Raw genomic sequence first — 72089 nt, 5'->3', positions numbered from 1 at the left:
TGAGACATTTTCTCTAGTCTCATGTAAGGATTCTTTTATAATCATAATGGTGCTTGTAGCACATTACGACTTAGAATTACATCAGATGGATGTAAAGACAGCGTTCCTAAACGGGGATTTGGAGGAAAACGTTTACATGGCACAACCGAAAGGTTTTGTTGTGGAAGAAAAAGAACGCATTGGATGTCACCTGAAGAAATCTATTTATGGATTAAAACAAGCTTCAAGACAGTGGTATTTGATGTTTGATAGTAGAATAAGAAAGTTTGGGTTTCAAGAAAATATAGAGGACAATTGCGTTTATGCAAAGTTCAAAAATGGGAAATACATTTTCCTAGTCTTGTATGTGGATGATATCTTGCTCGCTAACAGTGATGTTAATCTACTACTAGAAACAAATAAGTTCTTGTCCTCAAAGTTTGATATGAAGAATCTCGGCGAAGCTTCGTTCGTTCTAGGAATAGATATTCATCAAGATAGAGAAAAGGGGTTTTAAGATTATCACAAAAGGCATACTTAGAAAACGTTCTAAAGAAATCCAGTATGCAAAATTATAAGTCTTCACCTGCTCCCATAGTCAAGGGCGACAGATATTGTAACACCTCGGGTGTTAGCCTTGCATAACTTGACTTGCATAACATGAGCATGATCATCAAGCATTCATAAACAAGCATTTACAATTGAAACATTGGATTGAAACATCTGCAACGTTTGCTTGTTATCGCATGTTTCTTAAACATATGCAACTTTTCTCGTTATTTCATGTCTCTATGTGTCTATGCATATGATCATGAGTGGACACATGTACTTGGTGGATGTGAGTCACACAAACTTATAGCAACACCTAGGTTAGCAAATAGGACTTTGTTCATGGTCACATTTCATGAACCAACACTTAAGCTTCATGTGATCACACTAACTAGCCCTATGAGTGACTACTACATGAAATGATTGAATGACCTCGCAAATTGCTTAAACATGTTTAGAGTATCATTATGAACAATTTTGATATTCATGGTTAGGGGTAAATAGGTCATTAAGCCATGCTTTGATGTGTATCATCATTTAAATGTGACATGTTTGACCAAGTTTGAACTATGTGCTAGAGACTATGCATGTATGTGATCACTAAAACAAAGTTGTAGTATTTGTCATGGGGAACAACTTTTATCTTTGGGTCATGAACTAATAATGTGCATAGCTTATTCTTTTGGAGCTCACAAAAATCATCAAGTCAACAATTTTCAACACTTAGCCAATTCTGCTAAGTCTTGTACCCTAACCGTGCTGACAGCCGATCTTTGGGATGGCCTAACTCGAGATTGGTTGAGACTTTGGGCGTGAGTTCTAAACAAGAAATGAAGATGGTACATCGGTCTACAAGTTCCATTTAGATGGTTTACACAATAGAGCTACGGTTTAGCAATTAAATCGTTGTCAAAACATGCTGTCAGGCATCACATTGCGAGTCTGAACTAACTGAATCGGCCGATCGTTCAGTCGTCAGTGGCCGACCGCCATCAGGCGCTGGCCGCCACGTGGCGTGGGAATTGGCCGCGCATCGCCGGCGTTCTGCCCCACGCGGCAGAGACGAGCCAGAGCCGGCCATTATCACCCCCAGCGCCCTCCCGATCCATCCCGCGCCCCATTTTTCATTTCCTCGGCTCCTCCTTCGTCCTTGCGCGCAGCTGCCGAGCTTCCACAGCACCGAGAGCCTCCGCCGTCGCCATAGCCAACGCCAGCTCGCCCTCGTTGCTTCTCCACCACTGCAACGCCTCCACCAGAGCCCCCGCGACTCACCGCCTCCACCCGCGCTCGCTGACCGCTCTTGGTAAGCCACAGCAACGCGCACGAGCTTGTCGGAGCTCCGCCGCCAAGTTCGTCATCGTGGCTGGAAGGCCACCGTCCACCTCTTGCTGCAAATGCTTGTGCGCTAGGTTCGCCTAAGTCCGTAGAAGCTCGTCAGCGCTCGAGCTTGCTTCGCCGTGGCCTCCACCGGCGTAGCGCCGTCGTCCCGCACCTCCGCCCTGCCATGAGCGCCGCCGCCGTGCATAGCCCCGACGAGAGGTCCCACCGAGTAGCTCAACCGGTGCGCTAGGTCACATAGGTCACGCGGTGGAGATGTCACCGCCGGCGAACTCGCCGCCATTGAGCTCTGGCCGCGCCAGTAGAGTAGCGCCGCCAGCTCTATTTTCGTTTCATTGACATGTGGGGTCCCCTGACCAGTGGGTCCCGCTTGTCAGCGACTCCAACTTAAAAGCTAGTTCATTTAAATCCAGATCTGGTGCTGTTTTGTGATTTTTATATCTCTAGTTTGATAGTTTCAAAAATTGTGAAACAAATTTTGTAGTGTTCCTTAGGAAGTGAACTATTTAAGAAAAATATGATCTTGACACTTACAGTAGAAATTTTGGAAGATTTAAATGGAGATTTGAAATGTGTTTTTGAATGCATGCAAACTTGTTTATTTTATATCTAGAGTTCTTGTGCTCCAAAAATTATGAAATTTTTGTGGTAATCTATTCTTGTCATATATGAGCTCTGGTAAAAATTTGAGGATCAGTGCATGTATAGATTTGTAGTTATAGATTTTTCTTTTATAATTAGGAGATCCTTGTGTGAATTTTTATAAATTATTTAGGAATCCAATATTCATGAAATTTGTTGGGGATAATCCTAGTACCATAAGGATGCTAAGAAAAATAGGAAATCTATTGCTTGACACTTTTCACTAGGGTTTTCTATTTATGCTACTTTAAGCCTTTCTGTCTTGTCATTTTTGTATAGAGTGTTTTATTGAATGAAATGGCATGAAACTTTTACAGTAGTCCTTTGATAGCATTAGTAAGGCACTGTAAATTTTTAAGAATTTTTTATGCACATTTGATATATGTTTATTATTTAACCTAAATATCTAAATAAAATAATAAATGTATTTAAATAAATAGTTTGGGCTTCACCATTATATTGTCTTGAATGTATTTGGTATGCTTAAACTGTGGGTAGGCTTTTTGTTGTCAAATTTTGAGTGATTACATGAAGTAGAAGTATCGTTGCTTTAAAAATGCAAATTTAAAAGGATTCCGGACAGATTCTGTAGTTTGATAAGTTGCATAATAGGGATGATATTTGCTGTAAGAATGGTTAATAACAAAGTTGTAGATAATTTGATAAGCTTTCCAGAAAGTCCAGGGTCACTGCATTTGGATTAGTAGAACTCCAGTTATGAGTGAAACAAATAGCTGATGTTTTGTGATATAGTAGATACATTGTGGAAGTAGTAATTAAATAATCGAGAAGAGATATGCACCTACTCAATAAACATGATGCACTTGTTAACATATATGCATTCGTAATACTTATGCCATATTCATGCATCTAGGATCGGAGGAAGAAATAACGTTGCTGGACTTCGAAAAAGCAGAGGAAGGGAACCAGCAGGAGAATCCGCAAGCCGCAGCTCCCGAAGGCGAGGAGCAGAATCCTGAAGAGCTTCCGGAGTGTCCTGACCACCGCCCTACTTCCTTTCTGCGAGGCAAGCCCCGGAGCATTCTAAGTCTCCCAGTATTTTACAAATGTTTACTTAAGTATTTATGATTGATGCATTAGGTTATAAGAGTTGAATGGAACCACTTGATGCATATAAATTCCTTGTCCAGATATTACACCTTTAACCGGTATAGGTCCGGATCGAATATATGCTTAGCCATGCTTAGACCGGTAGAAGTCGGGTGATGTCCTGTCACCTGCGAGATATAGGTGGATACCGGAGCACGATTAGCTATATTTGCTATCGTGGAACAGAACCATGGGGTAAAAGAAAATCGAGACCGGGCGGGATGATGATAGAGAAGCAACAAGACATGGAGGTCTTGGGTGTGGATCTATCCCTGTCTGTGTCGATTAAGGATCGTACCATTGTTGGCGCTTCTGACAAGATTGAACACATGCCTCTCACTTAGCTGGCCGAATAACTCGTTCCGACCGCGAAGCCGAGTAATTCAACTCAGGCCAGGACCCGTTCTGTTGTGCGCTCCTTCCGGGGAACGATCAGACTGAGCCCAAGGGCAGGCTAGGCCTGAACGTCCTGGCATCTGGTGTTCCAGATTGTGCGGCGCGGTATGGACCCGCGAAATGTAGATCTGAGTTGTACCAAAGGTGACCTAAGGCTATCGTGGCTGGTAGACCTGGGTTTGTGTTAGAAATAAATTCCCAGCTGGTTGAAATCGATTCGAATCGCCGTCTCTCCCGGATAGTGAGAAACTTGGCTAGTCCCAACATCGTAGTAACTGTGTTATGAAACATGATAGTTCGGATGAATATGGAATTATAATACCTGCTATGGTTACTATTGTATGCTCTTAAATTGATATACCACATGTTTGGCACAGGATAGTTGCTAATCTAGAAATGGATAGTTATAATTAACTTGATAAAGGAATCGTAATTTTACAATGAGTCAATTGCCTTTATGCAAAATGTTGTCGAGTTACGTCCACTTATACAGCCTTGCATAATCCTTGAAGTCATTTTATTTCTGGTTCATGACGGGTAAGTCTAGCTGAGTACCTTCTCGTACTCAGGGTTTTATTTCCCATTGTTGCAGATGGCACTGTATATCATGATTATTGCAAGAGTTGCTTCTATCCCGCCGTGGATGAGGAGTAAGCCTTGGACAGGCTTCTTTATTAATCCCTATCCTTGCTTTTGTGGACCGTGATCCTACTTGGCACTGTATCAAACTATGTTAAAAACTTTATTTTCGAACTTAATTGCTTCCGCTTTATCTATCAAACTCGGTTTGTAATAACTTTTATTCGTACTCTGATGGAGAAATGTATCTGTGAACTTTATGTAATATGTTGCATGTATGTTGAATCATGTACGATCTTGGTTGTTGTAAATCGTTTATCGAGACCCGTCGTGGTACTCGACGGTCTACCGGGTTTATATGGGTTCAAGTATGACAGTGCGACCGCTTGCGGGCTGCCATCGTACTTATACTCTTATAAATTGGTCGGTTCTGCGACAGATATGGGGATTTTCAATGTCCTAGGAACCAATATGAGATCGATCAAATGAAAGCGGTTCCATATAGTTCAGCTGTCGAAAGTTTACAGTATGATCAAGTGTGTACTCGCCCTGACTTAGCATTTGTTACCGGGTTGATTAGCAGATATCAGAATAATTCAGGAATAGAACACTGGAAATTAGTAAAGAAAGTTTTGTGCTACCTGCAAGGTACGAAGGGTCTCATGCTAACGTACAGAAGATCTGATTCCCTGCACATAAAGGGGTATACAGATTTTGATTATACGGGAGATGAAAGAAAGTCCACATTAGGATACATATTTCACTCTCGCAGGAGGAGCTATATCGTGAAAAAGCTCAAAGCAAACCGTCACTATATTGTCCACAATGTATGTCGAGTTTGTAGTATGTTATGAGGCCACAGGGTAGGTGAATTGGCTGAAGAAATTCATGCACGGGTTAAAAGTGGTAGACGACATACATAAATCACTCAAGTTATATTACGATAATAATCCGGCAGTATGTTATGCTCACAATAATAAGTCAAGTAGTGCTGCCAAACACATTGACATAAAGTATTATGCTGTAAAAAACAAAGTCCGGAATCATATAATTAGTCTTGAACATATAAGAACAGAAAATATGCTCGCGGATCCGTTTACAAAAGGTTTACCACCCAGCGTGTTCAGAGAACACTTAGCCGGTATGGGTTTAAGGGAAAGCCTATGATTCCTAGACAATAAGGGCCTAATTGAGAATCTGTTTCAAAACAGAGATGCGCATTGTAGTTGTTTAATCTAATGACAATTGACCATGACGATGAGGCACGCTCTATGCACTGATCTGTGATGGAATGAGAACAGAATAAAGTAAGTAAGTTGAGTTTAAGTCATAAGATGAGATAAGGGAAAGAATGTTAGATGATTTCTTGGGTCCTTGGATCCGCGCCCTGATCGGGGGCGCCCAACCGTTCCATGGTTGGTGGGTCCTCCGTCGTAAAGAGTCATAAAAAGAAAGGTGGGGGCCGGGACACAAGGCACAAAGTTCACCTGAGCTGTCAGACACCCCACCTATATCCCCGAAACCCTAAACCGATCTAAGTGAGAGGACGTTGCCAGTAACGGAAAGCACCGCCACCGGCCAACACCGCCCTTCACCGCAGCGCCTCCACCGAGTCTTTCACCGAGCACCGCGGTGGCCAGCTCGTCTTCCTCAAAGGCAACCGATGATTTGCACATCCTCTACCCTCTCTCTCTCATTCTATCGGTTAATCCTATACTGGTAGATATTTTAGGACTCGTTGTTTATTTTAAATACAAATACTCATACTAATCTATGACTAGTGACGTTGTTTAAATCTATCAGCTTGATCTCGCCACTCACGGAGTCAGTCTAGTCAGATTGTCGGATCTCGCACTCACGGTGCCCGCCCATCCTCTTCACCTTTATACCCAGCACAGTGGTTGCTTCTGGCTAGTTGCCTGTTCGTCAGGGTCGGTCCCCAATCCCACCCATAGGCTGCAAAAGTGAGCTATTGTTTCTTTCCAAATCCAAGAAGAGATGCCAGTAAATTAATTAATTTGTTTAGGACTGAACATATGTTCCTGGCAAATTTACGGTTCTCGACTCAGTCAGTCCAATTAAATTTTCAGCAGCATGTTTGTGAACGTCTGGACTTCTGCTCCCAGCCGTCTCCATCACAACCCTCTCCGTCTCTCTTCGAATTTTCCATTCAACTCTGTCTGTGATACCAACAAACGAGCTTAGGGCGTCCGCTAGCTAGCTTCTGTGGGGGGAAAGGCAAAGACTATTTTATACATTTTTATTTTTCTATATAATGTTGGACCTACGTGTTCCTCTCTCAGACTCTTGAACTACGTGAAATAGATCAGCTATTTGTTCGTCGCTAGTGACTACTGTCTCTTCTACTTTTTCTCTATTCACGTCAGAATAGTTAGCCAAATAGCTAGCTCTTGGGGACGCCCTTCAGGTCGTTGATATAGTTTAAGCAACTACAGATTAATTAGCTGTTGTACTTTAAAATAAAGTGTATGAGATATATATAGTCTAACGTCACGCTTTAGTCAGAATTATCAATTTCATCTCTGTTCGTTTGAACTTATCAATCGGCTTATCAGCTAGAATCTACAATATTTTTCTCTCACAATAAAACAACTGCAGCCGGCTTATCAGCCGATAAGCCGGCTTTAATACCAGCCGAACAGACCCTAGGATTGAACAATGCTACAAACAGTCAAATTAGATCTTTTGAGACCAGCTTACTATCTGGATAAAATTAAGCAAATCATTTGGTTATTTGGCAGCTTGGCATGCATATAGACCAATGGCCTTGTTGAGTGTAACAGGTGGTGGTGGCGGCACATGTGCACGATTTGCTTTTGAGCACGTTTCTCGTGTTTGGATATGTATATAGCTAAGCACTCCACGTGGCTACACGTGATGTGTTTTTTGAGTATCATTAGTCGTGACCTCAGCTCCTTGCCGATAAAGTTTACGTATCTATAATCTATATAGTTTGTACCCACTAACTCTAAAGCTGAGCTCTTATACAGCCACGTCATCAGAAATAAAGGACTTTTCTCGCACCACACATTGGTCGATAGTAACCGCAGCGCCCACGACACATTGACCAAAAGTAACAGTAACACCTACAATTGCCGGGTATCTGAAGGGACCATACATGCGCGGCTTTCCTTTTTTATCTTGTGTGGTTTATCATATATACGCACTTACAGGTGGTCCACTACGGCCTCCACATCGTAGATGATATATAAGAAAGACAAGAAAAAAGATATCTATAATAATCTTTATATAGTTCATACCCACTAACTCCAAACCTGAGCTCTCATACAGCCACATCATCAGAAATAAAATACTTCACACCCACCACACATTGATCAAAAGTAACAGTAACGCCTATAATCGCCGGGTAGCCCGATTGGACCATGCATGCGCGGCTTGCCTTTTTATCTTCTGTGATTCATCATATATACACACTTGCAGGTGATCCACACATAGTAGATGATAAGAAAGACAAGGAAAGAGATATCTATAATCTATAATCTCTATATAGCCACTAACTCTAAAGCTGAGCTCTCATACAGCCACACCATCAGAAATAAAATACTTTTCTCCCACCACACATTGATCAAAAGTAACAGTAACACCTATAATTGTCGGCTATTCGAAGGGACCATGCATGCGCTACTTGCCTTTTTATCTTCCGTGATTCATCGTATATATACGCACTTGCAGGTAGTCCACACATCGTAGATGATAAGAAAGACGAGGAAAGAGGTGTGGGGCTGGTAGACTGAACAGTAAATTTTGAATTATTTCGGATAATTCAATAGTATTCTGTGAGATAGAATAAGCTAAAACAAGCGAAAATTAGTACAGCCGAACGCCCAATATAATCTCTATATAGCCACTAACTCTCTCTAAAACTGAGCTCTCGTACAACCACATCATCAGAAATAAAATACTTTTCTCCCACCACACATTGGTTGGCAGTAACTGCAACGCCCACCACTCATTGATCAGAAGTAACCCAGCCGGGGCAGAGATCTTGGACGAAGTGGTCGTGATCTGTCGGAGGACCGCCTCAGTGCAGTCGCCGAGCACCATCCGTTGGACTAGGACCTCTTTGCCTGTGACCTAGCCGGCGTCGAGACCTTGCTCAACTACCAACATTCGGTGACGGGTGCCTCCTCGGAGTAGTAGGTACCGTTGTTGGCATCGCGGCTACCTTGTGCTTCACTGTGGCATCAGCATGGCCGTTAGTATAATTTTCTTCTCCCCCGGCAAGTCGGATTTTCAGAGCAGCAGGGCCAGGGCCCGGATTTCACAGGCGTCCATCTGTACAGCCATGACCCTAGCTCAAATCCACCATGCATAACATGCTCTCCAACAAAATAAACTACATCATCAATAGTGAGCTTCATCGGCCATTCTTCAACCGAGAAGTTTCTATCAATTCCTGTGGTGACGCGCGGAGATTTCAACTAAATATAAATTGTTATACATGGCACATTAAAGTAGTCGGTAGCATAATGTTTCTTTATTCTTTTTTTTCTAAAAAAAACCTGAAAGTACATGGTACTCCTATCTTTTACGTCTTTAAGTGATAATAAGTATGTAAACTTAACTAGTAAGGTGAAAAGGACATTAAACCTCACGTGACAAAAACATAAAATAAGATAATTTATTGTTGCATATAGCACGTATTTAGCAATGCCTTCCCAAAATACTCTTACCGAGGTATGTTATGCATGGTTTTAATTTTCTTGTGGTTTCTTGACCAGTACAACAGGTTTCACCCCTTCAGCATTTCTTCTCGTATTGTTCCATATCAACCTATCATCGAGTACCGATAGAAAGCATCATACCATGGCTTTCGTTCATACGAACAACCTCCGACTTATTTTATTTATCTAAGGATTTAAGATTCACGAAAAATGATACCTGCACACGAATTTTATATAACTAATGTATGTCCTAGATAGAACAAATGGCCACTAGGGCACTGGATGGATTACATAATCCACTCAATCCATCCATCCAAAACTCAATTCATCCCGTGACAAGGTGTGATATATACATGGTCTCTACAAGTAGAGCGGCGTGGCTAGCGCCCAGACGTCTGGACGCTAGCCCCCGTCTGGAAGCCCGCGCCTGTTGCGTCCGTCATGCTTGCCACACATGCTGCTAAGTATGCCCCGTCTTTTCCAAAATAAAGCTCGCTGCCCCTCATGCAACTCTACGCTTGCACGTCCCTGCATGCAACTGCTGCGCACTGTGCCCCTGCATGCATTCTAGTGCGCCTATACATGCAGTTGTGCGCCTCTTGCCTGCTGATGCGCATGCACGTGGGAACTGCTATGCCCGTGGGGACCGCATCTGCATGCGCTCACTTTCTACGTCTGCTAATGTTGCAATATGAAAGCACTTTCTGCAATATATGTCCGAAACATGTGAAATATTTACAAACATACGTTTGCAACATATGTGTATAGCAACTACAACATCTAGATAAACATATTTGCAACATACGTCCGAAACAGACGAAACATTTTGAATATACACGCTTGCAACATATGTCTGAAACACATGCAACATCGCAACATCCAGATGAAACACTTGCACATAGGTCTGAAATAGATGAAACATTTGGAACATACATGTATAGCCACTGCAACATATGCAATATCCAGATAAAACACTTGTCACATACATTTGAAACAGCTGAAACATTTGAAACATACACTTGCAACATATGTGTATAGTCATTGCAGCATATGCAACACTGAAAGCTCTAGTTTGGTTTTGGTGATTTGATAAAACCGTAAGTGCTAACCTAGTTCATTAAAGTGATCATGAGATAGGTAGCACATTCCAAGTGGTGAAGTAAATGAAGATCATGACATGATGATGGTGATGCCATGGTGATGATCAAGTGCTTGGACTTGAAAAGAAGAAAGAGAAAAACAAAAGGCTTAAGGCAAAGGTATAAGTGGTAGGAGCCATTTCATTTCGGTGATCAAGACACTTAGCGAGTGTGATCACATTTAGGTTCGATAGCTGTACTATTAAGAGGGGTGAAACTCGTATCGAAATATGGTTATCAAAGTGCCACTAGATGCTCTAACTCATTGCATATGCATTTAGGATCTAGTGGAGTGCTAACACCCTTGAAAATGTTTGTGAAAATATGATAACACACATGCACAAAGGTGATACACATTGTGTTTAGCACTTGGGAGCAAGGGTTCGAAACTTCACCAACAGAGTGTACAGAAAAGATAGGGTTTCACAGAGTACATCAAACGTTGTTCTCGTGGGACCGGACGCGACCGGTGGCTAAACCTAGGCGTCGGTCAGTCAGCAGAGACTGACCGGACTCTGAGCAAGTCCGGTCATGTGTGATCGGACTCTGAAGAGCAGTGTCCAGTTAATTATAAAAGAAAGTGGTACTCTCGGCCTATGATCGGACACAGGTGACCGGACTCTAGCTGAACACTGTTCAACGTCCGGTCCTGCTGATGTTGCGGCGCATAGAGAAGAGGGTAAGTGATCGGACGCTGGGCGAGTTCGGTCGGGCGTGACCGGTCATGACTGGAACCTTACTGGAAGTGACTGGAAGCTAGAGTCCTATGTCCGGTCCTTCACTGTAGTGCGTCCAGTCACAACTTAAGTGTGCCGATGGCCGTTGAGATCGGGCGATCAGTATTTGAAGCAGGAGCCATGTGGCGTGCATCGCACGATCGAACGCTGGGCTCCTACGTCCGGTCAATACGACTGGCGTGTCCGGTCACCCCAATTTTTCAGGGAACAGAGAGCCAACGGCTCTATTCATGGGGGCTCTCTATTTAAGCCCCATGGCCGGCTCTAGCTCACTGACTTGGCTATTTGCATTGACATAGCAACCTTGTGAGCTTAGCCAAAGCCCTCCCACTCATCTCCGTCATTGATTCATCATCTTTTTGAGATTGGAAGTGAATCCAAGTGTATTGCTTGAGTGTTTGCATCTAGAGGCATGAAAGGATCAAGATGTCCAAAAGGGGGGTGAATTGGGCTAATTTCAAATTTCTTTGCAATAATTAAACCCTATGGTTAGCCCACTTCACCCCTTGTGCTTAGAAAGTGTTTCTAATATTCTACCGCACAAAAAGTCTTGCAACCTAAGTTCCAATCCTACTCTAGCATGGCAATTCTATGAATGTAAAGACAAGAATTGAATTGCTCAAAGTAAATGCTCAAAGTAAAGAGAGAAGGAGGAACACGGCGATGTTTTGCCGAGGTATCGGAGAGTCGCCACTCCCCACTAGTCCTCGTTGGAGCACCCACGCAAGGGTGTAGCTCCCCCTTGATCCGCGCAAGGATCAAGTGCTCTCTACGGGTTGATTCTTTGACACTCCGTCGCGGTGAATCACCCACAACCGCTCACAACTTGAGTTGGGTCATCCACAAGCTCCGTCGGATGATCACCAAGCTCCCAATCATCACCAAGCCGTCTAGGTGATGGCGATCACCAAGAGTAACAAGCACAAACTCTCACTTGACCACGATAAGCCTAATGAGAAGGGTGAATGCACACTTTGCTACTCTTGCTTTCACTAATGAATGCTCTCTTTCGGATTCTCAAATCTCAATCACCTCACTAGGACCTTGCTCTTCATGGCACTCTCAAGGGTGTATCTCAGCTATTGGAATAAGCAAAAGTGACCCCTTGAGTGAATAGAGGAAGTATTTATAACCCCTCATTCAAAATGAACCGTTATGTGCCTCTATGGGGTGACCGGACGCTCCAGTCAAGTTGACCGGACGCTCCGGTCAGTTCAACCCAAAACCCAGTGTTTAAGTTGTGACTAGACGCTGGACAGCGTCGGGTCAGCACTGACCGAACACGTCCGGTCACAATTTTCCCTCTCTGGAACCTTACTGGAGTCGACCAGACGCTTGCACCTAGCGTCCGGTCGCTCACCTCTCAGCGTCCGGTCACACCAAACGACTTCACCTTGATCAAATGAACTGACCGGACTCTACGCCAGCGTTCGGTCACACCGGAACCAGCGTTCGGTCAGTATTTGACCCACCATTCACTTCCATCTCGTAATCATATGTGAATGAAGTTTGCTCCAATTGATCTAAAGGCTTTTTAGGAGCTACCTAGCGCTAGATTAGACAAGTGTGCACCACACCTAACCCACTAGACTCACCTAGGTCAAGCTACCCATCCATACCCCCTTAATAGTATGGCCAAAGGAAAAATAAAGTCCTAAACTACTCTAAGTGTCTCTTCAACACCATGACACTTAGAACTAGTCCATCCTTAACCTTGTCGTCCATCCTTTGAAAACCAAAATGATTTCCATTGTAGGGGTATGACAACCATGATTACTCAATCAATTTCCATTACCGTGACCTAACTTAATTGCCTCTGTAAAACACACGTTAGTCACATTAATCATGTATTGTCATTAATCACCGAAACTCAACTAGGGGCCTAGATGCTTTCAATCTCCCCCTTTTTGGTGATTGATGATAATACCACCTCAAGTATGTGAAAGAGATGAGGTTTTTAACATGCTTGGTTCATATAAGCTTTTGATAATAAGAACAAAAGAGTTAGGCAAGCTTATATGACCCAAGCCAACATAATGCACTCAAAAGATATGAAATAAGCATGAGTACAAGTAATAAAGCTCATTTGCATCGGAGTAAAACGCGGAAGCAAAGCAAATGAGCATAACACAAGTGATATGACATATAAATAATTCAAAGTAGAGAGCACACATGTCAAATATCACGATCACATAGATATCACTATCACATAAATATAGTTTGACGCATGAAAATAAACACATGAACGCATAATAGTGTATCACACATAAAAAACCAAATATAATAGATAAACTCCCCCTAAATATGTCACTCCCCCTAAGTTTAACATACTCGATCCCTCTCCCCCTTTGACGTTAAACACCAAAACCTAAGGGTCGGTCGGTGAGGCTACAGCGGACGAGTCATGCGCTGAGGTGCGAGGAGCGAGCTGGAACTATGTGCCATCATCATCTGATCCTAAGCTCTAAGTAGTCTAACCCTCTGGAGCTAGAAGCGACACTAAAGCAGTCTGGGTCAGATCAGGAACTGGTGCGGCCTGAGACTCTGTAGGTATGACTGTATCAGGTGGCTCTAATGAAGCAACTGAAGAAGGGAGCATCTCTGTAGTTCCGGTAATAGGTACAACTGTAGAAGGACCTAGGACATGTAGATATGGCAAAGTAGGCTGCCCTATCAACTCACTAAAGGTAGCACCAAAGCTCCTAGAGACTATAGTTTCTGGCTCAAGCAGCGAGGAAGTCTAAGCCGGTGTGAAGCCTGTCTGAAAAGGTGTGAACTATGGGGCTAGCACTAGCGAGTCAAACCACTAGGACACCTGCTCTGTAGGTGAAGCAAATTGAGTAGCAGTCTGTCCCTAACTCTGAAGCCCACTAGGCTGTACAACTAGAGTCATAGAAATGGTGGCAGGCTGTCCGATCTAGGGTGAAGGTTGTGGCAGTGGAGCCCCAATAGCTGTCACAACATGCTGCATAAACCCGAGTAACTGCTGGTGCATGAGAAGCTACTGCTGATGCATGGCCTGCTGTTGTTGCTGTATAGCCTGCTGCTACTGCTGGATCGTCTGCTGTTGTCGCTGAAACTCATCCTGCTTAGTATAAAACTACGCAAATTTAGCAGCGGTCTCCTGGGCCTGGCGAGCCTGATCCTGCCTCATCCGCTCAAGGAGCAGGGTCTGTCTGTGGTGTAGGTGGAGCTGAACTGGATCTACCGGCCTCATGATCATATCGTCATAGAGGCATCTGAGGAATTTTCTGGTAGTCATCATCAGTACTGTCACTGGGGTCGCTCTCGACCATCCCCTCCTACTAAGCATCAAGCTCCTCCTCCTCTATAGCTAATATACCCCTAATGGTCTCATCCTGCTAGGCTATAATCTCCGTCACCTCTAAGCGATGGCACGACTAGCTAGGTGTCCTCACTGCACTGTGGCGGAGCATCTAGGTCATGTTGTATGCAGAAAACTCTGTAGTAGCACCATTATACTCTGCCAACATCTTAGGTGTCCTCACAGTAACTGCCCTGTGAATCAGAAAAATAATTCAATGGGCGTAGGGCAACTATCGGTGACCTCTGAACCCCTCTACAATAGTATCCTTCATCTCTAACAGTAGGAGATCCCAAATATCAAATACAGTCTGCTGCATCAGAGAGTTTAGTAGCCATAACTGAATGCGAGTCAACCCCTCGCAATATCCCATCCTCGGAAGCAGGGTCCTCCTCATGATAGCATCAAGCACTCTAGCTATAGGAGTGAGGTCACTGGGTGTTCTGCTCGACCCTTCGCTGAATGGCTCTGTGAAGCAATGGTGGACCAAATCTGTAGGAGGCACCATACCGCCATGAGGGCGTCTAGGAGGCGTTGTCTGTCCATAGCAAACCTCATGTAGCCAGACGGGCTGCTCCTGAAGCCTGAGAATCTCCCTGACCTTGAAACTCATCAGCCTGTAATCTCTACCTCTGAATGCAAAGTGTATAAATCTATGCTGTGGATCAATCCAAAGTGTAGCATAGAACTCACGGACCTAAGATGGAACATATAAGCCTGTCCGTCCGAGTAAGTCTGTCAGCCCTGGCAAGTAAGATATGTAAGGGCGAATATACTCTCCAGCTGCTACTATAATGAACTCAATGTTGCACACCCTCTAAGACCTAAATGTTGCCCCACTGTTAAGATATGCATTATAAAAATCTTCCTATACTGGTGTGTAGAAGCCCTCTGATGCACGCTCATCCCGCCTCGGCGGAAACCACTCCTCGAACTGAACAAACCTAAGCTGCTGCACTTGCTTGGTCGTGGTGGCCCTTAAATCTAGATGAGTCACTAGAGGCGGACCCTATGGTCTAGGAGATAGACAAGAACCCCTCCTTTATGTCTCTGGTCTCAGTGTCACTTGGGTATGAGTATGACTAGAGCGACGAAGCTGTGGCTGAGGTGCCTACTCTATCTCCTTGGACTGCTGTCCCTCCTGAGTCTGCTCTATTGGCTGTGCCTACTACTGTGGCTCCCCCTAAGACTGACTCTCATCTATAGCGACATGCCGTCCTCCAACCATGGTTGTCCTAGCTAGACCACCATGACGATGCTCAACCTCCTGGACAGCGGCCCTCTGAGCTGGTGAAAGCTGATCTGCAATGACAACACCACTCTAAGCATCTCCTCTCTCTACATGGTCTGTGGCGGCTGCAACTACTACTGCTCTCTCTGTGTCAGCATCTGGATACTTGCGCTTCTTTGTTGCAAGCTTCTTTGTCTCCTTGCCTTTTGCCTCAGAAGGCAGGCGAGGCAGGGGCCTCGGATCCTCATCACTAGGACCACCTCCGACGTTCTTGACACGAGCCATTTGATAGAGCTAAAAAGAACAACTGCACTGACAAGAATCAACTGCCAACTGTCACTTCCGAGGCTTGGCCTCGATCCGTACTCGCGAGCTTGGCCCCAAGTTGACTGACAACTGCCAAAGAGACCTCGGAAACACCGACTTACTACATGTTAGAATAGATTGGATATATGAATAATTTCAATATACATCTAAAGATACAAAACCCTAAGAAGCAAGCAATAGGTACGAAATTAGAAGCGAGGGCTTGCAACCTGACGAACCAGCGAATCGACGAGAAGAGGAATGAATCGGGGAACCACCGGATTGGCAATGTGAGGCTAGGGTTAGCAATGCACAGTGATCGGTCGGGGAGAGGTGATGTGGGCACTGGCGCGTGAAGCAATGCGGCAGGGGAGGCACTAGCACGAGCTAGGGCATGAGTACAGCGGTGACACTGGGATACGGCGTGGGAGAGCTACGGCGCAAGCATGGGTGAAGCTATGGCACGGGCGTGGACAGCATGGTTGTGGTGGTGCAGCATGGTGGCGCGTGGGCGACACTGGCACAGGAAGGCGGCGCTGGTGTAGGAAGGCGACGCTGGCATGGGAAGCAGGGCAGCGTGACGAGCGGTGGATTGCGATGGCGAAGTCAGCGTGGCGTGTTGGGATAGGACTAGGTCAAAGCACGGCGCGGTGACGTTAGATGGTGGCCCACACGTGGTAGAAGATGAAATGGAGAAAAGAATCTAGAAACCGCACGTTTCCTATTGACTGAACGCTCCGGTGGCAACGATCGAACGCTGCCACCCAGAGTCCGGTCAACTCTAGAGAGGTCTAAAACCCCTGGAGCCATGACCGAACGCGTTCGATCACAACTGACCGGACACAGCCAGAGTCCAGTCCAACTTGTCTCCATCGTCTTCGCTCGACCGGACATAGGAACACCATCTGACCGGACGCTGAACAGCAGAGTCTGGTCACTCCATCACAGCATCGGTTCACCTCCTGTGAACTGACCGAATGCTAGACTTTAGAGTCTGGTGCAGCGTCTCGTCACTCTTTTCTAGCAAATCTTCAAAGTTTCTTCGCGCTGCTTATTCCCAATCAAGTCCCAACTTCAATAAGACCCAAATAAACACCAATTAGGACTAATATGAGTGACCTCTCTCAAACCCTCAATTTTTTTCAAAATATTTTGCCTTAGGCTATAATTCTTTTTAAGAAAATAGGTAATAAAAGGGTGATTGAAGAGAAATGATAAAACAACATTCATGCATTTGCAATGTAATACTTGAAAGTAATTCTAGTTGCTTGTCAAGTTTGATCCAAGGTTAAGCTTCTTCACACACTTTTCGACGGTTATCTTAACCATGTTAGACAAGTCCTAAGTGCATTACCATAAAGTAAACATGTTGTATATTACAAATGCAATGCAAGGGACAACACAAACTCATTTTCTAGTGAAGTTGCTAAAATCAAGAACATTGAGCTCATTCCGCAATCGACAAAAAATCACCTCATCTAGCGGTTTAGTGAAGATATCCACCAATTGATCCTCGGTCCTTACACCTTCTAATGAAATATCATTCTTTGCAACATGATCTTTAAGAAAGTGATGGCGGATATCTATGTGCTTAGTGCGAGAGTGTTGAACCGGATTATTAGCAAGTTTTACCATACTATCATTGCCACACAATAGAGGTACATTTTCTAGAACTACACCATAGTCTAGCAAAATTTGCTTCATATAAAGTATTTGTGCACAACAAGCACCCGCAGCAATGTATTCTGCTTCGGCGGTGGACAAAGCCACACTATTTTATTTCTTGGAGGACCAAGACATAAGTGATCAACCAAGCAAATGGCATCCTCTAGATGTATTTTTTCTATCAACTTTGCAACCGGCATAATCCAAATTGGAATAGCCAACTAATTTAAATATAGCTCCTTTGGGATACCAAAGGCCAATGCTTGGTGTGTGCTTAAGAAACCTAAGGATTCTTTTAACGACAATCAAATGAGTTTCTTTAGGAATAGCTTGAAATCTAGCACACATACACACACTAAATATGATGTCGGGCCTAGATGCGGTTAAATATAACAAGCTACCAATTATAGAGCAGTAGAGAGTTTTATCAACCGTGTTACCTCCCTCATCTAGGTTGAGATGTCTATTTGTTGGCATTGGTGTCTTGATTGGCTTACATTTATCCATTTTGAATCTCTTGAGAAGATCATTTGTATATTTCTCTTAAGAGATGAAAATCCCTTCTCTCATTTGCTTGACTTGAAAACCAAGAAAGAATGTAAGCTCTCCAATCATTGACATCTCGAACTCCTTCGACATCAATTCACCAAACTCTTTGCAAGAATCTTTATTTCATGATCCAAAGATGATATCATCAATATACACTTGACAAATGAAGATATGTCCATCAAGCTTCTTGGTGAATAGTGTGGTGTCGACCTTCCCAATGGTGAAGCCCTTCTCAATGAGGAAGTCCCGAAGGCGCTCATACCAAGCTCTTGGGGCTTGCTTAAGCCCATATAACGCCTTAGACAACCTATAAACATGATTAGGATATCTAGGGTCTTTAAACCCGGGAGGTTGATCAACATAGACTAGTTCATTAATAAAGCTATTTAAAATGCACTTTTCATATCCATTTGATATAATTTCATTTCATGATGTGATGCATATACAAGTAGGATACAAATGGCTTCTAGTCTTGCAACCGGTGCAAATGTCTCTACAAAATCCAAATCTTCAACTTGAGAGAACCCCTTTGTAACTAGTCTTGCCTTGTTCCTCACAACAACGCCTTGATCATCTTGCTTGTTGTGGCACACCCACTTTGTTTCAATGACTCTTGCACCTTGTGGTCGCTCTTCAAGAGTCCACACTTCATTGTAGGTAAAGTTGTTCAACTCTTCATGTATGGCGTTTATTCAATCCAGATCTTGAAGAGCTTCTTCTAACTTAGTAGGCTCAAAGCAAGAGACAAAAGAGTGATGTTCAATAAACGAAGCAAGCTTTTGAGAGCGAGTCATTACTCCCTTTGATGGACTCCTTATGATGAGATCTTATGGATGAGCTTGTAGTAGAGGTGAATTTCTTCTATCAACCACTTGAGGGGGGGTTGTGGAGCATCAACATCATGTGCTTGTGTCACCATTTGCTCATGGGAGACATGAGTGTCTTCATTTTCTACTCTCCCATCTTTATCACCATCTTATGGCACATTTGATGAAGAAGATTGATTGATCACTTGCACATCATCTTCATCATCATTAGGCTTGATGTCTCCAACCAGAATGTTCTTCATAGCCTCCCTCAATGGTTCATCACCTACATCATCAAGATTCTCATGTGCTCCTTAGGAGCTGTTAGATTCATTAAATTCCATATCATATGTTTCTTCAACCAAGCCGGTGACATGATTAAATACTCTATATGCTTTGGACTTTGATGAGTAACCAACAAGAAAACCAATATCACAACATCTTTAAAACTTCCCTAGGTGTTGCCGCTTCTTGTAGATGTAGCATTTGCAAGCAAACACCCTAAAAAGGAGACGTCCGGCTTCTTCCCATTGAGTAACTCATAAGGTGTCTTGCCAAGAAACTTTTGAAGGAATAGGCAGTTAGATGCATAGCATGCGGTGTTGATAGCTTCCGCCCATAGAGCTTCGGGAGTATTATACTCATCAAATATTGTTCTTGCTAGTGTGATCAATGTCCGGTTCTTTCTCTCAACAACACCATTTTGTTGAGAAGTATATGTTGCGGAGATCTCATGCTTGATCCCAACTTCATCACAATAGGATTCAATGTTTGTGTTGTCAAATTCTTTGCCATTGTCACTTCTAATCTTCTTGAACTTCACTTCAAACTCATTTTGTGCTCTCTTGGCAAACTTCTTGAAGCATGCTGCAACTTTAGATTTATCATGAAGAAAGAATACCCATGTATATCTTGAATAGTCATCAATAATCACAAGACAATAAAGATTTCCTTCCAAACTCTTGTATGTTGTTGGTCCAAATAAATCCATGTGAAAGAGCTCTAGCACTCTTGTGGTTGACATGAAAGTCTTTGTAGGATAAGTATTTGCAACTTGTTTGCTGGCTTGACATGCACTACAAAGCTTGTCCTTCTCAAACTTCACATCCTTCAACCCTCTCACCAAATCATTCTTCATTAGCTTCTTGAGTGAGCTCATTCCAACATGAGCAAGTCTTCAATGCCATAGCCACCCAAGTATTGTTTTGGTGAATAGACAAGTCTTCAAATTAGCACCTTCGGAGGTGAAGTCTACTAGATATAGGTTGTTGTATCTAAATTCCTTGAATATCACTTGATCATCATCTTTCTTGGATGCAACCACTTCCTTCTCGGTAAATAGGCATTGAAAGCCAAGATCACACAATTGTCCAACGGATAGCAAGTTGAAGCTCAATGAAGCAACATATAACACATTTGAGATTGAATGATCATTTGATATTGCCACTTTGCCTAATCCTTTAACCTTGCCCTTTGAATTATCTTCAAATGTGATTCTTTCTTGTCCATCTACTTCTTCATCTAGTGAGGTGAACAAACGAGGATCACCGGTCATATGTTGTGTGCAACCACTATTAATTACCCAATGACTTCCACCGATCTTGTAGTTCACCTACACACAAGAGATCAAGCTTTAGAAACCCAAACTTGTTGAGGGCCCTTGACTTTCTCAACAAGTGACTTTGCAACCCAAATTTTCTTAGGCCTATTCTTGTTGGAAGGTCCTAAGAACATAACTTTTATGTTTTCACTAGAGTCCTTTCTAAGCATGTAATGAGCATTGAAAGCAAAAGGTCTAGCACGCTTAGGCAAGGGTTGTGGTGGTGGAGTTTGGCACTCATGGGTAAAGTGGCCTTCTTGTCCACACTCAAAACATCTCTTTGGCTTTGGCTTTGACTTATGTTGTTGTTGAGCTTGAGCCTTCTTCTCTTGGTTTGCCAAGTACCCAATGCCGCTTCTATTCATCTTCATGACGGTGTTCATTAGTAGCTCACTTTGAAGATGCTTGCCTCTTATGAACTTGCTCAATCCAATCTTGAGATGCTCTTTCTCCAACTTGAGCTTCTTATTCTCTTCCTTGAGTGCATCATTATTTTTCTCTTCCTTGAGTTTCTTGTTCTCTTCTTTGAGCTTCTCATTCTCAAGAATCAAATCACTATCATGATCAAGAGTTTCTAGCACAATAGTGTTGTGGGTTTTGATCTCTTCAAGATCTTTCTTGAGCTTTTCATTATCATTCTTGAGCTTGACATACTCATCATAATTATTGGTCTCAACCACTTGCTTGCCCTTGCTACTAGAACTTTGCTCAATGCTCTCAATGATCAAATCATTACATGATGTAGCTATATCAACCTTAACAACATCGTTAGTAGCATCATGTGGCTCATTGGATAAAAATTCTTGAGCAATAACAAGATTATCATGATTAATCTTAAGATTGGTATATTCTTCTTTTAGCATATTATGGCTAGTGATGAGCTCATTATGTATCCTCTCAAGTTTATCATGTTTATCTTTAAGCTCTTTCTTATAAGATTTGAGCTCCTTGAGTTTGGATGACATAGCATCATTTGCTTCTCTAAGCTCAACACTAGCCTTTTCGGCTATATCACATTTGGCTAAAAGAGAATCATTCTTAGATTCTAGCTTGTCATTCTTAGCTCTAGTCTTTCTAATGATCTTAGTATATTGATTTAGCAATTTAACAAGATCATCATAAGAAGGTGATTCATATTCATCATCATCCCTATCACTATCATCATTGTTAGCATGATCATCACCACTACTATCATCATCGTTTGATACCTTCCATTCACCTTTGGCCATAAGGCATAGGTGTGTAGAGGATGATGGCGGTGGTGTCAGTGAAGATGATGAAGAGTCAATCATAATGGCGGTCACCTTCTCATTATCACTATCATCATCGGATGAGCAACTTGATGAATCAATGTCCGTGAGCCAATCACTGACGATGTATGCCTTGCCATTTTTCTTTTTCTTGTGGAAGTCCTTCTTATTGCCATCCTTCTTCTTGTATGGCTTGTTTTTCTTCTTCTCATCTTCTTCTTCATTACTTGAGTCATCTTTCTTGCCCTTGTACTTGTTCTTCTACTTGTCTTTCTTGGGCTTTGTGTATTGGTATGCTAGATGACTAAGTTCTCCACAATTGTAGCAATTCATCTCCGAGATTGGCTTCCTTCTAGAGCTAGTGAAGAACTTTTTTTTCTTGCCATCAAACTTGATGCCACTCTTGTTAAGCTTCTTTAGCATCTTGGTGGTTCTTCTCACCATGAGAGCAAGACTTGCATCATCAATTTCATCATCACTTGAGCTCTCATACTCAAGCCTTGCTTTGTCCTTCTCTTGGCTAGCTTTGAATGCTAAGTCCTTGTCTTTCTTCTTAGTAGAGGATGAGTCATCTTGTAGTGTGATGTGCATGTACATCTCATGAGCATTGATCTTTCCCAAGATTTGTGTTGGTGTAGCGGTAGAAAGATCACCTTGATGAAGCATTGTCACAATATACCCATATTTGTCAATGGGGAGGACACTCAAGATTTTTCTTACAACATCGGATGGTTGCATTTGAGTAAGTCCAAGCCCATTGACTTCCTATACAAGAACATTCAAGCGTGAGTACATTTCATTAGCACTCTCTTTAGGAAGCATCTCAAATGAATTTAGCTTTTTATGACAAGATGATAGCGTTCCTCATGCTCGCTCTTTGTTCCCTAATGGAGTGCACAAATGTTCGACCATAGTGTATGGGCATCTTTGTGGTTCCTCATCTGATTAAATACATCTTTGCAAAGGACTCTAAAGATGGTGTTTCGAGCCTTTGCATTCCATTTTTCGTAATTTACTTCATCGCTTTGAAGGTGCGTAGGATCCCGAGGTTTTGGGAATCCTTGTGAGGAGGCTCTAAGTATTCCAACATTTAGAGCTTCTAAATACGCCTCCATGCGGATTTTCCAAAAAGAAAAATCATCCCCCTCAAAGATAGGAGGAGGACCATCCTCGTGAGACATCTTTCTCTAGATGGTTAAGTCTAATTTCGTGAGCATGAGGCTCTGATACCAATTGAAAGGATCAAGATGCCCAAGAGGGGGGGGGGTGAATTAGGCTAATTCTAAATTTCTTTGCAATAATTAAACCCTACGGTTAGCCTACTTCACCCCTTGTGCCGAAAAAGTGTTTCTAATGTTCTACCGCACAAAAAGTCTTGCAACCTAAGTTCCAATCCTACTCTAGCATGGCAATTCTATGAATGTAAAGACAAGAATTGAATTGCTCAAAGTAAATGCTTAAAGTAAAGAGAGAAGGAGGAACGCGACGATGTTTTGTCGAGGTATCGGAGAGTCGCCACTCCCCACTAGTCCTCATTGAACACCCGCGTAAGGGTGTAGCTCCCCCTTGATCCGCGCAAGGATCAAGTGCTCTCTACAGGTTGATTCTTTGACACTCTATCGCGGTGAATCACCCACAACCACTCATAACTTGAGTTAGGTCATCCACAAGCTCTGTCGGATGATCACCAAACTCCCAATCACCACCAAGCCATCTAGGTGATGGTGATCACCAAGAGTAACAAGCACAAACTCTCACTTGACCACGACAAGCCTAATGAGAAGGGTGGATGCACACTTTGCTACTCTTGCTTTTACTAATGAGGGCTCTCTTTTGGATTCTTAAATCTCAATCACCTCACTAGGACCTTGCTCTTCTTGGCACTCTCAAGGGTGTTTCTCAGCTGTTGGAATAAGCAAAAGTGATCCCTTGAGTGAACAGAGAAAGTATCTATAACCCCTCATTCAAAACGAACCGTTATGTGCCTCTACGGGGTGATCGGACGCTTTGATCAAGTTGACCGGACGCTCTGGTCAGTTCACCCTGAAACCTAGTGTTTAAGTTGAGACCGGACGCGTCCGGTCATGATTTTCCCTCTCTGGAACCTTACTGGAGTCGACCGGACGCTTGCACCCAGCATCCGTTCGCTCACCTCTCAGCATCCGATCGCACCAGACGACTTCACCTTGATCAAATGAACTGACCGGACTCTGCGCCAGCGTTTGGTCACACCGAAACCAGCGTTCGGTCAGCATTTGATCCTCCATTCACTTATATCTCGCAATCATATGTGAATGAAGTTTGCTCCAATTGATCTAAAGGCTTTTTAGGAGCTACCTAGCGCTAGATTAGACAAATGTGCACCACACCTAACCCACTAGACTCACCTAGGTCAAGCTACCCATCCATACCCCCTTAATAGTACGGCCAAAGGAAAAACAAAATCCTAAACTACTCTAAGTGTCTCTTCAACACCAAACGATACTTAGAACTAGTCCATCCTTAACCTTGTCGTCCATCCTTTGAAAATTGAAACGATTTCCATCGTAGGGGCATAACAACCATGATTGCCCAATCAATTTCCATTACCGTGACCTAACTTAATTGCCTCTGCAAAACACACGTTAGTCATAATAATCACGTATTATCATTAATCTCCGAAACCCAACTAGGGGCCTAGATGCTTTCAAGGCACTTGGTGTTCGTGTTTCACTATGGGATTTGCCTGTTACTTTTGGTGGTTGCCGCCACCTAGACGGCTTGAAGCAGCGAGGATCGTCGAGCGGAGGTTGGTGATTGTCTCTGGCTCCGATCATGATGATTGTGAGGGGTTCTTGACCTTTCTTCGGTGGAGAGCCAAAAGGTACTCAAGTAAATTGCTCATGGCTTATGTGATCCTCATATTGTGTTGGTTGTGCGGCACCCTATTGAGAGGTTGGTGTGTGATACCAATTAGCGCGTGAACCTCCAAGTGAGTGAATCGCCACAACGAAGACTAGCTTGCCGGCAAACAAGTGAACCTCGGTAAAAAAATATTGTGTTATCATTTGATTCTGAGGTGATTGGTCTTCATTGGTATTCATTATTGTGATTGATTGATTCATTCCTCGACTCGGTGGTATAACCATCTTACTCTCTCTCTTTACATTACCGCAAACTAGTTATCAAGCTATTTAGTATAGCTAGTCGTGAGAGCTTGTTAGTTTGGTTAGTGTGGCTCTTTAGTTAGCCTTTGAGAGTACACTAACTTAGTGTAGTGACATAGCCATTGTGTGGATAGAAACTATATAAACTAGAAATATAGTAGGTGGCTTGCAATTTTAGTGGGCTAGCGCAACACTTGCTTCGCCTCATAATTGTCTAACCGGTTTGTTAAGTGTTGTTGTAGAAATTTTGAATAGGCTATTCACCCCCTCTCTAGCCATTAGGACCTTTCAAACACCAGATCTACTTTTACAACATTCAGATGAAACATATGCAACATATATCTCAAACGCATGAAACATACGGTTACAACATGTGCTCATCTACTTGCTGCCGCCCAATGTAGGCTAGTTGACGAGGCAGACGACGCGAGGCGCGGGTTGGGTCTGGTGCGACCGTGCGAGGCGTGAGGTGTAGGGGCGCACGACGTGAGGCAGGAGGCGCAGGGGTGCATGGCACACGCGCACGAGAGGTTCTATTTTTGAGTAAAGTGCGAGGCACGAGGAGCATGACGTGCAGCGCGAGGCAGGTCCATCCTATCCGGACGGACGGACATCCTGATAGGACCATACTTGTACAAGGGGCCACTTATACTGCCCCCCCCCCCCGCGAACACCCCCCAAGGATTAATTCGAGATCCACGTTCAGGAAAAAAGCAATATCCCACTAATATATACCCCTTGTTGACAACATAAAACAACATAAATACCACAATAATCACTTGTACACAAATGTACTCATGCGACCTCGCACCCACGGAAAGGTTGTGCCTCTTGCATTTTCCATCTAGCTTGTAAAAAAAAGGGGTCCACTACATTACCGTGTATCGAGGTGTAAAGAAGACACTCTTTTTTAACCTTTTGAATTTGGACATATCTAGGAAATCATGGCTGATTCACGAGTAGACTGAAGGAAAATTTCCACGCGCGTTTCCTAATCGAGCAATACATGAATACTTGACCTGTCCTGAAATTTGTATGCGCGCATTTAAATTTGTCACAAATTATTAATGTCTCTCGCCAACTCAAATATGGTAATCAACAAGAATTATATGTGTCATTTGTTTTACCACATAATATGTCATAAAAATGTTTAGATATCTTATATTTTAGGATAAAAGGAGTACACATCATTAGATGTTTCCCTTTGCAGTAATCACAAATCCACAAACCAGAAGGAACATGCTAAAACTATTAAAGTTGTTTTGTGAGGAAAGACAAAATAGAAGTGGATAACCTATGCACATGACAAAATGCTAACCGGCATGCTGGCTTGAGCTCTTGGTAGGACTTTTTGCCAACAAAATGCCCTAGGAAAATATGGCAACACCAAGGCTGAAAACAGTCGAAAACGATTTTCGATTGGTAAGCTCACCAGATTTTTAATTTAATTATAATATAAAATAGTACTAAAGAATTTTAAAACATCAAAATTTTAATTGTCAAAATAGTGAAAATGAACATTTATCATTCATTTCTTATGAATAGGATCGTTTATTTTTGTTTTTAGCCCTACAATAGACATCGGCTTACACGGTACTCCTCACTTGTTTTCCTTGCATGAATAGGAGTACATGTTAGATCTTTCCCTTGCAGTAACTACAAATCAACAAATTAGATGAAATATGCTAAAACTATTAAAATTGATTTTGTGAGGAGATGCAAAATATAAGTGGATAACCTATGCACACCACAAAATAATCGACGCATTGGCTTGAGCTCTTGGTAGGACTTTTTGCCAATAAAATGCCCTAAGGATAAGATGGCAACACCAAAGCTAAAAACGGTTGAAAACGCTTTCCGATCAGTCGGAAGCTCATCGTAATTGTAATTTAAGTATTCAAATATAATATAGAATAATACTGAAAAAATTTAAAACATTAAAATTTTAATATGATGGCAATTAAAAGCAGACATTTATCATTTTTATTGAAAACAATTCCTTATAAATGGGATCTTGTATTCCTCACTTGATGCAATTTAGTCTTGGAGGAGTTAGAAACTCACAATGAAATCAAACTTATGAAATACCTTGCTCGATACATGAGGTAGTGGCCATGTACCGAGCAAGGTATTGCAGGATTATATCAACTCTACTGATGAGTAATAAAAAGTCCCTTTTTCTCTCCGGAAAAAAGTAGTGGCCACTACAAGTTTTAGCACTAAAGGTACATTTAACCCTTGCCACCTTTTTCTATAAAAAGAGAAATCTTTCATCAAAAAGAAAATAAAAAAGGAAATTTTTTCATAAAAAATAAAAAAGAGAAATATGTTCTGTTGCACTGTTTTAATAGTACTTTTTAGCGACCAAATCAGTATAAGCCAAATTTCACGGAAACGAACAGCAGTATCCTTTTAGGTACCGTTTAGTTCTCTCCCAAAATGCCAAATTTTTCAAGATTCTCCGTCACGTCGAATCTTTGACGCATGCATGAAGTATTAAATATAAATAAAAAATAAAATTAATTACACAGTTTAGACAAAATCCACGAGACGAATCTTTTAAGCCTAATTAGACTATGATTGGACACTAATTACCAAATAACAACAAAAACTGCTACAGCGTCATTTTGCCAAAAATTTCGGCATCTAAACATGCCCTTAGTCTTTCTTGCGTTTCGCTTTTCGTGTGCAAACGGCGTGAGCAGCACACAGTATCGCAAACAAACTTGGCAATGGCAACTATAGGCCAGAGGCCAGCCCACACTGTGGAGCCGATAAGAGCCGCTCCACCTCTGCCGCCGCGCCGCTCGAAGCCGCCCGCCCATCGCATCGCACTCGCGCGAGACGAGACCGCCAATCCTGACCCCTGACCCGAACGCCGCCGCAGCGGAGAAGAGAGGGAGAGTTGTGTGCGATACGCACGCCTCTCGCCGCCGCCTACCCTCCCGAACGCCCCCGACCAAACGCCTCTTATCCTCCCGGCATCAAAATCGCCCGAAATCTCTCCGGATTCGCGTGCGCGGGCTGTGGACAGATCGGGGGCGGAGGAGGCCAGGGCCTGGGCGGGCCGCAATGGTGGTGATGGAGGGTAATGGCGGCGCCGGCAAGATCACCATTGGCGTCTGTGTCATGGAGAAGAAGGTCGGGATCTTGACTCTCTGGTCTGTTGAGGTTTTTCTTTTTCTTCTCCTTGGTGGTTCACGGATTCTCGCGAACACATGGATGCTAGATGCTGTCTTGTCTTCCTGGTTATTGATGGATTCGTGTTCTTGCTCTTCCAGCGCGTGCGTCTCGATTTCCAGCGCGTACGTCTCGATTGGCCGGCTCTTGCTCCTGGATTTCTCAAAGAATGCGGGATGCGGGAGCTTCGTTGTTGCCTCTGGAACATGTCCTCGTCTGATCAAATTATTAATTCTTCTTTTCTTCAGGTGTTCTCTTCTCCAATGGAGCAGATTCTCGAGCGGCTCCGCGCGTTTGGAGAATTCGAGGTGTGCAAGATCCTTCCTTTTGTCCCGTCCACGCTGCATTTCCCTTTCATATTACATCAGTTTGCAAAAAGGTAGAAATCCGTGTGAGATTGAAGTTTGCCCGTGGGATGAGTAAATGGGTGGATGGCGTCTAACTGAACTTGATCTTACTTTTCTTCTGAAAATTTCCATTGCGAGACATCCGTGAATCTTCGTGGATACCAATTTATTCTGAATCTTTTCGAATAGTACGTGTGGTCCCTATCAAAGTGGCCGCTTTTGTGGGTTGCACCCAGAATTTCTAGGATATGGCATATATGTCCCTGAATATGTACTTTTTTGGAGGACTAAATGGTCGCTGAATGATATGGTCGCTGAATGATTCTTGGTATATTTTATTTTGGAGGACTATAATCTGTTCACTTGCTTTACTGATAGTTTGAGCACCGCATCAATTAAATTAGAAGTTTTGCACTTGAGTGGTTGATATTCTCATGATATTATATGCCCAACGTTGACTCGTTGTACCATAAGCTGTGCATGTGGACCAGTATTCTTTATACTGTGTAGAACGCGATAAGATTTCCAACCTCTCGAAAACGATTACCCATTAGATTTGGTCTACTGCATATGCGTATACTATTAAATCTGTTAGACATACTGCTAATTCCTCTGACTTCTAGGGGACCACTGGTCACCTGGTTTTCCCCATTCAATCATTCATCAACGACTGCCTTGTAGAAAAAATATGCCAACTTTGTTTGATTAGTATCCAATCTTCAGCACATGTTTCATTTCTTCATCCATGTTTCCATTCATGGATTGTTATTGTTATATTATCTATGTCTATCTTGGTGCTTGGGAAGGTGCTAACTTTTTGTACATCGTTAGTGCTATTGTTGACTCTTCTTTTGCTTAGGTGCTCCAGGTCTTCACACCATATATTTTTTTTCTGTATATAATATTATAATTTAATGTTAATTGACTCTGGTCACTATATATTTTATATCTAATTCTAATGATTCAAAATTCTCTTACCTCTTTTGCTTCTCTTGCTTTGTTCCAGATCATCATAAATCAAACCTGTACCCTATGATTTATAATATAAGCTTAACTAACTTGGGCTACTATATATTTTGTTTCTAATAATTCCAATTATGTTCAGTGAACTTCATTTTATTAATTGAATGATGTTGAATTTCCTGTTGGGGTATAGTTGAGGGGTAAGAACGCTTGTTACAGAAACATTTCAGACCAGCTGTCATTCTTCATTGTTTAACTTATTTTGCAGATTATAATATTTGGAGATAAGGTTATTCTGGACGATCCTATTGAGATGTATGTAATGAGAACTCAGGTTATTGATAACAATCATAATTCTTTTGTGCATAGGTTTATCTACATTCTTTGTGCAACAGTCTTGACCTAAGGCTATACTGTAAGACATAATCTGCTGCTGACCTCTCACTCTTTGTTTGCTGCACAGCAGATTTGGCAATAGGTCATTCTCTGCTGTCCTAGTTGCTGTAGCAGTAGGGCAATAGGCCACCACTGGTACATTAGTTGGTAGCTAATACATCAGCCATGTCTTGGTAGTGGGCTGAGGCAGGAATTGTACTGCTAGTACTAGGAGTAGTTGGGGCTGTACTCAGCCATGCTCATGTGTACCTTATAGTTGGTACATGAGTTGTATATACTCTACCTATATGCAATGAAAACAGATAGTTCAGTTGTCAAAAACCAAAAGAGCAGAGCTCTGGCCAACGCTGGTGCTTGTGCTGTGTGTGCGTGCGCCTGTGCTCACTCCTACCTCTAGCCATAGTGAGTGAGTGTGTGTGCTGGTAAGCTTACTGCTTACCTGTGTAGGGCAGCGAGGGACCAACAAGTGGCATCGGAGCCGTACAAGTTTGCCTGCATCGCCGCACCTAGCTCGAAGACGGACGACAGCAGTGGAGCTGCAGGAGGCGACAGTGCTGCTGGGGCTGCCCAGCCACGACAGGAGGTCGTCGTGCGCACGGTGCGGGAGGTCAGCGGCACTACTTGGCCATATCTGACTCGCACCAACTATGGTGAGTGGGCGGTGACCATGAAGGTCAAGCTCAGAGCTCGACGGCTCTAGAACACCATCGACAAGGGCACCGACGTAGAAGAAGATGGCATGTCAGCGCTGGAGACCATCCTCGCTGCTGCGCCTGCGGAGTACCGGGAGCCGTTGGGGGCGAAGAAGTCTGCTAAGGAGGCGTGGGAGGCCATTGCAGCGATGCGCGTCGGCTCTGATCGCGCAAAGAAGGCGACGGCCCAGCTGCTGAAGCAGGAGTACGTCAACCTCAAGTTCAAGGATGGTGAGTCAGTGAAGGACTTCTCCCTCCCCCTGCAGTTGCTTATCAGCAAGCTAGGGAGCCACGGTGTCACCATCAACGAAGAAGATGCGGTCTCCAAGTACCTCCACTCTGTGCCGGTGAAGTAAATCCAGATCGCTCTCTCCATAGAGATGATGCTGAACCTGTCCACCCTCACCATTGAGGATGTGACAGGCCGTCTGCGGGCGGTGGACGAGCGAGCAGGCCACAACAACGACGGACAGCGGCAAGCTGCTGCTGACAGAGGAGTGGGCTGCCCAGATGAAGGAGAAGAAATCTGGGGAAGCCTCCTGCAGCAGTGGTGGCGATGGCAAGCGCCGCAACAAGGTTTCTTCGGAGAAGAAGAAGGTCGACCCCAATGCCTGCTGGCGCTGCGGGAAGACAGGCCATTGGGCAAAGGAGTGCCCAAATCAGGAGAAGAAGGCTGAGCCTCATTTGGCGCAGGCTGATGATGATGATGAGGCCACTCTCTTGATGGTGACGTTCTGTGCACTGCATGACGTTGAGGCCAAGGAGAAGGGAGAGGTGATGGCGGTGGAGGAGCACGGGAAGGCTCTGAAGGCTGTCAACCTCGACGATCCACGCGTCCAAGTCCACCTCGGACGTGTGGGCGGCGAGTAGGAGCAGCGGTGGTACCTGGACTCCGGCGCCAGCAACCACATGACAGGCTCCAAGGCAGCCTTCTCCGAGCTCGACGGCAACATGACTGGCACGGTGAAGTTTGGTGACGGCTTAAGGGTGGCGATCCGAGGGCGCGGCACCATCATCTTCAGGCAGAACGGCGAGTACTGCGCGCTGACGGATGTATATTACATCCCGCAGATGTGTTCAAGCATCATTAGCATTGGCCAGCTGGATGAGCGCGGCAGCGAGGTGCTGATCAAGGACGGCGTCCTCAGGATCAGGGACCGGGAGCAGCGGCTTCTTGCCAAGGTGAAGAGGTTCCGGAACCGGCTGTACCTGCTCGACTTGGAATGTGGAGAAGCCCATCTGCTTGGCTGCACAGCGCACGGAGGAGCCGTGGCTGTGGCATGCCCGCTATGGCCATCTCAGCTTCGATGCCCTCGGCAAGCTGGAAAAGATGGTATGGGGGCTGCCTCACATCGAGCACGCAGGCGAGCTGTGTGACAGCTGCCTGGCCGGGAAGCAAAGAAGGCTGTCGTTCCCAAAGATGGCGAAGTACCGCGTGGCAGAGGCCCTCGAGCTGGTCCATGGTGACATCTGCGGGCCGATCACGCCGGCGACGCACGGCGGGTGCAAGGACTTCATCTTGCTGGTGGATGACTGTAGCCGGTTCATGTGGCTGCTGCTTCTGACCAGCAAGACCGAGGCAGCAAAAGCGGTCAAGAAGTTCAAGACGCGTGCGGAGGCGGAGAGCGGCAAGAAGCTGCGCGTGCTGCGGACTGATCGCGGCGGCGAATTCACCTGTGTAGAGTTTGCAGCGTACTGCGCGGATCAAGGTGTGGTGTGCCACCACACCGCGTCGTACACGCCGCAGCAGAATAGCGTGGTGGAGAGGCGCAACCAGACAGTGGTCGGCATGGCGAGGTCGATGATGAAGGCTAAGAAGATGCCGGCGGAGTTCTAGGGAGAGGCGGTGACCACGGCGGTGTTCATCCTCAACTGCGCTTCCACCAAGGCCCTGAAGGGCAAGACGCTGTTCGAGGCTTGGCATGGACGCAAGCCGAATGTGTCCTTCCTCAGGACATTTGGCTGTGTTGGCTATGTCAAGAACACAAAGCCCCACCTCGACAAGCTGGAGGACATTAGCACGCCCATGGTGCTATTGGGCTATGAGGAGGGCAACAAGGCCTATCGGCTCTATGATCCCAAGGGAGGCAGGGTGGTGGTCTCTAGGGATGTAGTGTTCGACGAGACGACTGCTTAGGATTAGGAGGATCAAGGCACCGGGGAAGCTGTTGGTGTCAGCAACACATTTGTTGTCGAGCACTTGGTGATCAAGGAGGAGATGATGGCGCTGGAGAGCAGGCTGCTGCTGGAGAGCAGTCTCTACTAGCAGCCTCTACCAGCAGCGGCGCATTCACCTCCACCACAGTCCCCTGTGGCGGCAGCACAGGGGACACCCCCACTGGAGTTCGCATCACCACCCACCGACATCGACGAGTTCGTGGATGCTTTCCATGACGGCGAGGAGGTTCGGTTCAGGCGGGTGGACAACCTTGTCGGCAAAGGGGGAGCTCCTGGGTGATGGGATAAGTCTCATGTGTGGGCTGGTCTTTATGGGGCTGTGCTGGTCACATGGTCCTTGTGGCTGCATGGTCTGTTTTTTGGACAGCATCTTAAACTAGAGGACAACATCTTAGACTAGCATCTTAGACTAGCATCTTGGCATATGTTTGGCTGGCTAGTAGCCTATAAATATGTACCCCCAACCCCTCAGGTTGGCATGGCATTGAGAAATAAACCAGAAAATTGCCCTAACTTCTAGTGTCATCCTCTCTCGATGAGAGTAAGAATTCTGCTACCACCAAGAGTAAGAATTCAACGACTAACAACTGGTATCAGAGCCGTACTATCCTGTAGCCTGAGCATCTCCTGCTCATCTCCTTTCTCAGCCGCACAACAGCCCTAGCTAGGAGCAGCAGCAGCTCCGGCCGCTCCTGCTCACTCCTCTCCCTCTGCGCAGACGAGCAGCAGTTCATCTAAAGCAGCCCTCTCCCCACGCAGCAGCCCCCCCGGTAGCGCGTCATATCCGCAGGACAGTCTCAGCGCTCGGTCGCCTCGAGCACGCGGCGTCGGCAGGAGGCCAAACTTGCCGCGGCAGAGGAACGCGAGCGAGCGGCGGCAGAGACCGCTGCGGCGGCGGCAAGGGCGTCGAGGCTGGCAGCGGCGGAGCTGGCAGCAGCCAGAGCGGAGGCGGAAGCAGCGGCGGCGGCAGCAGAGGTCGAGGCCCTGCGCGGCAGCATCAGCAGCTCCGTTTCTGCTGACGACAGCGCCGACGCGGACCTCGAGTTGCTGGGGAGGGAGGCAGGACGAGCGGGGGCGGCGCAGTGGGCAGCCGCGCATGCCCACGAGCGCGGCGGTAACCTCGACAGGCGCGGACGCGCCGGTGGCGCTCCTGGAGGAGGTGCGCACGGCGGCGGCGCTCCTGGAAGAGGCGCGCACGGCGGCGGCGCTCCTGGAGGAGGCGCGCACGGCGGCGGCGCTCCTGGAGGAGGCGCGCACGGCGGTGGCGCTCCTGGAGGAGGCGCACGGCGACGGTGGCGGACGGGTCGATGGAGAGCGCGGCCTTCACAGGCAGCGTGGCTCTCTCCTCGGATCGGTACCGTGGTTACCACGGGCTCCAGGCTGTCGTCAGGGACGTCGGCCTCGACGGTGGGTGGCCTACCCTCACCAAGACCAACTACGTCGAGTGGGCTGCGGTGATGAGGGTAAAGCTCTAGGTGCGGCACATGTGGGAGGCAGTCCGGTACGGCGATGTCGACTACGACCTAGATCGACGGGCGCTGGATGCCCTCATCGCTGCAGTCCCGCCTGAGATGCAGTTCTCGCTTACCAACAAGCGGACTGCCAAGGAGGCTTGGGACGCCATCGCTGCGGCACGCATCGGCAGCGACCGCGCCCGCAAGTCCACACTGCAGGCACTTCGCAAGGAGTGGGAGAACCTGGCCTTCAAGCCAGGTGAGGATGTTGATGACTTTGCTCTCCGTCTCAACACTCTGTTGCAAAAGATGGTGCAGTTCGGCGATGACACCTACGGCGAGGAGAGAGCTATCGAAAAGCTCTTCCGCTGCGTCCCCGAGAAGTACAAGCAGATGGCTCGCTCGATCGAGTCCTTGCTGGATCTCTCCACGATGTCGATCCAGGAGGCGATAGGCCGTCTCAAGGTCGTCGACAGCGATGAGCCACCGTCTCTCTCGGGGCCCATCACCACTGGCGGGAAGCTCCTTGTCACTCGGGAACAGTGGGATGCCTGCCAAGGTGACCGGAAGAAGGGGGAGCCTTCTTCCACGACTGACAGCCGCAAGCGTGGCAAGGCGCGCAGAGACGCCCAGGCTGAGGCCGAGGGTGATGCCCGCAGAGGCGCCCAGGGCGGCGCCGCCGGCAAGCACAAGCCGGCACGAGACGACGCCTGCCACAACTGCGGCCAGCTTGGCCATTGGGCCAAGGACTGTCGACAGCCACGACGCGGCCAGGCCCATGTCGCACAGGCGGAGGAGGAGCCGACTTTGTTCATGGCACATGCAAGCATCGAGCTACCTCCAGCGGCACCGGCCGCAGCGGCTCTCCTCCACCTTGACGAGCCAAAAGCACACGCCCTCCTCGGCGACGGCTCCGGCAACGGCAAGACTGACGGGTGGTGCCTCGACACCGGCGCCACCCATCACATGACCGGTCGACGGGAGTTCTTCACCGAGCTTGACTCTGGCGTCCGAGGCTCCGTCAAGTTTGGAGATGCCTCCGGCGTGGAGATCAAGGGCGTCGGCTCCGTCATCTTCACCACCGTGTCTGGTGAGCACAGGCTGCTCACCGGAGTCTACTACATCCCCGCGTTGAGGAACTCCATCATCAGCTTGGGACAGCTGGATGAGAACGGTTCGCGCGTGGTGGTTGAGGATGGAGTCATGAGGATTTGGGATCGCCGTCGCCGCCTTCTCGCCAAGGTATCCAGAAGCGCAAATCGACTCTACGTCCTTAACATGCAGGTGGCACAACCCCTCTGTCTCGCTGCTCGTCGGGACGACGAGGCGTGGCAGTGGCACGAGCGTTTCAGGCACCTTCACTTCGAGGCCCTGAAGTGGCTCAGTGCCACGGAGATGGTGCGAAGCCTGCCGTGCCTCGACCATGTGGAGTAGCTCTGCGACGTCTGCGTGTTGACGAAGCAGAGACAACTCCCCTTTCCCTAGCGGGCGAGCTTTCGAGCCAAGGAGAGGCTCGAGCTTGTGCACGGGGACTTGTGTGGCCCGGTGACACCGGCCACACCGGGAGGACGACGCTACTTCCTGCTGCTCGTCGACGACCTCTCCCGCTACATGTGGGTGATGGTCCTCGGCAGCAAGGGAGAGGCTGCGGACGCCATCAGGCGCTCGCAGGCTGCTGCGGAGGCGGAGTGCGGCCGCAAGCTACGCGTGCTGCGCACTGACAATGGCGGCGAATTCACGGCGGCTGAATTCGCGTCGCACTGCGCTGATGAGGGCATTCAGCGCCACTACTCCGCGTCGTACAGCCCACAGCAGAACGGCGTCGTCGAGCGGCGCAACCAGACGGTTGTGGGGATGACTCGGGCCCTTCTCAAGCAGAGGGGGATGCCGGCTGTCTTCTGGGGAGAGGCGGTGGTGTCGGCCGTCTACATCCTCAACCGCTCGCCTACCAAGGCGCTCGACGGTAGGACGTCGTACAAGGCTTGGCATGGGCGCAAGCCGGCAGTCTCCCACTTGCGGGTCTTCGGCTGCCTCGCGTTCGCCAAGGAGCTTGGCCACATCAGCAAGCTCGACGACAGGAGCACTCCGGGAGTGTTCATCGGCTACGCGGAGGGCTCGAAGGCCTACCGCATCCTCGACCCGAAGACACAGCGTGTGCGCACGGCGCGCGACATTGTGTTCGACGAAGGGCGAGGATGGGCGTGGGACGACGGCTCGGCTCCGACGTACGACGACTTCACTGTCGAGTACGTCCACTTCGAGGGAGCTGGGGGAGTAGGCAGCTCTTCTTCGGCAAGCACGTCTACCCCAGTCCCTGAGCCTCCACCGACCCCGGCGCCTGTTACTCCGACAGCACCACGCTCTCTAGCCAGGACCTCGGCTGCGATGAGTCCTTCGCCGGCTCCACCACAGCCGGCACCGCCACGCACTCCAGCACCGACAGGCACGTCTACTCCAACACCAGCTCGTGTCGAGCACAGCCTGGTTGAGCTCGCTACTCCGCTCTCTCACGACGAGGAGCGTATCGACGCGTACCATGACGGCGAGCCGTTGCGGTACCGTACGATGGAGAACCTTCTCGGCGACCAGCCGGTGCCGGGACCGGTGCCTCACGACCTGGAGGCGCAGTTGCACCTTGCGTGTGACGACGGCGAGCCTCGGTCGTTTGCAGAGGCCGAGAGACACGCGGCATGGCGCGCCGCGATGCAGTTGGAGATGGATGCGGTCGAGAAGAACCACATCTAGGAGCTTGCTGACCTTCCTCGTGGTCACCGCGCGATCACCCTTAAGTGGGTGTACAAGCTGAAGAGGGATGAAGCCGGCACCATCGTCAAGCACAAGGCTCGCTTGGTGGCACGAGGTTTCGTGCAGCAAGAGGGGGTCGACTTCGACGACGCCTTTGCTCCCGTGGCACGGATGGAGTCCGTGCGACTCCTCTTTGCGCTAGCTGCCCGGGAGGGCTGGCGTGTTCATCACATGGACGTCAAGCCGGCGTTCCTTAACGGCGACTTGAAGGAGGAGGTCTACGTGCACCAGCCGCCGGGATTTGCGATCCCCGGCAAGGAGGGCAAGGTGCTCCGCCTGCGCAAGGCCCTCTATGGCTTGCGGCAGGCACCGAGGGCGTGGAATGCCAAGTTGGATTCCACGCTAAAGGGGATGGGCTTTGAGCAAAGCCCGCACGAGGCGGCCATCTACCGATGGGGCAGTGGTGGAAATGCTCTGCTGGTGGGTGTCTACGTCGACGACTTGGTGATCACCGGCACCAAGGATGCGGAGGTGGCGGCATTCAAGGAAGAGATGAAGGCCATCTTCCAGATGAGTGACCTGGGGTCTCTCTCCTTCCACCTGAGAATCGAAGTGCACCAGACCGCCTACGCCAAGCGCGTCGTTGAGCTAGCTGGGCTCACCGACTGCAACCCAGCTCTCACTCCGATGGAGAAGAGGCTGAAGCTGAGCCGCGACAGCACGACGGAGGAGATGGATGCTACGCAGTACCGGCGTCTTGTGGGGAGCCTTCACTACCTCGCCCACACACGGCCGGACTTGGCATTCTCCGTCGGCTACGTTAGTCGGTTCATGCAGCGACTGACGACGGAGCACCAGCAGGCTGTGAAGAGGATCATCCGCTACGTTGCGGGGACTCTCGATCACGGCCCCTACTACCCTAGGTGCCCTGGGGCGGCACACTTCGTTGGGTACAGCGACAGCGACCACGCCGGCGACATCGACACCAGCAAGAGCACGAGCGGGATCCTCTTCTTCCTCGGCAAGTGCCTCGTTAGCTGGCAGTCGGTCAAGCAACAGGTGGTGGCCCTGTCCAACTGCGAGGCCGAGTACATAGCGGCCTCCACCGCTTCGACTCGGGCGCTCTGGCTCGCTCGACTGCTCGGTGATCTCCTCGGCAGAGACACTAGAGCGGTGGAGCTCAGGGTGGACAACAAGTCCGCTCTGGCCCTGGCAAAGAACCCCGTGTTCCATGAACGCAGCAAGCATATCCGGGTGAGGTACCACTTCATCCGAGGCTGTTTGGAGGAAGGAAGCATCAAGGCGAGCTACATCAACACCAAGGGCCAGCTTGCGGACCTGCTCACCAAACCCCTTGGGAGGATTAAGTTCCTTGAGCTCTGCTCCAGGACCGGGATGGTTCAACTTTCCCACAGGATGACGCACAAGACTTAGGGGGAGAATGATGGAATAAGTCTCATGTGTGGGCTGGTCTTTGTGGGGCTGTGCTGGTCACATGGTCCTTGTGGCTGCATGGTCTGTTTTTTTGGACAGCATCTTTGACTAGAGGACAGCATCTTAGAGGACAACATCTTAGCATCTAGGACATCTTAGACTAGCATCTTGGCATATGCTTGGCTGGCTAGCAGCCTATAAATATGTACCCCCAACCCCTCAGATTGGCATGGCATTGAGAAATAAACCAGAAAATTGCCCCAACTCCTAGTGTCATCCTCTCTCGATGAGAGTAAGAATTCTGCTACTATTAAGAGTAAGAATTTAGCGACTAACACTGGGCTGGCTAGCCAACTTCTGGATGACCCAGAACTACTACTTGTCAGCGCAGAGGAGCCGCCGACGTTCACAATGGCTGAACGCGACGCCAATTGGCGTCGGGCGATGTTGGAGGAGATGAGGACGATCTAGGACGATGGGACATGGGAGCCGGTGGATCCGCCGGTGGGCTGTAGGCCGATCGGGTTGAAGTAAGGCTCGGCTCGCCGCCCGCGGCTTCGTGCAGCGTGAGGGCATCGACTTCGAGGAAATCTTTGTTCCGGTGGCGCGAATGGAGTTCGTTCGCTTGCTGTTGGCCATGGCAGCAGCGAAGGATTGGCGCATCCACCACCTCGATGTCAAGTCTGCGTTCCTCAACGGCGAGCTCGCGGAGACGGTATTTGTCAAGCAAGATCCGGGCTTCGTCATCAAGGGCGCTGAGCACAAGGTGCTCAAGCTGCGCAAATCGCTCTACGGGCTGCGACAGGCCCCTCGGGCGTGGAATGCCAAGCTCGCTGCCACCTTGGGAGAGCTTGGGTTCACTCGCTGCGCCACAGAGCACGCGCTGTACATGCGGCGACGGGGGAAGGAGGAGCTCGTTGTCGGCGTGTATGTGGACGACTTGATCGTTACTGGAGCGCGGGCGGAGGACATTGACGGCTTCAAGCGCGAGATGGCTGCTCGTTTCAAAATGAGCGATCTCGGCGCGCTCTCCTACTACCTCGGCATTGAGGTAAGGTAGGGGAAGGAGCACATCTCCCTGGGCCAGCGCGCCTATGTGGAGAAGCTGCTGGAGCGCAGAGGCATGGCGGAGTGCAAGACGTGCGCAACTCCAATGGAGGAGCGGCTGAAGCTGTCTAAGCACAGCATGGCGGCGAAGGTGGACGCGACGCGCTACCGGAGCATCGTCGGCGGGCTGCGCTACCTCACGCATACTCGGTCGGGTATGTTAGTCGGTTCATGGATGAACCGCGTGAGGATCACTGGACGGCGGTGAAAAGGTTGCTGAGCTACGTCAAGGGGACGCTCGATCAAGCGATCATCTTCCCCAAGAATGGCGGCAAGGGTGGGCTGCGGCTCACGGTCTTCAGTGAGGCACCCCCAAGGCAAAGGAAGGTGAGCCAGAGCTCACTGTTTTCAGCGACGCAGACATGGCGGGCGACATCGACGGGCGACGGAGCACCTCTGGTGTGCTTGTCTTCCTTGGAGCAGCCCCCATCGCCTGGCAATCGCTGAAGCAGAAGATTGTGGCGCTGTCAACGTGTGAGTCGGAGTACGTCGCAGTGGCCACGACGGCGTGTCAGGCTGTCTGGTTGCGCTGGCTGCTGGGCGAGCTGACCGGCGAGGAAGCTCACCCGCTAGCTCTGATGGTGGACAATTAGCCCGCCCTCGCCCTCGCCAAGAATCTTGTCCTCCACGACCGAAGCAAGGACATCGACATCAAGTTCCACTTCCTCCGGGACCGCGTCGATGGAGGGCAGATCGTCATCGTGTTTGTTGAGACCGGCAGATAGCTCGCTGACATCCTCACCAAGTCACTCGGGCGTCTGCGGTTCATGGAGCTGAGGAAGATGATTGGCATGGATGAGGTCAAGGCTTTGGGTTAGCAGCAGGATTAGGGGAAGAATTGTAAGACATAATCTGTTGCTGACCTCTCACTCTTTGTTTGCTGCACAACAGATTTGGCAATAGGTCATTCTCTACTGTCCTAGTTGCTGTAGCAGTAGGGCAATAGGCCACCATTGGTACATTAGTTGGTAGCTAATACATCAGCCATGTCTTGGTAGTGGGCTGATGTAGGAATTGTACTGCTAATACTAGGAGTAGTTGGGGCTGTACTCAGCCATGCTCATGTGTATCTTATAGTTGGTACATGAGTTGTATATACTCTACCTCTATGCAATGAAAACAGGCAGTTCAGTTGCCACAAACCAAAAGAGCAGAGCTTTGGCCAACGCTGGTGCTTGTGCTGTGTGTGCCTGTGCTCACCCCTTCTTCTACCTCTAGCCATAGTGAGTGAGTGTGTGTGCTGGTAAGCTTACTGCTTACCCATGCAGGGCAGCGAGGGACCAACATATACGTACTGTTGTCTTACTGAGTTTAGGAAATGGGAGTAGTATCTTACCTATCCACCATTTTGTTTTCAGTTGGCCAAACTGTGATTGTTTGATTGCCTTCTATTCCTCCGGTTTTCCTCTGCAAAAGGTTCAAGCATATGCTGCTTTGAGAAGGTATGATTTTTATTTTCTATTGCTTTATAAAACTCTTTCAAATGGTAACTGTTCTTGTAACTTACATCTCAATTTTTTTAATAATGTATTAATGCTGAGGGAGAGAGGGACGTAGGGGCATCAGCATTTATTTGTTTGCTTTGCAAGCTTCTAACAACCTCATCCTTTGAGTGACCTATTTGTATTCATTCTGCATATCTGTTTCCATATAACAAGCTTAATAAAGGAATAAAAGAATGAGACTCCTGTTGCTTAGTTTTGGGGCACAATTTGCAGTAGCTTTTTCCTTAGGAATGCAACTACTTCTGGGAAAGCAGTACTGTTGAGGAGGGCAACTATTAATACTTTGGGAGGCAAACTATGTGCTTTTATGGGCACAACAGTTACCAGTTCAGAAATGCAACTGCTAGTTGAGTGGCTACTTTGTGTTTGGGTTAATAACCCTGCCACTTTTGCCAATTGGCTGCGTCCCCCACCAAGTGATAATTTCTTTTCAACGCCACATTGTTCCACTTAACCAGCAAGGCAACTATTGTCCGATTCTCTAGTTGCAGAGATAACAACTAAGGACTAACATTTAAGTTGGTCAAGTAGTGGATGTGTATTGCACACTGCTTGAAGGAGATATGATCACTTAAAAGTCATTATTCGAAGCTCCTTGTCCTAGACATGTTTGCAGTAGCATAAAACTAAAACTTTACTAATTCTTCCTATTCAATGATCTTTTGTCTTCTTTAGTCTTTTTATCTGTAAACATGCATACCCAATTAGTCAAATCTACATGATCATTGCATAGTTGACCCTTTCTATGTACTGGGTAATCCAAATTATCATTCATGATGACTCTTGGGGAATATGATTCAAATAAAAAAAAAGTGAGGGAGTAGGCCATCCACGTATTAGCAATACCACTGGGCTTTTCTGCCCTAATTTAATAAACTAGCACTTGAAATTAAGTACTACCTTACATTCTCAGATGCGGAAACTTTATTTCTTAAGTGAATAGATGAGTTCTTTTCTGTAATTCTTGATATTCCAGTTAGTTTCCCTGACCTTGTTCTGCATGAACGGTAGGCCTTTTTTGGTGAATGAATTGGAGCCACAATACCTCCTCCATGACCGCAGAAAAGTCTACGAGGTATTGCTGTGGAATTCTTGTGTCTTCTATTGCACGTAGCTAAACTCATCCTTATCCTCTGTTCATATGCACTCATGTTTAACTTTCTATTTGTACACTATAATTGTGCTCAAAGCAGTAATCTTCTGCATGTTATCAAAATGGATAGGTGGTGTTTTTGTATAGACTAACCTTTTTTAGAAGTAATTCAGTAATGCAGGCAATGTGCATTTTAGATTACCATTGTTTCTCCCAACAATAGTCAGTAAATGGATGTGTAGCATGACGACAAACTGTGAACATTTTTTTGATTAAATGTTTACGCTAAATTATCTCCGCATAACTGATTATAGCTTTGCAGTTTTGATGACCATTGACTCTTTTGATAGACATCATTGAGAGTGAATTGCACAGTGAATCACTGGATTGCTTAGCTGATTCAAGTAGGTCATGGAACTCCGAAACTGCATCTTTAGGCTACTTGTTTAAGTGTGTCACTCTAGATCATTAGCGTGCTAAGTCATGTATAACCAATGACATGGCTTGTTGAGTTGAGCAATGCACAGGACACAACTGGTTTCAATACAGGAACCTCAATAGACTAGAGGTAGCTAAACCTCTTGTCACAGGTTCACGTCCAGTATGTTGGTCACAACTAATCCAATGTGTTGGTCTAAAAAAGAATTGACCCAATGTATTAAGATGGCTTCTTATTTATTCTCATTTTTTTTTCCTTTGAACAATTTAGCATGCTTAAGTATCTGGAGAAGTATGGAATTCCTGTGCCCAGTTATGCTGTTGTCAATAGAGAATATCCGTACCAAGAGCTTGGACTACTTCATTGAGCAAGAAGATTTTGTTGAGGTCCATGGGAAGCGGTTTTTGAAGCCTTTTGTGGAGAAACCTGTCAATGGTAATTCATCTATATATACATAATGTCATTGTAATATCTGCTATTTGCCTTATTGGATCTGAATGTTGTTTCCCTTGGTACCGTAATGGTTTTTGTGTGGCCGAGGTATGAGAGTGGCGAAAGGGATATCTGTTATTGCACTACAGATAATTAATTTCTGATCACCTATGATGATCAAATAAATGTATTCTGATTCCTTTTTTTTGTGTTTTTAACAGGGGATGACCACCGAATAATGATATATTATCCTAGTTCTGCTGGCGGTGGAATGAAGGAATTATTCAGAAAGGTGAACCTCTGACTCAAAATTGTAGTCATTTAGGAGTAATTTGCTGAGAACCAGCTGTAGTTCTGCATTTGGCTTACTTTAATGTCCTATTTGCCATTTTTATTTCTAATGTACCAGTTGCTTTGCTACTTTAGCCTACACACAAAAGTCTAAAGGTTCTTCATAATAACGATACTCCCTTGGAGTTTTATTTTTGTCATTTGAACAACTGTCTCTAAATTTCCTTTATTATTACTATATAGGAACTTGTCAAAATTTAGACATCCTGCATCCTTCAGGGATTTTAGAAATGACCTATTTGAACATCGTGGAATGGTTTGCCTTAGTCTGCCAGACTAACACCCACTATCTGTGCAATTTCTGGCATATGCATAGAAACTTAAGTGGTTGGTAAGTTAAGAACTTGAAGACTGCTTGTTAGAAATCACTCATGACACTCTGGCTCAACAACACTTAAGTGATCATAGTTTTAGGAGGTTAGGTTCCATGCAATTGCCCTGTGCATAATTGAAGTGTCAGCTCTTCTTTTTCATTCCTTTTTATGTCAAACTGTTAGGTGTCTTTCTGTAACATTTTCCTGTAATTGGAAGAGTGTATAAACATTTATGCATTGCTGAATAAATGTAGGTGGGTAACCGATCTAGTGAATTTCATCCTGATGTTAGGAGAGTGAGGCGTGAAGGTTCCTACATATATGAAGAATTCATGCCTACTGGTGGCACTGATGTTAAAGTAAGATATCTTTCACAAGTTTATTGTCTACTGATATGTGGTCTAAATGTTGTAAACCAGCTTAATTCTACATTTGTGATTTTGGTCATTCTCAAAAGCAGCAAGTAATCTTTCACTAGTTTCTTTCTACCGATATCTTTCCTTTGAGAATGTGAAGTGAAAGCAGCATATTTCCCCTTTCTTTTATATGGATGTAAATTTGTGGAATAGAATCTCACTTAATATGGAGATCATCTATTGTTCATAAAAAGCAGGCTTTGACTTCTTCCTTGTAAATCTAAATAAATAAACCATTATCCATTCTACATATTGCTGATTGTCTAGCTATAATAAACCTTTCAGGTTTACACTGTTGGCCCAGGATATGCACATGCTGAGGCACGTAAATCGCCTGTTGTTGATGGTGTTGTTATGAGGAACCCTGATGGCAAAGAAGTAATAACCCGTGCTGTACCATCTTTCTTTATTTAAATTCAATATGCATTGGTTTACTTTCAGTTATATACAAGCGTTAGGTCATAAAAGTTTAATATCATAATTATTTGTTGCACCCTCACATATATGTTTATGTATTTGTCATAGTTTGAATTTGAGATCTAGTAGTGTTTTTAAGGCGTCGCCTAGTCGTCACGTAGGCGATGAGGCGCTCGCAGGGATCAAGGCGTCCCCGACGCCTAGCCAAAATAGTGAGATATCCAAGGAGACTGGAGGCGAACCAGAGAAAAAAGATAGGGAACCAACCAGAAAGTCCATGCAAACTGCCTCCTCTCTCATTCCCACCAAATCTGGCACCGCCTGGGTCATCTGTGGCAGCAGCGGCTGATCCAAAAGGGGCTATGAAAGAGATCGATCTGAGGGAGCAGCAGCAAGAGGGAGGGAAGGAGTGGAAGGCAGGCTGTGCGCGCGCAAGCAAGAGCAGCGTGAGGGACTGAGGGAGGGAGATGCGGCGGTGCTGCACCTGCGTGAGAGAGACGCAGAGAGTGGGGGCCTCCCCTCCTGTATTTTCCACTAAAAAAAAAAAGAGAGACGCAGAGAGCTGGTCCTAGGCGGAGTGCGTAAACATGGGAGTATGCGGCTGTGTTTCCGTGAGACCGTGACCTGAGAAGGGATGTGTAAGGGAGGCCACTCGTGGGCTGGGCCAACCTCTTCTCTTTTCATTTGGCCTTTTCTGGTTTTTCTTTTTTCCTTTTTCTTTCCTCCTACCTGCTGCTATTTCCTATTTCTTAGAATGGTATAAGGCGGCAATGTTGGCACGCCGCGCCTCGCCTTACCACTTTAAAAACCATGAGATCTACATGCCAGGCTGTACATCTATTAGGTCATCGGGGCAAAAAAAAAATCCATCTATTAGGTCATGATGCTACTGTTCTCATGCATAGTGTTGTGGTTGGACGTTATATTCTGTAGTGCTATCATGTTTGCATTATGCTTCCTGGGGTTAGTTTTTTTTACATTGATGATTATTTCGTTCCTTGGGTCATGCTGAAATTTATTCTTGTTTCTGATTTATCTTGTTTTCTTAATTTTGTTACTTGAAGGTACGATACCCTGTACTTTTGACCCCTACTGAGAAACAAATGGCAAGAGATGTCTGCAATGCTTTTAGACAGATGGTAACACTACATTTTTTGTTATGAGTTTATTTCTAGAGGCATTAACACTATTTTCCTTGCTAGCATTTAATTTATATAAAAAGGGCGTACCCAGTGCAGAGAGCTCCCGCTCTGTGCAGGGTCTGGGGAAGGGTGTTATTGGCAAGCCTTACCCTCGCCTGTGCAATGCGAAGAGACCGCGACTCGAACCCGGGACCTTCCGGTCACAGGCGGTAAGACTCTACCGCTTGCACCAGGCCCGCCCTTCTAGCATTTAATTTATATAATCAGCTAAATTATTTCAGGGACGTTTTTCTGCCAACCTTCTTTGATCTTTGTTGACTATTAGTGTCGGGTTCATAAACCCAGGGTCCCCGATGGGCCCGCTTCCCAGCAAAAGCTCGGCCCAGCAGACGGCATTACAACAATGCGCGACTCCTGGGCCGGCCCAGATACCTAACGACAGGCCGGAAGAGCGATCCAGTCTCCGACCGGAAGGCCTGGCCAAGGAGGGGATAACACTCGATTATGACTCCGACCCGCTTTTTCGACCGGGAATACGCCGAACCTCTGCTCACAGCTCTTCTCCGACCGACGCGGTCGGAGCCGACTGGGAACAATCGACCGGGGACTTCCGCTCGGTGAGGATCCAAGAATCAGGCGGAGCAGATAAGGCAAGGCGCTCAAGTCAATCGCAATATCAAGGACCGTACCCTGCACACCTGCAGGACAATACCGTCAGGCCATGCCAGAAGGGTGCTTTGCAACCTTCCAGGTATGTCAGAACCCGAACAGTGTTGTGGGCGCCGGCATTTGCCTTACAGACTTACAGTGTTGTGGGCGTCGTCATTTGCCATACCAGGCGAACACGGTAAAGCCTGCCACACGCGTCTGACATAAACAGTATTGTGGGCGCCGACGACCGTCTTGTACCCGACAGCGTGGGCAACAAGACTTAGTAAAACACGAGCACACTCTCTCTCTCTCTCACTCACTTGTAAAGCCATCCCCTTCACCTATAAAAGGGGATGCGCTCTCTCCCAGCGGAGGACGGTCATTCTGACTCTCTCTCTCTCTCTGCTAAGCTTTAGACATTCTGAGCACTCGAACAGCTCCACATCTCTAGAACTCTAAAGCTATACAGAGCATACGTTCCAGTACTTAGCGTACGTTGGTGCTCCCGTCACTCTTGGCCCTTCGGTTCAGAGCCCGACTAGACCTTTAACACCCCCCTTCTTATTCCCACTCGTTTGTAACCCCACAGCAAACTTCGAGCACCTGGGCTCAGGAATAAAGTCACCGACCGACTGGAACTGGATGTAGGGCAGTATAAACCCTATGTCATTGAGTGCTAGGCCACATCCGATCACAACGCACGGCAAAACTACAAATATTTACTTGTTGGTCACTTTTCGTACCGACAATTAGCCAACAGGAAATCATGATTCAACAATGCAGGAATCAATTAGCTTGCATGCGTTTTTTCCTCGCTCTTGTCTGCCTGTTGCATGCTACTTTCCCCACTGTTCGCTCATTCTGTTTTGGCCTTTCCTTTTCTGTAACTTCTCTCTCTCTCTCTCTCTCTCTCTCTCTCTCTCTCTCTCTCTCTCTCCTTAATAGAGTGCAGCGGGGGCCTATCCTATTGTATTTCGCCTAAAAAAACAGTGCAAGCATCAAATTTTGGAATTAATGGGTTGTTTGGCTGAGAACCAAAGTCCATCCACACCGATTTTTCATGATGCTTATGTGATTTGGTTACCATTTGGATTGGTGCCAAATTGTGGCATATCCCATGATTTGGCAAGATTTTTGTCAACTTTTTGGCTAAGTATGGGAGGCAATATTGCTTACCAAAATTTGTTAATGCAATCCTCCCATGCCTTTCTATATGGTAATGTGGGCCCATCATTAACAAACCAAATTTGGTTCGCCCATGCTGTCTATTGTTTGGTTTGGCACTCTTCTGCTGTTTTCTAGAAAAAAATTGACAGCTAAATGGTCGCTTTGTTGAAATATCTAGGTTTACATTTTATTTTCAATTTGGTCAAATTCTCTAGTAGCATGTGGAGGCTTTAATCTGCAGTTGAGCTGGATGGACCTCATGTTGTTGCTTGTTGTGTAGATGGAGAACAGCGAATAATATATAGTTCCGATATCTATATGCTAGGAATGCTTGTGTCTTTGAGTGTGCTAGTCCTTGTGTTCAAAGGGTTTTAGCTGTAGTTTCTGAAGAGTGTTTGTTGTGATGTTGGGCTGGAGCTAAGGCTCTGCAACAGCTTCTTAGTAGGTTGCTGCCTATAGCTGTTTAGGCGTTATTTGGGCAGTGGTCGTCTGTTTTGCATAGTGTGTGGCGCCAAGAGTCCTGTAATTGGTTGCTTGGGGGAGCAGGCTCTACCTCTCCTCTGTTGTTTTTATTCTCTTCTTAATGAAATGACAAGCAGCTCTCCTGCGTCGTTCGAGAGAAAAATCTATATGCATTGGATACATCCAAACTATTGAAATATACTTCGATTCTTTCTAATAACTATCACATTATCATATTATTTCTTAGTTTTTCCTAAAATGTCTGATCTATGGTCTTGCTTCTCATAGGTTTGCGGTTTTGATCTCTTAAGATGTGATGGGAGATCATATGTCTGTGACGTTAATGGATGGAGCTTTGTGAAGAACTCATATAAGTAATTTTCTGAAAGCTCAGTTTTTAATTGGGAAACATGTCAGTTCGATTCAATAAGTGCTGAAATGGTTGAACAAACTTGTCATCCAGGTATTATGATGATGCTGCTTGCATCTTGAGAAAAATATTTCTTGATGCAAAAGCTCCTCATCTTTCGTCAACCATCCCTCCAACTCTTCCTTGGAAATCTGAACCTGTTCAGCCCACTGAAGGTCTTACACGACAGGGAAGCGGAATTATTGGTACATTTGGGCAGTCAGAAGAACTGCGCTGTGTAATTGTTGTGATACGCCAGTAAGTATACTATTATTCCTTTGATTCTATAAGATACTTGTTACTTCTATACGTTGACATCTTACATCTGTTTAGTGGCGATCGGACACCAAAGCAGAAGGTGAAATTGAAAGTGACAGAAGAAAAGCTCCTGAATTTGATGTTGAAGTACAATGGTGGAAAACCAAGAGTTGAGGTACCCTCTTTTCTGAATCTTGAGTCCTACTTAACCTATGGTGCTTAAATTGAATTACAGTTTTGGGCTCTTGCAGACAAAACTAAAAAGTGCTGTACAGTTACAAGACTTGCTGGATGCTACAAGACAACTTGTACCACCAACTAGGTACTGTATATGCTAGGATAAATATTTTAGCCCTAGTATTTAGATTGCATGATAACTTTATGAAATTTGCTTCCCCAACTTTATTCTTATCTTCTGTACCTGCATGTTCTATTACCGGAATGCTGCATTGTTCAAATTGTTAGTTTGATTTGATCTTCTGATTCTTCAACTGTTCTTTTGAGTTAAATTTGGTAAAGTGATTAATGTCATGTATATTTAGGTCTGGTCGGGAGAGTGATAGTGATGCTGATGATATTGAGCATATTGAGAAACTTCGCCAAGTCAAAGCAGTACTAGAGGAGGTAATTTATAATTATCCAGATCTACATATCCATAACATTTGTTACGTACATGTTGAATACCTTTTCACTAGATGGTTTGTATTCATGTGTCTAGTGCAGAGTGCAAGCTAGATGCAACCATGCAAACTATTTCAGTTTGACATCTAATAATCATCCACGAACAGTGGTCTAAACTTGCTGAAGGGTAGTCATTTTTTTGGTGTGCATCGACAATTTTTTTCATTAAGTTGAAATAGAAGCAAAAGAGGGACACATAAGATAATACTTCCACCAGTTACTTTCCCTTTTTCTTGCTGTTGTGATTGAGTTTATATTTGAAATTTAATGGTCAACAATCCATAGCAGTGTTATTAATTCCGTTCCGGTACAGGCTGGAACGGGCGGTATACCTTGTCCTGTCACCTAAACTTGCACAAAAGAGGTTTCATCCTGTACCGGCTAGGCCTGTTCTGTCCATTCAGTCGCAATCTGGTCCATCTCGCTCCGGTATCCACCCAAGAAAGGTTCCACCAAAGTTGAGAGATCAAAGAACGTATCAATTTGAGCTGGAAGCAAAACATCAGTGAGCTTTGTTTCTTGGATTGCAAGTGCAACAAATCTAGGCAGAACCATAACATCTGAGAACAAAAAAGAGATCCCAGATACAGAAAACGAATAGCATCATGGCGTTGGGCAGTTGGGGTGAGGTCGGTGAGGTATCGTGATTCCTGCATGGATGAGCAGGGGTGAGATTCCACGTTTCAGGTGTGGAAGGCAACGACCAGTGCCAGCAGATCATGCCTGGCGGTCTGTTCTTAGTGTGGGGCGTCTTCTGTGTTGGAGGCAGATGGATAAGGCAGGGGCTCCCCTTCTGCGTGTTTTCCTAGGGTGTTGGTGTTGACAACTTAGATGGGCCTTGCGGCCTGTTACTCTGTTGGGCCTTCCACGAATACAGACTGGCAGGCATCTGCTAGAGTTGTGAGAATCCATTCCTTAGGCTAACCATAGAAGGGTAGCAATATATATTAGTCATACATGGGCCTCATGGGCCTAATATACTCATACTCTCATACTCCAACACCCCCCCGCAGTCTGAACTACCGGCGCAGCGGAGTTACAGACTGGACATGAAAAGAAGCACACACACGAGCCCCCCCACAGACGCAACTAGCCACCAATGATGTTGAGGCTGGAGCGAAACTCGGTGAAGGTCGATGACGGGAGGCCCTTGGTGAAGATGTCGGCAAACTGGGAGGTGGTCGGGACGTGGAGGACCCGAACATCGCCGATGGCAACCCGATCACGGACAAAGTGTAGGTAGATCTCCACATGCTTGGTCCGTTGGTGCTGCACGGGGTTGGTGGAGAGGTACACCGCACTGACGTTGTCGCAGTAGACCAGCGTGCTCCGGGAGAGAGGGCTGTGGAGCTCGGCAAGGAGCTGTCGGAGCCAGGAGGCCTCAGCCACGCCGCTAGCGACAGCTCGGTACTCCGCCTCGGCACTGGATCGGGAGACCACCGGCTGGCGCTTGGACGACCAGGACACTAGGTTGCCACCCAGAAAGACAGCGTAGCCGGAGGTAGAGCGCCGAGTGTCCGGACACCCGGCCCAGTCGGCGTCAGTGTAGACGACGAGCTCGGTGGAGGAAGACCGCTGAAGGAGTAAGCCGTAGTCGACAGTGCCGCGGAGGTAGCGGAGGAGGCGCTTGAGCGCAGTGAGGTGAGGCTCTCGGGGATCATGCATGTGAAGGCATATCTGCTGCACTGCATAGGTGATGTCTGGCCTGGTGAAGGTGAGGTACTGAAGGGCACCTGCAAGACTCCGGTAAGCAGTGGGGTCTGCCACGGTGGTTCCCACGGCCTCTGACAGCTTGCCCTGTGTGTCAACTGGAGTAGAGCAGGGCTTGCAGTTAGTCATCCCAGCACGCTCCAGGATATCAAGAGTGTACTGCCGCTGGTGAAGGAGAAGGCCGGTGGGGCGAGGCTCAACAGTGACCCCGAGGAAGTGGTGGAGCACACCAAGATCCTTCATAGCAAACTCCTGCTGAAGAGAGGCGATGACACGGCTGAGTAAGGACGGACTGGAGGCTGTGAGGACAATATCATCAACGTAGAGCAGCAGATAGGCAGTCTCAGCTCCATGATGATAGATAAACAGGGACGTATCTGACTTGGCCTCCACAAACCCCAGGGTCAGCAGGAAAGCAGCAAACCGAGAGTACCACGCCCGGGGGGGCCTGCTTGAGGCCGTAGAGAGACTTGTTGAGCCGGCAGACCATGTCCGGACGAGAAGAGTCAACAAACCCCGCTGGCTGGCTGCAGTAGACTGTCTCGGTGAGAGTCCCGTGGAGAAAAGCATTCTTGACGTCCAGCTGATGCACGGGCCAAGAGCGACTGAGAGCCAGAGAGAGCACTGTGCGTACGGTGGCCGGCTTCACCACGGGACTGAAAGTCTCATCATAATCGACTCCAGGGCGCTGAGTGAAACCCCGGAGAACCCAGCGAGCCTTGTACCTCTCAAGGGTACCATCAGCCCGCCGCTTGTGTGTCCAGATCCACTTGCCAGTGACGACGTTGGATCCGGGTGGACGGGGCACCAGATCCCATGTCTGGTTGACGAGGAGAGCCGCGTACTCCTCTTCCATCGCGCGGCGCCAATGAGGGTCCGACAAGGCGTCGCGAACGGAAGAGGGTACAGGAGAGATCTGCGGGTCGTCGAGCATCGTCGCGAGAGCCCGGGGCCGCAGGGTACCAGCCGCGTGTTGCGTCACCATAGGGTGAACATGCCGCGGGTGTCGGTGAAGGAGTGGCGGGTGGTACACCGGCGACACGACACGGGCAGCTTGAGGCGGCGGCGGCGGTGTAGGGGTCGCCGGCGGAGAAGGGGCCACCGGTGGTGTAGGCGTCACCAGTGGAGAGGGGGCCCCCGGTGGTGCCGGAGGCAGCGGTGTCGCCTGCACACGGCGCTGGTAGACGTGCACCGGCTGGGCGAAACGCGCAGGAGGTGCGACAGGCGGCGTCCCCGGACCCGCGGCGGACGTAGGGGCAGGGGTAGCTCCGGAGGGCGACGCCTCCGGACCCGTGCAGGGCGCAGGGCCAGGGGCGTCACTGTTGGGCGGCGAGCGGGGGCACGGGCCCGGCGAGGGGCACGGGGAACCAGTACCTGCAGGAGACAGCGGTAAAAGTGGCTGGACCACCGTGTCAGTGGGAAACAGAGAGAAGGTGTCAGGATCGGGGGTGGGAGGTGATGTGGTGGTGGTGGAGAAGGGGAAGACAGACTCATCAAACACCACATGGCGAGAGATGAGGACCCGACGGGAGGTGAGGTCAAAGCACCGGTACCCCTTGTGATCCGGGGAGTACCCAAGGAAGACACACAGAGCTGAACGGGGAGCCAGCTTGTGGGGAGCGGTGGCAGTGGTGTTAGGGTAACATGCACACCCGAAGACACGAAGGTGGTCATACCGAGGAGGGGTACCGAAGAGAGCGTGGTGTGGTGTGGGAGCCGGGCAGGCAGCGGAAGGTAGGCGGTTAAGGAGATAGGTGGAGGTGTGCAGACTCTCTGCCCAGAAGCGAGCAGGAAGCGACGCCTGGAGCAGAAGGGTGCGCATGGTGTCGTTCGTGGTGCGAATCATGCGCTCGGCCTTGCCGTTCTGGGAGGAGGTATACGGGCAAGACATGCGCAGCTGGACACCTTGAGAGAGGAAGAAGGCGCGGGAGGTGCCGTTATCGAACTCACGGCCATTGTCACACTGGACGGCCTTGATGGTAAGGCCGAACTGAGTAGACACCCAGGCGAAAAAGTGGAGAAGAGTGGTGAAGGTATCCGACTTTGCACGCAAAGGGAAAGTCCACGAATAATGCGAGAAATCGTCAACCACCACAAGATAGTATTTATACCCAGAAATGCTGATGACAGGAGATGTCCATAGGTCGCAGTGTACAAGATCAAACACATGCGTAGTATGTGAAGAAGAACAAAAAGGGAGACGAACATGACGGCCCAGCTGGCACGCATGACACAAGTGCTCATCGTGAGCCCGAGTACAACCAATGTCGGAACTGCGACTAAGCTGCGTCAGAGCATCACGTCCAGGATGGCCGAGGCGACGGTGCCAAGTGGTGGAGGAAGGAGTGGCGGCGAAGGCAGCTGACAAAGTAGACGGCGACGAAGAGAAAGCAGACGCCGGAAACCGAAGGGTGTAAAGGGGTCCCGTGCTGTCACATCGGAGAAGAGGACGCCGGGAAGCCAAATCCTTTACAGTAAGACCAGAAGAGTCAAATTCAACAGAACAGGAATTGTCAGCTGTAAAACGACGAATAGAAAGAAGGTTGTGAACCATAGAGGGCGCAACAAGAATGTCAGGAAGACGAAAGGAACCATGAGTGCCGGCGGCACCCACGGACGTAACTGGAAGACACGAACCATTCGCGACCATGATGGACGAAGGATGAGAGGAAGAAGGAGGGTAAATAGAGGAGAGTATACCAGGGTCTGGAGTAGTGTGGTAAGTGGCACCCGAGTCGGCGATCCAGTCGGGACCGGCAGGCGGTGTCAGGGCCATGGTGCTGAAGGATCTGGCCAAGGCCGCCGGGTTCCAACCGACAGGCCCGGGCGAGGTGTCGGGAGGTGTCATCCACGAAGATGCGCCGGGAGGTGGAGCCCACGCAGACGGGAAGTGAAGCCCCGGAGGAGCTCCAGTGAGCAAGGCCGCTGGTGGGCGAGGCTCTCCGCCTGGAGCCGGGAAGGACCACGGGTTGTGGAAAGAGGGCCAGGGTGCACCCCGTGGAGTCGCGGGCGACTGGTGGCTCCCGCGGCCCCCACGTCCCCCTCCGCGGCGACGGCGGCCGCCACGGCCCCCCCACCCCCGCTCGGCCCGGGGGGAGGAGAACCAAGAAGCGACGACGGCGGTGGAGCGAACGAACGCGCCGGAGGAGTAGCGGCCAGGGCAGTCGAGGAAGACGAGGACCCTGGCGCGGAGGTGGACCCTGGCTGGACGCCCTGAGTGAGCTCCTCCATGACATGGTCGTCACGGACCTGCAGGAAGGAGGGAAAGGGCCTCTGCCGGGTGATCCACGTCCGGAGGTGGGCGTAGCGGTCACTGAGCCCGCGGAGGACGTTGAGGACCAGAATGCGGTCCTCCACGGGCCAGCCAAGGTCGCCGAGGGAGTCCGCCATGCTCTTCATGCGCCGGCAGAACTCGCCAACGGAGAGGTCACCCTGAACGAAGGTGCGGAAGCTCGCATCGAGACGCAGGGCCCGGGCTTCTGCATTGCCCAGAAACTGGCCCTCGAGCGCAAGCCAGGCCCGGCGAGCGTCAGCAGAGTTGCGGACGAGGTCGTGGAGGTCCAAGGAGATTGTCCCGAGGATCCAGGAGAGGACGACGCTGTCAAGGCGCAGCCACGATGGGTTCTGGGCCGCGACCGAGGCGTCGACTAGGACGTGGTCGTCGAGGGCGTAGCGGCGGAGGGTGAGGATGACCAGGTCCCTCCAGCGGGCGTAAGAGGGCGACTCAGGCTCGAGGATGACCGGGACGAGGAGTCGGATGTTCTGGACACCCCCGGCCTGGTAGTGGAACTAAGCCACGTGCGGGTCGGCCGGGTCGTGCCAGATGACCGCGGTGTGAGACGCGCGGTGACCCGTCGAGCCTGAGGAGGTGGCCGCGGTGTCGTAGGAGGTAGGGAGGATGAGGAGCTGCTCCGCCTCAGCGATCTGGCGGGCCAGGGCATCAGCCGCGTCGCGCTCGCGCTCCCAAGCGAGGGCGGCCGCCCGCACCCGGGCCTGGCTGTCCGCAGCAGCAGCCCGAGCAGCCACGAGGCGGCGGCGAGAGCGGAGTTGGCCCCTGCCGTCTGGAGAGGGGCAGGGGGCGGCAGAGGAGGAGCGGGGAAGAAGAAAGGCTCCAGGTTCTCCCCCGCGCCCGCAGCGGCAGCGGCAGCGGCGGGCTGCCTGCGCTCGCGCCCGCCCCTGCAGCAGCGCGGCGGAGGCCAGCGGCCAGGCTGCCCGCCCCCGCCCGCGCGGCGGACCCCCTGCGCCCGCGCCCGCGCCCGGGGCAGCGGCCGGGCCACCCGCGCCTGCGCCCGCAGCAGCAGCAGCCGGCCGGGCCATCCGCGCCCGCGGCAAGGAGGCCGCCGGCGGCGGCGGGGCGGCGCGGCGGGCCGCGCGCCGCGCGCTGGGCCCAGGAGGAGGGGTAGGGAAGGGAGGGGAAGGCCTGGAAGTAGGTGGGGGAGGGAGGGGGAGGGCGGCCAGCCATGGCGGCGGCAAGAGGCCGGCCGGCGGCGCCTGGCGGCTGGTTGGGGAGAAGAAAACCTAGTCTGATACCATGCTAGAGTTGTGAGAATCCATTCCTTAGGCTAACCCTAGAAGGGTAGCAATATATATTAGTCATACATGGGCCTCATGGGCCTAATATACTCATACTCTCATACTCCAACAGCATCAATGCTATTTACTAATTATATTTTAAGCTTTTAATTTACAAATTGAAAGCAGGATTTAATAATTTTGTCCTTTCTTTCTGCTTCTCCGTACAACTTTCGGGGACTGGTTAGAGCTATGTTGGGTATGACATGGATACAGAAGTTAAGAAGAGTTATCTTGGAGCTATAACAATCTTGCCAATTTTTCACCTATCATTTTGCTGCCATAAATGGAAGAAAGCAGCCATAAAATTATCTTGGAGCTATAACAATCTTGCCAATTTTTCACCTATCATTTTGCTGCCATAAATGGAAGAAAGCAGCCATAAATTATCTTGCATTTGGAATTTTTGATACCTGGATCTCGCACCAGAACAGTCTTAGTGGAAAATACAACTGCTTGTGTTTATACCCTGTCTTGAATACTGGTTTATGTGCTTTGAAAAGCTTATACCTGTCTTCTTACATTTAATAACTTATGCTACTCTTCTCATATTAGGGTGGACATTTCTCTGGCATTTATAGGAAAGTGCAGCTAAAGCCATTGAAATGGATAAAAGTTCCAAAGCGTAATGGTGATGGTGAAGAGGAACGACCGGTTGAAGCCCTGATGATTCTGAAATATGGTGGTGTGCTCACTCATGCTGGGAGAAAACAGGTTTTTTCTCACAATTTTTTTACTTAAATTTTTCATATTTTCAAATTTAAAAATGTTGAGTATTTGTTGGGACTCTTCATTTCTATGATCAAATTAAAATAAATTTTGATGTTCAATGTTGAAGTAGACAGTTATAAATAATAGAAGAACAAGATGCCAGGGGACCTATTTGCCCTTATCATATGTTCCTTTACAATGTTTCTTTTCAGTACCTTACACATGGTTAGCATATGCTATTCAGCATCACCTTGTAGAACACTAGACCGTTCATATGGAAATGGATGCCAACAACTTTGGTAGATTCTATGTCACAGTACATCTCTGAGTTGGAGGATGTCAACTGTTGAAGGGGGTTGTCTGTGCCAGATCCGAGGGTTGTTGGTCAGGGGCTGTGGTGAGGCCAGAGACACTTGTCCATGGTGGCGTAGGGGAGGGAGGCTAGCCAGTAGTGATAATAGTGCCTAAATGATAGTTTTTTTTCCCAGTCTTTTCATGCTGTACCAATCAGTAATTCCTTGTGGTGGCCTGGGGGAGGGAGGCTAGCCAGCAGTGCCTAGCCTATTAACCATGATAGATTTTTCCTTCTTTCCATGCCATACCAGTTACCAATCAGTAATTTCTTGTTTTGTAGATACCAGATGTGCAGGCAAACGTTGTAGTATACTGTACCATAGTGATCCAGATAACAACTGGCACTTACATCATGCCACTTGCATTTTGTTTCTTGCGTTTGTTGCTGTCAACACCTGTGCAATCCATTGAATCAAGGGGATAATTTTGAATGTATTAACAGTGCATATATCCAGGTTTTACTGAATTAGACTGTTCATCAATTGTCATTTTCTGTTATTTTCGAAATATCTTATGTGCAGTGGACAACTTTCTGAATTTGGCTGCGACGAAACAAAATTTATGCAGTTACATTTGTAATAAACATATATCTACTGTAATGATTCTTTTTATATGTTTTCATTCAGGCAGAGGAGTTGGGAAGGTTTTTCAGAAATAACATATATCCAGGTTGTTCACATTCTTGCTGCCTATCATCTTGTGAAAGAAGTAAAACAGCAGAATTTTAATGAGATTATTTATTTTACTACAATCTTGTGCTTATCTTATCTCTATGTTGGATGGCTTGCCTTAATGCTTTCTCAAGAGAAACTTGTGCTCCAGAGAAACTTTGACTTTGGAGCTACTTGGGTCCCACCCCCCTTAAACTTGAAAAGTGCCCTGTTGGGTTACTCATCTTAAACGTGGTGTCACTTAGGGTCCTTGTACTTGTGTTAATTGTGTATTTTGTCAATGTGGCAAGAGGTTTAGATATACTTGCCATGGGCATATATAAGTGATGGATGTGGCATATTTTAGTCATTGGAGATTACACACGTCTCATTATGGCCCAAAGCTGACAGAAGAAACATGATAATTCCATTTTCACTTTAGATCTTTACAGCCTTTTGAAAACCTCTATCACCTAATGCTTAAGTCCAGGGATTTGATATTTAGGGACCTTAGTGTATGTAAACTGCTTTTAGAATCTCTCATTTTTCCCCAATTTCGCATCTATTAGAAGTCTGTTCCCCTTCCAGTGTTGCTTGAACTCAAGGATGATAAGTGCGATGCTTGTGAATTTCACTTCAATTCAAATTATCTTTAATAATTCACTAAATTGTGTTCTCCATAAGAAACTTGATTCGTTTCCTGCACATTTGACAATCTGTATTTTTTATATTGAAGTATATGCCCTGTACTTGAAGATGTTTTCTCCTGACTATCTGGTATGTCAATCAAATATAGGTGAAGGAACTGGTTTGCTTCGTCTGCATAGCACTTACAGACATGATTTAAAAATATACAGCTCAGACGAAGGTCGTGTACAGGTATGTTTAGTCACATGTACGCTTCTCCCCAATTTATAGCCCCTATGGATATGTTTTCCTTGGAACCTTGGTGGCTTGGCTATCGCACTACACTTCTAGCTAGTTTTAATCTTTGTTCTTTTCCCACATGAATGGCCAAAGTACCATGAAATGTATTACTGTTGTACATTATGCTACATACATATACACACTTTGTCACTTTCATAAAATTATACTTAACCTACTTTGGCAAATTTGGAACACTAGGTTACCTACTTTGGCAAATTTGGAACACTAGGTTTCATCAGAAATTGCATGTGGTCTTAGGAATGACTACTTTTTGTCACAGAAAGCACAGCAATGATTCTTTTTAGGAAAGTCATCCCATATAGGCTGTACCGGGTAAAATACACAATATTCTTTTGTGTGCTTATATCACTGGAGTTGTACAACTAATGGAAAAATACAACCCTTCAAGTTGTCCCGCATGGTAATTAATGAAAGCAATGATCTTGAAATTACCATGATATCCCTGTGGTAATGTCTTGTAATGCACTGAGAAAGTTTTGTTAAGGTTTGCTCAATGCGGAAGGAAGAAGGGAACATAAATGAGGGCAAAAGAGACTATCAGTAAAATAACATCCCTTATATTTGAAAAAGACTGGAGACCCCCCCTCCCCCCCAACCCAACCCACCCACTGCTGAATCTATGATTCTGCAGGCTCATGCATATGTCTAACTGCAATAATTTCTTGGCAATCAACTGATATTCCTAATTCACATGTTCATGGTGTACTTTTCAGATGTCTGCAGCAGCATTTGCAAAAGGCCTTCTTGATTTGGAAGGGCAGTTGACTCCCATACTGGTTGGTTGCTTATGATATAGAAGAGCAAGTATTTGGAAGGGCAGTCTACCATTTTTTTTAAAAAAAACACTCTCACTTTATACTGTCTTCAGGTATCTCTAGTAAGTAAAGACTCATCTATGCTAGATGGACTGGAAGATGCAAGCACCGAGATGGATGAAGCTAAGGTTTGCTTTTATAATTTCATAAGCATGCTATACCTTTCCATGTTTTGTTAAAAAGTTTATAGGATGTAAACAAAAATCTAGATTTTTGAATAAAGAAAAATCGCATAAATGTTCGTTGATATAGTTTTGAATTTTCCCTTGAGATGACAATGTATACTAGGTATGTAGCTTGTATAAATCCACTATGACACCATGGTCACAAGATCAGATTGAATCATACCCATACATGCTGAATCTAGCTGCTACCTATTCCTGAACTCTATCACCCCTCAGAACTTTTCAGAACTATTTCAGACTCTGGAATTCTTATTGGAAAGTCAGTTTCTTATTAAAATTTGTTAGGAAACATCCTAAGTTTTACTTAGTGTTAAGGTCGTCCCACGCTCCCTTTGCTTGTCTCATGTATCCATAATTTAAAAATCACTAGGCTCTTGTTGGGTGGTGGGATTATTACAGTCCATATATCTGTCTAACCCCTAGGTGGAGAACTGGAGATTCGGTCCAGGTGAGAACACACTGTTTGGTAGGGTGCCTAATAGGAGCTAGACTGGAGGGTGGTACCTATGCGGCCGTTTTTTTGAAACAGTGCATGTATGATGTATCATATTTAATGTTTTTCATCATCAATTCTTACCAGAGGTTAAATGAACTAATCTTTCAGGCCAGATTGCATGAGATTATTATTTCAAGTGCGAAAGCAAAGAACACAGAAGGGCCAAGTGGAATTTCCGTGGATGGTTGATGGTGCAGGATTGCCTGCAAATGCTTCCCAACTCCTGCCTAAGATGGTAAAGTACTTTTATATAAGAGAGATCCACATACTTGCACATTTCCTACAGAATTAGCAAAAGCTGGTACCTGTGCCGATCATCTAATTGTTGATTTGGTTGTATTCTGATGAAATTTCACATTTCCTCTCTCTTGTTTGAATGGCTACATTTGTCATGATAGTGGCATGCTGAAAGTTCTGTCAACAGTTTATCCATGTGAATAATCTTATTGGGCATTTAGCTATATCTCAAATCAAAACAAGTGCAGGGACAATTTTAATATTTGATACTTATTTTGTAGCTGCATAATGTTCTACTCATGGATAATGACTATATGGTTCTTTTTTCCCTTGTTACACTGTAACCAGGTCAAGTTGACGAAAGAAGTGACTTCACAAGTCAAGCTACTTGCTGAAGGTGAAGATGAAAGACTTGCATTGACGAGCACATTTTCAAAATATGACCAAGCAAAAGCTCTTGGGAAGACAACTATTGATGTGGCTCGTATTGCTGCCGGGTTGCCTTGTGGTAGTGAAAGCTTCCTCTTGATGTTTGCCAGATGGAGAAAACTTGAGAGGGATTTATACAATGAAAGAAAGGAGTAAAGTGTTTAACCTCTGGATGTTTAGAAATCAATATAGTGTTTTTTATTCTACTTCTTTTGTTCAAGTCAGTGAAGGGCGGGCCTAGGTGCAAGCGGTAGAGTCTTACCGCCTGTGACCGGAAGGTCCCGGGTTCGAGTCGCGGTCTCCTCGCATTGCACAGGCGGGGGTAAGGCTTGCCACTGACACCCTTCCCCAGAACCCCTGCACAGGAGCAGGGAGTTCTCTTGCACTGGGTACGCCCTTTTTTTCTTTTGTTCAAGTCACTCATGGTGCTTTGTTTCATAATGCAGCCGTTTTGACATTACACAGATCCCAGATGTATATGATTCCTGCAAGTGAGTGATCTTCAAACAGTGCATGGTTTAGAAATGTGGAAAATACTAATTGTTTTCCATTGTGTCCATTCTTGTTGGATCTCTTTTGAGTGGGTGTCTAAATGTGTAATACACCATTAAACTATTAAAAATTAAATTAAAAAACATAGAAAATACGTGTACAAATCTGAATAATGTAAAATATGATGTGTTACCATTCATCTTTTTTGATATAATGTCTTTCTTAAAAAAATTATGAACATTTCCATAATTATTGTAATACAATTCCATTGGCATATAACTCCTAAACTAATGGAGTAAATTGCAGGTATGACCTTTTGCATAATGCTCATCTCGATCTTAAGGGTTTGGAAGAGCTATTCAAAGTTGCTCAAGTAAGCAACCTACATTTGTGTTCTTCTATAAGCTGCTTCTTGATTATACATTAGAGCTAATAGCATCTCTGATCAGAAAAAAAGCTAATAGCATCTGTAATTGTGAAGTAACACCCAAGTAGCTGTCTTCCCTTAATCATCGCAACGTTATGTTGTCTAATCATGCACTTTAAAAGAGGCGCCAGTTGATGAACATGTAATGGTATGGAACTTCAGTACAAAGCCATATTGTCTTGGTACAAATGACTGAGTAGATATAACATTGAAGTTTTGGTGATATATTCATTTTTCCTACAGACTCATATGTGCCACAAAAGTGAGTTATATTCCTAAATTTCGTTGTGTTCAATGTTAAATAAAACAATTAACATAAGAGTGCTGTTAGATGAGAAACAAATTCAAGCTAATGTGTTATACATTCCATGTTCTCTTGGACGTTTCTTTGTAGTGTTTCTTTAATTATTTGTTACCTGACCCACTGATATTCTTGTAGATACTTGCTGATGGTGTTATTCCAAATGAGTATGGGATCAACCCAAAGCAAAAACTGAAAATCGGCTCAAAGGTTTGTTCATAGTTTATATGTCATAAGCAATTTTATGACTCTAATAATATGAGGAGAGGTAGAGGAAGACCAAAATTGACATGGGGGAAGGCAATAAAAATATATTTGAAAGCTTGGGATATACCTAGAGATCTATGTTGAATAGGAGTACTTGGAAAGCAGCTATTGAAGTGCCTGAACCGTGACTTGGGGCTCTTGGTGGGTTTCAACTCTAGCCTACCCAACTTGCTTGGGACTGAAAGACTATGTTGTTGTTGTATACTATCATGTGACTCATGTTCAGTCAATTATTACATGGTCACTTGGAGCTCTTGATACTTATGGAAATCAGTCTTTTGAGTTTCGAATATATTTATCTATGAAACTACATGTTAGCGATATAATTGGTTTTCTTGATAGCTCTTTTCCAGCTTTGAGTAAAAATGGCTCACCAAAGTGCAATGAAATTGCCATTAAGGTGCATCCTGATTGGGGAAAGGAGGGGGTATCATGCTCTTTAGATATGGAGAAGCACAAGTTGTGAAGTACTGAAGTGTTTAATTATCATTCTTATTTGATCTTCAATTTTTTTGTCATTTCTCATATCCCCCTATCATAACTTTTTGTTCCATCACATAGTTGACTAAGCATGGTGATTTGATTGGTGTGGTGTTTTCCAAAAAAACTCACCCATGACAAGTGTTTTTATTTGTCTAGATTGTACAAGAACTATCATTAACTCTGGTACAAGCAATGCCATATGATCTCTGTTAATCAATTAACCTTGTGGGGGGCAATTTGAAAAGTTTTCTCATTGTTTCTGTTTCTCTTAATGTGTCTCTCTTAACCGTGCTCATATCCTTTTAATATATAATATATTGACTAGATAGCACGCCGTTTATTGGGAAAAATCCTAATCGATCTACGCAACACTCGTGAAGAAGCTATCAGTGTTGCCGAACCAAAATTTATTGAAGACGAAGCTCAATTCCTACCAACAAAAGAAGCAGAGCACCAGCAAAAGATTCAAGTTAGAAATGAGGACGGAAGAAGATCTAGCTCTACGAGCGAGAAGTCATTGGACCAAGAAGATGAAGATGATAGAGAAACTAAATACCGACTAGATCCCAAGTGTGTTCTTGTTCTGATTTCTATGAAGTTCAATTTTTATTTGCTAATTTACATGTAAAATTTATGTTGCTAAAATACTTTGGTGCAGGTATGCCAATGTAAGGGACACCTGAGCGTCATGTCCGCACAAGGCTTTACTTCACATCGGTATGCTGGAGCACTTCTTTGTTGTTATCACCCTTTTGGAATTATATTTTGAGGGGGAATTCAGTAGGGGTCCCTTTTGGAATTATTAGTGACATCAGTACATTTTCTGCACCAGGAATCTCATATACACTCCTTGATGAATGTTCTTCGTTACTGCAATTTGGACTGAAAGTCTACAAGGAGAGGAAAGCCTTGTCTGCCAGAGTGCTTTGGACCGTCTACATAGAACTAGGGAGCTTGATTACATGAGTAATATTGTGCTTAGAATGTTTGAAAACACAGAGGTATGGATCTTTTCATCATCTTTATCTGGTCTCTGAACAATACTTCACCTTTCTGGTATAGTGGTCGTATATATTTCCATTTCATGCGATATGAGTAATTTTGAAAGGTTTTGAGCTTCAAGTCCATTTTGTAGTAGACTAGAATCGGACTCCCTTTCTTGAGGAAGCTATCTTCTATACTCAAGTGTCCTATTTTCACTAGTGAATCAAACTCCTTGTACCAAATACATTTGAGGGGCTGTCACTATGGAGGCTTTCAGCTTGTCACTAGTCCTAGGTATCTGATCTTACCAGTATCTTGTCACTGGTAGTGTTTTGTAAGAAACCCAAGAGTAATTCATATAATTAAGAATTTGTTTCACGATCACGAGCAGGTTATCTATTTTTCATGGTTACAGTTGAAAAGTAGTTGATGCCAAACAGTCAGTTTACAAGTATCAGTTGCCCAATCGTATCAATCAATCTACTTACCAAATTTTCATGTTTGCAGGTTCCTTTGGAAGATGAGAAGAGGTTCAGGATTGAAATGATGTTCAGTCGTGGTGCCGATCTCAGTCCCCTAGAGGTGATGCCCCCTCGTATTCACATTGTTTGGACATAAAATCAGCTGAGCTTGCTCCCAAGTTGAATCGCTTGAGTTTACTAACTGAATGTGTGTTGGGTCCAGGACAAAACCTAGTGAAAGTTCCTTGCTTCAGGAGCACACCTTGCCCATAATGGGACCCGAGAGACTACAGGAAGTCGGGTCCTGCCTGACGATGGACAAGTTTGAGAAAATGGTGCGACCATTTGCCATGCCCCCAGAGGACTTCCCCCCTGCTGCTCCTCCACAAGCCTTGGGCTACTTCTCTAAAGGGGCAGGAGGAGTGCTTGAAAGGTTGGTTAGCCTCTGGCCTTTCCACAAGAGCGCTAATGCGGCTAATGGAAAATAGCTGGAAGCTACAATTCCTGGAATCAGTTCATGTAATTATTTCTTATTCTGTAACACTTCTTGCACACCGGCCCAATTTTGACAATCTGAATCAAGGGGAAAATTTTGCCTTAGCTGGCTACATCTACAAGTCCCAACTATGCTTTTATTGAACTAGTATGTCGTTGAGCATTGTTTCATATGGAAATTTCAGGGAAATAGTGAAATTGATCCAGTAGATTTAATTGCTTCCAAGACTCCTGCTTAACATACCCAATAGCTGCATCTAAAGCCTAGATCCACCGGTGTGGGTTAGTTTTCATGCCGCCGAGTGTGTCAGAATTCAGATGCTGGGGAAGATAATTTTAGTTAAACATTTCAAATCTGTACAACGTGACTATTGAACCAATGTTTTATATGCATATAATAACAGAGAATTATGGGATGGTAAATGAACCCATAGAAAATCACCTGGTTCTTGGTAGTGATTGATCTTGCATTGATTCTGGAAGGAGCCTCACGGTTCTGGAGGGAGTTGAGATGGCTCTGTTTCATGACCGCGAGACATAATTGTGCTATCATGTTGATTGCATGAATATAAGATAGAAGTTTACCAAACGGTGTCGTGTGCTACTGGAACTAGAAAGTAGGTGCTCGATGTGCTAGAAAGTCAGTACTCGATCTGCAAGTGTACTATGCACATGACATGTCTGGTAGGGTTTTGTTTTCTCTCTCTCTTTTTTTTTTGATAAGGATACTTGGCAGGGTTGTTTACCTGTGATGTTTCGATATCTACTAGTAGACTCGATTTCTCCCCGTCTCGAGTTTGTGTGAGAAAGGCTAAGTTTTATTACAGTAAATTCAGGTACATGTAGCTACATTGCTGATGAAAAACTTTACCATGCCTATTTCTTCTTCGTATATTTCCTTGTGCGAGTTTATTAAGGTCCAAATGATGCGAAGAGACTGATTTTTTCTCTCGGGGACTTACTAGCGCCCAGACGTCCAGCGTAGATGAGCGCGTCCGCTTGCTGCTGCCCCAGCGTGCCACATGATTCTCTGAACATAGTTCTGAAACACGAAACACTTGCAACATGAAACACTTAAATGTAACATAAGTATGAAATCGATGGAACATTTGGAACATACACTTGTAACATATGTGTGAAACATATGCAACATTTAGATAAAACACTTGCAACATGAAAACGGCAACATAAGACTGAAACAACTAAAATATTTTGAACATACTCTTCAACATATGTGTCAAACATGTGCGACATCTAGATAAAAACGCCTGCAATATACGTCGGAAACAGATAAAATATTTTGAACAAACGCTTGCAACATGCCTTTGAAACACTTGCAACATATGCAGCATCCCGATCTACTTTTGCAACATCCATATGAAACACTTGCAACATACATGTGATAACATCTGAAACAATTAAAACATACATTTGCAACATAGGGAAAGGAGATGCCACAACTGGTTGATTCCGACCTCGAAGTGGGAGCCGGCGCCGAGCGGCAGCACGCGAGCACCACTAGCACGGGCTGCGCTTTGTGGGTGCCCTTGGCTCGGTGGAGACCAAATTGAGGCGCGCAACGGCACCACCAGCGTAGAGGCGGGCGGCGCTGCCCCTGCCCGATCTCGTCCGCATCACTGGATACCGTCGCCGAGGTTGGATGCGGACCGAGCTCTGTGGAGAGGAAGAGATGCTGAGGCCGATTAATCGCCGCTCCTGGCCCGAGGTGCCGTTGGAGAGGGATGGAAGTGGTCGGGTGAGAGTGACGAACCGAAGCCGCACGATGATCGGTGAACTGCGGTGGAGATGGAGGAAGACGACCGGCGGCGCTCAGGTGAGGTCGAGATGGAGGATGGCAGCCGGCCAGCCGCGGTCAAGAGCGCCACGGGAGCGCGGAATTGGAATCCAGCCGTGAGTGGGAATTGGGGATTGACGTTTCTGAAGACCCGTAAGTGAAGATGACAGAACATTTTTTTCTTTTTATTAAACAGTCTATTGGAGAAGGCATCCGTGATAGTTGAGCCGTTCGTACCTGTCACGGCCCACGGCAACGGAGGCGTCCGCACGATCGGACGCCCTTACGCCAGCATTTCCGTTTTTTCTCCCTCGGTTGAAAGGCGAGCTCTGGAGAGCAACGCGCGTGGGCGGATTTCGTCACAAGCCAAGCGACAGTAGAAAGGCTACTGAGTAACTGAAACATGCACGCGAAATGTTTACATGACGCAAAGTTGCATGGGTCAAAAGTTTGCCATTCGGGAGACAGTGATAAATCCCAGATTTTTCTCATTGATGAATTAATCTTCATGATTAATGCAAAGTAGATTGTCAAATAAGCCAAGCGCATGAAAAGAAGGGAGTAGGTCATTTAGACCAAACTGATTGAAAATTGTTGAAGAACTAATTACGTTGCGCGAATAAGTGTCGCTCTCCATGTTGATGCTTCGTTCAATCGTCTAGGAAAAAAGGCTAAGGAAGAATCATTTACTATTTCCTGGTAATACAATCACTTGCCTTTCTTTTTGTAAAAAAAAGTAGGAGTGCTAGATTATTATGGTTTTTATATTGTGGGTGAGAAGAAGCAACAAGAGAAAAGATGCAAGACAGTTTCATCTACCAAACGCTGCTGAGTGCTGAGGCGGAGTTGCTTTCCTGCCTTCCTGGCTGCTGCCACAGAGAAGAGAAGCCTCTAGCACTTCATCATGCCATGGTACTATTTGGCCTGCAAGATTGATGCGCGGGTCTCTATCCTAGTCCTACTGATCTCACTTTTTCATCATGATAAACATGCACCTGCTGATTAGAAGAAACTGCAGTTTTCAACCTTTTATTCTTTCACAAATTGTGGTACAAGCCTAACTGCACAAATTAATTTTAGACAAAACACCTGGCGATGCAGTACTCCGCGGAGTAACCGAGTAAGCATAGCATACTTGTTCTCACACCTAATGCGTGATAATGATGCATAAGATACGCTCTTGGAGCACAAGGTCATGTCTATCGATCTCCCCTCCACTCCCCAGAATCGACAGGAGATGGCGCGTCAATATATGATACTAGTCGAAAGGGCGCGCATTTGCGCGCCTATGGATAAACAGTATGGGTGTCATACATTTAAACCATTTGAGATGTTAACTAATAGTAATAGGCAAATATATACCTGAATCTAAGTATATAGTTAGAGATGAAGCATCTCCTTTCTTTGTGACCAACTATGAAGATCTTGATTCTTCATGTAGTTCTTTCAATTTGTGAGGTTTGTGGTCAACTGCTGTTTCTAACCATTCCGACGACAAATTAGAACGTTCACATCTCCTATCTTTGTGACCAACTATGAAGATCTTGATTCTTCATGTAATTCTTTGAATTTGTCAGGTTTGTTGCCAACTGCTATTTCCTTGGGTTAGCAACATCAGTTTCATTTGTTCTCTTACCCCGCGCATAAGGCTCTGTACAAATGAGTCAATCTGTGCCTTGCCTTCCAAGTGCTGTATTAATCTGGCAATCTTGATTATTAACCACTTGTGTCAACTAATTAAAAAGGAGCATGAAGTACTACTGCGATAACATGCATCTGAAAGATGAACTGACTCACCATAACACTTGTCAGACAAAAAATGACATATTGTTCCACAGGTCAAGGTCAAGTACTTATTCCTGAGAAAAAAAATCTAAAGAACATGTAAAAAACTTAGGCAATGGAAAGAGCAACAATATCTGTGATAAATGTGGGAAACGGCCAATTCACAGAAATAAAGTATATGTACAATAGTATTAATTAGATTTTTGTCACCTGAATTATTAGCTGTGAAGGATAGGTAAACTTATCCATTGCCTACTCTCTTCTCAGCTGCAAGTGCGCAGCTCATCCTGGAAACGATTAGATGGTAGTTATACACTGAACAGGAATTCATTGTACAATACAGGTACAGTAAGATGGCAAAGGACAAAAAAAATTTTAGAACGCGCTTATTGTCATTCTAGATTCATATCGTTTAGTGCTAATTCACTCTTGTTGACTGAATACAATTCACCTCAGAGCACCAGATCACACTACATGTTCAACATGATCTAATGTAATTGGTTTCCCAGTTGTCATGATGCTTTAGGTGTGAACCTACTCCTATAGCTAAATTGGAAGCCATGGAGATGCCAGATCTTGCTACATGTTCAATAGGATATAATGTAATTGGTTCGCGCTGTGAGGTCAGAGCCATGGAGATGCTAAGATTTTTGGCTTACAAGAAAATCTGCGCCTTAATTTGATTGTGTTGCTAGCAAGCTTGGGACCTGTATCAAAGCGAATGAAATGTACCCCAGTATCATAAAAGCTGAAAACTCACATTGAGCTGATATATAAGGAAATCATAAATTTTGATTAAGTGATTGATGTCCCAACTTGTAACAACTTAGGAGGGTTATAACTTCGAAGCATCTGATGTTTGGTGAACTAATGATTTTAGTGGTGTCAATTCAATTATTATAGTAGTAAAAGCTGGATCCACCCCCTAAAACCAGCAATCATAAAAGTATGAATACATCAAGAGATACAAGATGCACACTGCAAATTCGTTGGCCAATTAAACGTCTAAAATACACCTCTTTGTACTCTGAAAGCATCATGGTGGCCCGAATTGTATCAGAAGTTACTTAGGTTCTTCATACAATTATCTCGGCCCGTTTGGCTTGCCCATAAATTTGAGTAAAACTAAACTAAGAGAGCTCTCCAAATTCCAAAATTGGAGGTGACATTTTGTACACATCAAAAGACAGAAAGACCAAACATTAGCATCATTTACAGTATAAAGCCTACCAGAAGAGGTAGCCTAAACCAAACTATAATATTTTGTATTAGGTTTTTATGCTTCGCGTGGTCCTTCAGTTTAAAAAAAAAATTTGGTGTTATAAGAAGTGTTTGCTTATTCGTTTATCTATGTAACCATGGGTCTGTAAAACTAAAATAGATTGCATAACCAGGTGTCATAAGTTTGTACTACAGACGTGCCATAATTCAGAACATACGTACATTTGTGGCTATATCGCACTCCAAGTATTAAACTAAGTATGTCAGTACAAGAAGTATAATGTAGGTCCATAATTATGTAAAGGTGACCTAGTATAGAAACTAAACATAATGTTTTTTTTCAATATCAGAACAAATTTAACTATTTTATAAACATGATCATCGGAACCTACATTGGAGCAACAAACTGTGAGGCAAATCTTTCTGCCTTACTGTCATGGTAACTGTATAAACAAAAGAGATTTTTTTGTCCATCAAGAAAGACGAGGGTAACACTGGTTTTGCAGCGCAACCAGGCAAAACTTTCTAGCTTACTGTTATGGAAGCAAGAAAATCTTAAAAAGATTTAGGTTAAATAAAAATGGAGTAGGCAACTTGGGAGCAAACTAAGAAGGATCTAGTAAGAATCTGTTGCTGAAAAGATGAAAATACAATGGATGTAAGGTACCATAGGAAGCACTAAACGATATACCTGATGTCCAGAGTGCCCAATCTGCATTAGCCTTATGATAATGCGCAAAGAAAACAGCCTGAAAACAACATCTATTTCGCATGAGACACTGAAAATTAGTTCACGTATCAGGTGACAGTAAGCATACCAGACACATTGGTGCAGCTGTGCATGTGAATGTATATCCAAATTAAGATTTGTCTGCATTACATTTTAACCTATTCGTAAATTTAAAACCGATAGAACTCTTCTGGCCCAAACAAGTAGAAGATGGTGGCCGTTCAGCCAGAACCTGTGTGCAAATGAGTAGCAGAGTGGTCAGGCCATACCAATTGCTCTGTACGACTAAGGCAAGGATACAAAAATATTGGAAAATCTCTTAACTGAAACGCTAATGATTAAATTGGGTAAATGGAAATTGATTTATGGAATTACAACCTGCCCTCTAATAGTGAATGAGGAACGCATGACATAAATTGGTAAATGGTTAGAACACGAGATCATAAGCAAAGAGGCTTGGAGCATATAGAAAGTTGGCAGAGCTTCGTAGAGACCTCAGTAATGTGTAAACCATCATTTGTTCATCAACCTGCAGCCTCAAGGACAATCTTGCATGGTGAAAAGCTAAAGTAGAATATTGAGTGGAAACTGTAAATAAAAATATACATCAAGTAACTGTAGCAATCCATCTTAAATGTACTACCTCATGTAGCTTCTCACTAAGCTGCCTAGCTACACACCTGAATTGGAGATCAGAATCACCAAACTTGCTTGGATCATTAGACAACCATTGGAGGCCAAATATTATGTCTTTGAGTCATATGATAGTTCACTCAAAACTGACTAAATTTTGGTATAAGTAACGTAGGTGAGCTCACCATCTTATCTATTTCATTTATACAGAGGTAGGATTATTGTACAAAAAAGCATCGTAGTCTAAGTATCTGAACTTTAGGTTGTCTAGGCATTCATAAGTGCTTCAGTAGCATGGAAGTGCAATAGGCTGGGTAACAGGACAACTGCTACCAGCAACATAAATTATACTGGAAGTGAATAAATGGCCAGTTCAGTTAAAAAAATAAAGAGATGAGCATAAAAAAGAGAAACAGCATGGCAAAAAAAAAGCAGGTAAATGACTTATGCAGAGCAATGAATGGAACAATTAGCAGTAACTGAGCAGGTAAGCTATAGATGAATGACGTGGAGCACAATGTCATGGAAAATTTCATGTATAGGAAAAACGGAAGTAGGTTTCAAAGGGATAATCGTAACAAATTTGTTTCTGGAAGATAAAAATGGCATACCATTTGTTCATTAAGTAGTAAATAGCAACCATGTATGGCAGTACTGAGTTTATGTGCTAGCTGACCTCCTCATAAAAGAAGTGCTGATCACAGAGTTCAAACAATGGTATTAAGATGAATGACAAAAAGAAAGTACAATTAATTTTAGGAGTACTTTGGTGCAAGAGACACCTTCTAAGTTTAGGATCAATATTAGGAATATGATGCATAAGTTTAGGTTCATGCATGTTATCAACCAAGATAGTTATAGTACGATAGCACACAAGGTAACGTAATTATATTCCATCATTGAACAATGACGACTGACTATGCATGCAACCTCCTTGTATTAAAATTCCTTTCAACAACCAACCAATGCAAGATGAGTCCAAATTATTTCTAGATGCAAGATTTCCAACAGGCTGCCCGAACACTATTAGTGTATTTTTGTCACAAACACTTAACACAAACCATGAAAAGTAATATGAGACAAGCAAAGGTACACTGCATAAATAATAGGTACAGTTTGGACAGTTAAAGAGGAAACTAAGCCTGATACTAACGTTCACTAAGTAGTAAACTACCTTTCTAGCAAGGCCAATCGCAATTACATCATTGGCAATGGGTTGTGGTCAGTAATAGAAGAACCGATGAATTGTATGAAGCAAAGGCATCATTGACAATGGATGTATGCTGACTAACAAATGGATAAAATGTGCAACTAATAGAACGACATTGTCTCAGTCTTAAAAAGATCATCATTGCACCATCCCCAAGCCTCAGTAGATAGCATGAATGCAACAATTTATAATCACTGTACATGGGAGGATATCAGTTGTGCACAAAAGATAACAGCAAGAGACAATGGACACTGGGCGAGCTTGCTCGCTGCAGCGAAGAGGGGAGGGGAGCCAAGATCCCCGCAGTGAGGAGAGGGAGTTTAAGGAAGGGGAGAGAGCGCACGCCGGAGTTTAGGGTTTGGCCCATCCGGCATCGTACCTAGGGTTTCGCCGACAGGAGGAGCGCAGGCGC

The 72089-nt window shown here is 45.9% G+C and overlaps 1 long non-coding RNA gene and 1 pseudogene across 1 annotated transcript; one reads left to right on the top strand and one right to left on the bottom strand.

The window, feature by feature from the left end:
- The first annotated feature begins 27741 nt into the window (after positions 1-27741).
- LOC136541181 (inositol hexakisphosphate and diphosphoinositol-pentakisphosphate kinase VIP2-like) lies at positions 27742-64348 on the top strand (annotated as a pseudogene).
- Positions 64349-65083: 735 nt separating this feature from the next.
- LOC136472671 (uncharacterized) lies at positions 65084-66199 on the bottom strand. The gene is made up of 3 exons (XR_010762399.1): positions 66075-66199; positions 65779-65977; positions 65084-65345 (listed from the first exon to the last, which is right to left on the bottom strand). It is a non-coding gene; the product is annotated as an uncharacterized lncRNA (long non-coding RNA).
- Between the last annotated feature and the right edge of the window lie 5890 nt (positions 66200-72089).

The sequence above is a fragment of the Miscanthus floridulus genome, chromosome 1 (genome assembly GCF_019320115.1).
Source record: "Miscanthus floridulus cultivar M001 chromosome 1, ASM1932011v1, whole genome shotgun sequence".
NCBI classification, from domain to species: Eukaryota; Viridiplantae; Streptophyta; class Magnoliopsida; order Poales; family Poaceae; genus Miscanthus; species Miscanthus floridulus.
This window is presented reverse-complemented; position numbering and strand designations above follow the sequence as displayed.